This window comes from Ascaphus truei, chromosome 3 (genome assembly GCF_040206685.1).
Source record: "Ascaphus truei isolate aAscTru1 chromosome 3, aAscTru1.hap1, whole genome shotgun sequence".
Lineage (NCBI taxonomy): Eukaryota > Metazoa > Chordata > Amphibia > Anura > Ascaphidae > Ascaphus > Ascaphus truei.
This window is the reverse complement of record NC_134485.1, coordinates 343,998,811-344,070,899: the sequence shown is the minus strand read 5'-3', so window position 1 is coordinate 344,070,899 and position 72,089 is coordinate 343,998,811. Positions and strand designations below refer to the sequence as shown.

Below are 72,089 nucleotides of genomic sequence, written 5' to 3'. Positions count from 1 at the left end.
AGCACAAAGCAGACAGAGAAAGGCAGTTGGTGACTGGAGCTGCTAGGGGAAGGAGGTAGGGTGCAGGGGTCTGTGACTCTCTGCACTAGGCCAGCAAGTCCCCTAGGCCCCAGATAGCCCTGAGTCATCCCAGCTGAGTATTGTAGGGACAGGCCCTAGGTTAGGGACCCTGCCCCATTATATATTTGCTAGGAGTGTATCACGGCCATTGCTCGGATTGCTAAGAGGGAGCTGGACTATCTCAACGGAGGCCCAGCTAGCGTGACTGCGGCCTGCTGGCAGCAGACAGACCCTAACTAAGGTAGAGACGGTGCGGAGCTGTACGGTGATATTATCCGTGCTGGAATTCACCCCACGCGTAGGAGGATATCCCGGCGGATCCAACCCCAGTGATATAGCGGCACCCGTGGCTGGAGCCCGGGCAGGTAACCTACACCCTCATGTGCACCAACAAGGCCTATCAACAGACATAGTGACTGCGCAGTCACACACACATATTGGTACAGGTTCTGGGTGTGCAAGACATTGGGTTGGTGCACTGGACACGGGGTGGGATCACTCTGGGGAGGTGGTAGCGTCCGCCGTGGCGCCTAAAGTGTGGGCATCCGCCGTGGTGCAAGTTAGCGGTAGCGTCCGCCGTGACGCCTATGTGTTGATGTTGTATTCATGCTATGCCGGTAGTAAAAGTATTAGTCATTATCAATTCCGTTGTATGTGGTTATTGAATGTCCTGCGAGGAACTACTCCCCCTCTGGTGGGAGCCATCGCAGGTGGAGGCGCTGCACCCATTGTAAGTAGTTATCCATAGTATTGTATTGCCCCAGGTTCCCCGTGGCGGAAGCTCGGCTCTCCTAGTTACAAACCAGGTACGGCACCACCCTGGTCCGTAGTCAGATACACCTGCCCACCTAGATCTCACTTAGGGTGGGGGTAGGAGGGCTACATAAGCGTTTCAATAGCCTGCACTCATGGCTACTGTCCCACAGCCACAGTCACTCCTTCCAACCATTGTGGCCAAGCACTGCCATCTACTGCACTTACTCCCTCACCTGCTGTCTATGCAAGTCTCCCAACATACCACTTAGATTGTAAGCTCTCCGGGGCAGGGATTTTCTTTCATATTGTCTGACTTTGCTGTACATATTGTATTATAGTTCCCTGCACAGTCTCTGTAAAACACTGAGTACACTGTGGATTCTATATAAATATAAAGATATACATACATAGGTGAATTTCACTCCTATGCTCAGAGAAGTTCATTTTTGACCCTGCAAATAGACTTCACTGAAATGTTTCCCAATTAGCAAATTGCAGGTTCATTAATCAAACCAGGGGATCACGGCATGAGAGCACAGATACACAGTACTGCTCACCTCTAGGACACCAGCATGGCATGAGGATGGATGCTGGGATACAGTCAGTAACTTGGGGGGTCTTCATACAGGGACTGGAGAAGAGATCCCCACTAAAATGAATAGAAGTAAGATCTTCATCAGCATGAGGAGGACGGCTTCATAGCATACCGAGTATAGGCCTCGGCAAGGTCTGCATGACTCAAAAGGGGCAAGTTATTCAACTGCAAAAGTGCTGATTGGGGCACTCACCGCACAAAACACTTATTGACTTCAATAGGAGCTCCAGTGTGATAGTTCCCTGGTCGGCACTATTGCAGTTGAATTAATAACCCCCAAAGAATAGGTACAATCATACTAAATGTAAAACAAATATATAGTCACCACGCTTCTCCGTGTAAGGAGCATGCTGCTGGTGAGAGGATTGGCCATATATATGTGAAAAAAAACAGAAAGTGAATCCCTGCGCTTCTCCCATTGGGCTAAAAATAAATTGGGAAATAAATATACATAGTGAAAACTAAATCTGTAAGACAAAGGAGACTTTTGGTTACATCCTTTGATCAAATAATGCCAAGCCTGCTAACCAACGTCAAGGTAAGTCTCAATAGTAAGTCTCAATAGCAGGTTCCTATGCCAAATGCATACAAATATTCTGTGAAAATATATCCTGAAGGGGTTAATAAACTAAGCATAAGCTTATGTAACTTAGTGCAGTTAAAAACTGGTACAGTATCTACCAGTGCAGATACTTACATGTTTGCAAGTAAAGTGGAAAGTGAATTTACAGGGACCTTACTGGGTGATTATATACCTAGAAAGGAGGGACTAACCTCCCACAAGCTGCTCCATACGCAGTTACAGGTGGATTGGCTACTTACATTAATCACACCCTAATAGTGGTGCCCTCTAAGCGTGCTGCTAGGGATTTAATTCGGGCCAACAGAAAATGTAAAACAAATATATAGTCACCACGCTTCTCCGTGTAAGGAGCATGCTGCTGGTGAAAGGATTGGCGATACATAAGTGAAAAAACAGAGAGTGAATCCCTGCACTTCTCCCATTGGGCTAACAATAAATGGGGAAATAAATATACATAGTGAAAACTAAATCCCCTTCAGGGTATTTTTCACAGAACATTTATATGCATTTAGCATAGGGACCTGCTATTGAGACTTACCTTGACGTTGGTTAGCAGGCTTGGCATTATTTGATCAAAGGATGTAACCAAAAGTCTCCTTTGTCTTACAGATTTAGGTTTCACTACGTATATTTATTTCCCCATTTATTGTTAGCCCAATGGGAGAAGCGCAGGGATTCACTTTCTGTTTTTACAATCATACTAAACTTGCTAACATGAATACTCTGAAAGGAATACAGGCAGTCCTCGGTTATCCAACGAAATCCGTTCTGGAAGTAGCGTTTGATGGTGAAACTGTTGTAAAGTGAGTCCCATATTCATCAGTGGCGGTGAGCGTCGGATAACGTATTCAGGCGTCGGGAAAACGTCCCATCGGGAGGCATTGTAAAGCGTTGGATATGCCATTCGTTGTAAAGTGAAACGTTGGATAGCGAGGACTGCTGTACATAATTCAGAGGAAAGAGAATAGAATGCCTGTTACCTGTTGGCCCCCTATAAATATGCTGTAACACAACTCCCCCATGCTAAATATTTAGTTCCATTCACTTGGATGGGGCTGAACTCTTCACCAGCATGGAGAAGCAGCTTCACACTATATTGAATAGGGGTCTATGACTTCTAGGGAATTGGGTGCCTAAGTGCAGGCACACAGACTAGTATTGCATTTGCCTCACACTGATGGGACCCAAATGGTCAAAATAGGCGTTTTTACTGGCTATGCACTTCTTTAACCCACAATGTGCTGAAAAATCTGTGTAATACAGCAGGAATAAGCTTACAGGGGTCCATGTTAAAATGGACAAGAAGCACAGTAACCCACTATGTGTCCATTTGCATGTCATTACCCAGAATCCCTGGCTGCAGGGGAAGCTCTGTATGATAAGAGATAATGGGGTAAGTCAGGGTTGCAGACCTGTCTGAGATGTGAATGTGCTCACAAGTGGTATTTTTATTTGCTAACAAAAAAGAAACGTCTGAAATAGAGCTCTGCAGAGCACTTGTGTGTTAGTCTTTTCCAGTTCCCCATGCAGAGTACGTCTCGTTACCCACCCAGCTGGATTTCTGCAGAGCATTACTCCTGTGAGTCAGTCATGGGTTGCTACGGTGGTTACTCATCTGGAGGCTTTGCTCCAAGAGCCATATAAGGTGTTAGGGGCAGCACAGTACAGACCTCCTAATATGGGGAGCAGTGTCATACAGAGCAGCAGCAACATCCCTTCTTCAGATCAAATAGCAAAGAATAAAACATTACCAATTACATATCAGGATAGAAATTGACACCTTCTCTGCCTGAATTTGCAGAGTATTTGCTCCCTTAATAGACCCCTTAATTACTTTACAAGCACCCTCCTTTAGTCCTTTGTTGTAGAGTTCTGTACAGAATTGCTCATTTAATTTTCTCACCTGCAGAGTATCAGTCCTGAAAGGGGCAAACTCAAGTAAACTCCTTTTCACTTTTCATGTTCAGTAGCTTGAATATATATATATATCTATATATCTATATATATATATATATATATATATATATATATATATATATATATATATACGAAAAAAGGGGAGAAATAACCTCGCATCCACTCTAACAAAATCAAGGTCACCATAAGCCAATATATAATGGAACAATTACCATAATAGGCGGTACTCATGGGTTAGTAATAATGTGAGAAAAAAGGGGAAAAAAGGAACCCGCTTAAGAGCACTCAGGTATACCATATGAAAAATAACAATTTATTAATTGACACAAAGAAGATTTAGAAAACAGTACAAGATTAAAAGCAATTTTAAGGCTAGGACCCCTGTCACGGATACTACCCAATGGAAACACTGAAGCAAAACTAAGGGATAAACTCACGATGTAAACCCTAATGTCATATATAGACAATAATATCCAAAACACTTAAATAGGCAGAAATCTCAAATACAGGCTGTTATATTCACAGGCACCTATGGCATGCATACAGTATAACGCGTCCTAAAGGACATGGAGTGATAAGTCAGTATATACTTGACTACCTCAACAAGCATGAAGTCTGCTTCCTAAAAGCAGATATAAAAACCAAGACCAACAGCAAAAAAATCCCTGAGGGAAATTGGTAACAGTGCTAAGAGGGTCACTCCAAACATAGAACAATTCACATGCAAATGACATGAATAGAATGCAACCTCTCAATAGAGTGCTGGATAAACAACCTGTGTACTGCAAGTGTAACTGTAATGAAAAAGTGTTTCAATGTCCAGAAAAAATCATAGCAGCAGTGTTAGGTAGCATAATTACATGACAGCATAATACAGTGGTCCTGCCTAGCACCCCGATTCCTACGCGTTTCGTCAGAGGTCTTAGACTTGGAGTGGTGGGGAAGCTAGGACAAAACACTGTTTAAAAAGGGTTGATTTTCACGCCAAATGAGGAGGTAAGCAGCTGTATGTAATCTTTACTGTGAGTAGTAATCCATGTTTGATATGTTGATACATTGATATGTTGTCTAAATGTTTTTGCCTGCAATGTGAAAATGCTTCCTTAACATGCCCACTCTTGGATTTTAATGTCCATTTATTTAATGCGTTCCTTGATTGTGCCTGCAGGGCCTTCCCATAATCCCTCTGTGATTTGGCTTTATGGATAGGGTGACCAGAGGTCCCAGTAGTTTTTTTTAAATGTCCCAGTTTTGCAGAGAGAAACAGGGTCTGCAGTGCTCAATGTCTCCTTTAGGCCGCGCTTATAGTGCCGGCGACGCAATGTCGCCCGAAAACAAATGAATTGTCGCCGCCGCGTGCGTTCATAGTAAGCGCGACAGCGACAGGGTGACGTGGCGACGCAATTTTTTGAAGCCAGGAATATTTGATTTTTATGGGGCTGTCGCCTCATGTGACAGCCCCTGAACCAATCAATGGCGTGGTCGGCTGCGCCGCCGCCGCAAGGCGAAATACAACTTTTGCTAGCGGCAACGTCACGCATCGCGGGCACTACGCGCGGCCTTAGCCTTTAGGTGGCGCTGCACAGCTCCTGCTCTCCTGGCTGTAGTGTTCTCTCACTGAGGCAGTTAGGCGAACAAAGATACGGCCCTCATGGTGCCGGCCCCAGTCAATGTATGCGCGCACGCTTACAAAGCGCAATGGCGCGACCACATTACCAAAAGACAAGAAATTTGTCTTTTGGCACGGCGGCCGAGCGATGGCGACGTCACGGCGGCGGTTTAGCCAATGAGGGTGAACCAGCCACGTGACGTCATGGCCATGCCCTCGCCACGCCCTCCCCCACACCCCCGTCGCAATCTTGTCTTGCTCCCTCCTGTTCTTCTCTGGACGCACGTCCCATTGCAACTCCTAGACCACAGACGCGCTAAAATTGGTGCATGCGCTGCCAGGCGCTCCAACATGCGCATGCACGCAGTGCTCGGGCCATGGCCTAAGAGTGAGAGGATATGTGTGTGTCCAACTGGGGCGAGAGACACACATTGGTGAGGGGTGGTACGGAAACATGGGGGAGAGAGACAGGGAGAGAGTGACGTGGGGAAGGAGCGAGAGACTGGGGGAGGAAGAGAGATTGGAGGGAGGGAGAGAGACTGGGGGATGGAGAGAGAGACGGAAGGGAAGAGAGAGAGACTGGGGGAAGGGAGAGAGAGAGAGACTGGGGGAAGGGAGAGAGAGACTGGGGGAAGGGAGAGAGAGACTGGGGGAAGGGAGAGAGAGACTGGGGGTAGGGAGAGAGAGACTGTGGGAGGGAGAGAGAGAGAGAGACAGGAGGGAGGGGGAGTGAGAAAGACTGGAGAGGGAGAGAGAAAGTGACTGAGGGGAAGAGAGAATGGGTGGGGGGTAAAGAAAGAATAAGGGGGGGAGGGAAAGACTGGGGGAAGGGGTGAGAGACTGGGCGGTGGGGAGAGAAAGACTGGGGGGAGGGGGAGAGAAAGAGACTGCTCTCCCGGCTGCAATGTTCTCTCACAGAGACGGGGATCGGCGAGAGACAGAGAGGGGTGTATGTGGGTGTGTCCAACTGGGGGAGGGGGACAGGCACATATTGGGGGAGCAGGGTAGGGAAACATGGGGAGAGAAAGCCTGCCGGAGGAAGGGGGAACGAGACAGGGGTGAGGGAGAGAAAGAGAGAGACTGGGAGAGAAAGAGAGAGACACTGGGGGAGGGAGAGAGAGAAAGAGAGAGATGTGGGGGAGGGAGAAAAAGAGAGACTGGGGGTGAGGGGAAGAGACTGCAGGAGGGAAATAGAGACTGGGGGGGGGAGAGAGAAAGAGACTTGGGGGAGAGAAAGAGACAACTCTCCCGGCTGCAGTGTTCTCTCACTGAAACAGTGTGTCCAAACGGGGGGGCGGCACACATTGGGGGAGTAGGATAGGGAAACATGGGGGGAAAGAAAGCCTGGGGGAAGGAGAGGGAGAGAGATTGTGGGATGGGGAGAGAGACTGGGGGAGAAGGAAAGATATAGTGTGTTTCTATCTATCCAAATAGGGGGAAGGGGGAAACACACTGGGGGGGGGAAGTAAAGAGAGAGACACTGAGAGGAAGGACATAGAAAAATGCTGGGGGGAAGGAGAGAGAGATAGACACTGGAGGTAAAGAGACACTGGGGGAAGGAAAGAGAGAGACACGGAGGGGAAGGAAATAGAGAGATACTGGGGGAGGAAGAGAAACTTTGGGGGGAGAGAGACACTGGAGGGAGAGAAGGACATGGGGGAAGGGGAAGAGAGAGACGAGGTGGGAGATTTGAGGAGAGAGAGAGACTAGGTGGGAGGAAGAGATTTGGGGAGAGAATGAGACTGGGGGAGGAGGGAGAGAGATGTTCCTTAAGGAACACAAGACTTGGATGTATATAACCGATTTATGTATAGGGTATATATAGCAAACAGATATCAGTAACCTCGTAATCCTTGTGTAGCCCCTTTCCCCGTGTCTAGGGTGACTACATGTGGTGCGCTTTACCTGATAGTCTCACAGAAGGCCTGATCCTCCGCTGCAGGGAGCCTGGGCTGTACCTGATTCGTTCGGTGACAGCACCTCCACCTGTGAGGGATCCTAGCTTCGCTGGATAACCTCTTCACAGGACCCAATATAATGAACACAATCCTTGTATATAGTAACAGGTTTTCTGAACGTAGCTAACAATATAAACACAATAACATATATATTATGCAGACCTCGCATGGCCGTACCCAGACACAGGGCCTACTGTCCCACCACCTTGTCCACACCCTGGTGAGGTTTCCTCAACGTACAGTACTGAGGTGTCCTGTGCACCTAACCGCCCTGGTATCCACAGGAGCCAACCCACCCCAAGTGTGCGGTAACACTACCCACAGGAAGTGTGTGTTATAGTTGGTGCACTTGTTGGGATGTGGTACCTGCCGAGTGCTCCGGCACCCGGTAGCATCAGCTGATGAAAGGGCCCCGTCTGGTCCCATGCTGTCGCCGTCAGTGATGGCGTCCGCCTCTACGTGGGGTGTACTCCGGCTGGAGTGTCCCACCGTGAAGAGTCTCTTTGTCTTCCGGTGGTGGTCTGGTCCCAGACCACAGGCTGCAATCACTGTGCGGCGTTGCTGCTATGTCCCTGACACTATACACCCTACAGGGGCAATGTCCCTATATAGAGGGGCTGTCCCTGAAGTAACCACAATTTTATGGGGAGTCAGGGCCTAACTGGGGCCTAATGGGGTAAACTAGGCCTAGTCCAGGGAGGCACAGCTCCCTTGACACTACCTGTTCCTTCTCAGCTCCCTTTCTGACTTGCGTGTTGTGCAGAGCGCACCAATTGTATCTATTCTGGTGCAGGGAATCCTGGCAGCCCTATTGGCTGTTTCGCGCCATGTGCTCCGCAGCCCCTGTGCCTTTATGGGGTATGTAGTCCCCGCAGAGCCCTCTACCTGTAATGGCCACAACTTGCGCTACACTCCGCATGCACCCGGCTCCCCGTAATGGCCGCCGCACTACTGGTGGTACTGCGCATGCGTGGGATTGTCATTGCGCATGTGCGGCTTATAAGCAATATTGCGGCGCCCTGCGAAGGGAGCCACCGCGGACCTCCAGTGACACGTTTGCCACCCTGACTGACCACAGCACTCCCGCAGCTTCCCGGCCACAGCGGAGGTAAGGAGCAGCCAAGGGGAAACCCAGAGGGAGACCTGGTCACACTTGGAAACAGGATCATCGCACACAAGTCACAGTACAAATTATCATCACAGTTCACATAAGTGCTATGCAAGTGTGTTTCTTAAAGTAAACACAATAGGCCGATCAATCCCGGGTGGTCAGGCCTCTGTATGGAAACCATCTTGGAAATTACAAACTAGCAGATCTTCTACTCAATTTTGAGTAGGAAACCCGGAGCTGAAACAAGCCATTTTTAAGCCCTAGTGACCACCTTACCGTTGAAGATAGCACTGGTACTGTCCCCTCAAGGGGAAACAAAATGGAGGATTAAATCGCCTGCTTTACACAGGCCAACAGAAACCTGCAATGTCTTCTGTCACAGCTTTCTATTGGCCTACGGGGCGCAAGAGATTAAAATACGAGGACATACCCGCATTACCTTCTAGTATCTCGGAAACCAGGGAGTCCCCAGAACTCTAGGGCTTCCCTGCTACCCTCCAGTTAAAAAAAGGGGGTCAGAGGGGGGACGGGTGATTTAATGTCTTAAATCACTATTCACCTGCAGAACATCACTCTACTATACCTTCATTAATGGACACCTCTAAAGCATTACCTTATAAACCTCATCACAGACAATTATCGGGCTAAGCAACCCTTTTTGTACTTCTTCATTGGTACAGGCCTGCAGAACTTCCCCACATTAACCATATACTGGGCAACTCCAGTCCTCAAGGGCCACCAACAGGCCAGGTTTTTAGGATTTCCCTTCTTCCGCACAGGTGTCTCGATCACGGGCTCAGTCGATTGAGACACCTGTGCTAAAGCAGGGATATCCTGACTATCTGACCTTTGGTGGCCCTTGGGGATTGGCATTTCCCACCCCTGGTATACTGCAAGAAAGAAAGACATCATTCCGACCCCGAGAGTGGAAATCCTTGTGTTCTAACTATTCTGGGTAGGTTTGTTACCCCCCTTGTCTGTTGACACATGCAGTGATGATGTAATGTCTTACTCCGTATTCCAACAATCAAAACGGCCAAGCTGTGCTACTCAATTTCACTGTCCTTAAATAGACAGAGGAACCCGGCTGAAGGGCTGTGTGCCTGTGAGTGATGGATTGCAGAGCTCAGACCTCCCGTGCTCATATGTACATCAAATATTATTCATATACTCAGCTGTGTGCACAGTGCTGTGGGAGGTGGATAATACAGACACAGTGAATGTGGCTTGCAAGGTTCCTGGACCAATGGGGCCTATTCATTAAACTGTAATACTGCAAATGCATTTAGATTGTAAGCTCTTCAGAGAGAATGGGAGGAGTGAGTCTGAGAAAGAAGGGGGGATGGAGGGGGATTGTGTGTGGGAGAGAATGAGGGGGAGGGGGAGTGTGTGTGGGAGAGAATGGGGGAGGGGAAGTCTGTGTGGGAGAGAATGAGGGGGAGTGTGTCTGGGAGAGAGAATGGTGGGGAAGGGGGGGCAGTGTGTTGGAGGGAGGGGGAGGGTGGGCGGGAGAGAATGGGTGTGTGTGGGTGAGAGAATGGTGGAGGGGGAGTGTGTGTGGGAGAGAGAATGAGGGGAGGGAGGGGCATTGTGTGTCGGAGAGAGAATGGGGGGAGAGTGGGGAGAGAGGGGAAGTATGTGTGGGAGAAAGGGAAAGGGAAAATAAATCTCTCCTTGTAATATACAGTATGCCTATATGTTCTTGGAAGACAGTCCAAAGTAAAAGTGCATTACGTTTATCGTGCATGGCCAGGACGGTGAGGAAGCTAATTGAAATACTTTATTAAAAAGGTGAGTTTACAGGAGAGACCTAAATATGGAGAGAGACAAAGAGAGAGGGTCCTAAGAAGGAATATCTCACATAGATGGCCACAGCCTCAGCCCTAGGCATCCTCTTTCTCCATGCAATTGCAAACCATACACAATACAGATAGAGGTTTAAATAATTACAAAGAATATCCTACTGTACCCATCATATTACAGAATAAAGATTACATGGTTTATTCACATCTTCCACGTTCTCTGGTGTCAGGCCATGTACAGGTTGTTCTTTAACACAGCCCAAGCTGACACACTTTTTCCGATGCTGACTCACGTTGAGACTGAAGTTATGCCACGGAACAGGGTGGGGATACCCAGGGTCGGATTAAGACCTTTAGAGGCCCTAAGCACTGAAAAGATTATGGTGCCCCCCATCTGTCATTTAAAATAAAAAAAATAATAAACCGTAAAATAAAATTGTATTTTTCTAAATGACAAAACTTACATGTATGCTGAAATTAAAATAGCTTTTTTTTTTTTTACAATTTCAATAAAAACTGCTTAATTTTTGATTTCCCAAAAAATGTATACAGAACATATAAATATTTGGCATTGTTACCTTTACGTTTTTTTAAGTTACTAATAAAACAGAGTAATACAGTACTTACATTTGCTTTAAAAATAATTGCAGTATTGAAAATTAGACAAAAGTTTTGTACATACGAAATACTGACGTTTGAAACAAAGAAATGTAAAAAAAAAAGTCTTAGTAAAGGGAATCTAACCATTCTATGGCTCGCGTCGCCTAAATCCATACCGAAATGAGATTAAGCGCGAAATGTGGGGGTTACGCAAAGCCATGCATTGGCCGCATAGTAGGGATGCAGCAACGAGCCATAGAGGACCAGCATATAAAATGACGTCGGCCCTGACATCTAACGGTGAAAATAAGAATGTTATTAGAAACGGCAAATGTTGCAACTATTGTGACTTACAAATCAACACGTACAAATTTTCCACATTTCACGCTTAATATTCGATTAAAAAATACTCAACTTTGTTGCATGGTGGGAAAAAGTTGTCCACAAACGGCCAATGTTACATAGTTTTCGATTTTTATATATATATACAAACACACAAAAAAAAAGGAAGAAAATGGCGCCAACCAAAACCCACTATATATAAAAAAACAATAAATGATGAAAAAACCTATACTATACAAAATGGATAAATAAAAATAAACATAACATAAATAAAGATTATAATAATAAAAGATAAAAGTCCAGAAAAAATAATAATATATAAAAAATACCAATCCAAAAAATACTCCAAGTGCTATCCAAAGGAGTCTCTGCAGTCCGAATGAAGGGAACACCACTTCCTTAAAGATATCTACAAAAACAGAAAAGAAACAGGCGCACTCATAGCGTAAAAAAGTATAACAAATGTTTTATGGAGTCAAGGATATAAAAGACACACTCACAAACATAACAGAATATAGAGCGATTCTGAGTACTACTCAACCAGCCAGACGCAGGAACCAGGTGTCGGGTGACTTCAGTATCCGGTGTGGGTGAGCTGCAGCAACCTCGGTAATAGCCTCCGAGTGCCGGGGAATATGAGGAACGCCGCCTTCCTCCAAATCCAGCGTCACAGCGTCGCAGCAATAGGTTCTCACTCCAAGTACCGCGAGAACTCAATGACGTCAAGGAAAGCAACCGGAGACAGTCCCCACAAGTTCAATAAGTGACCGGCTGGGATCAGCCACACCGGATACTGAAGTCACCCGACACCTGGTTCCTGCGTCTGGCTGGTTGAGTAGTACTCAAAATCGCTCTATATTCTGTTATGTTTGTGAGTGTGTTTTTTATATCCTTGACTCCATAAAACATTTGTTATACTTTTTTACGCTATGAGTGCGCCTGTTTCTTTTCTGTTTTTGTAGATATATATATGCAGTGTTCGACAAATACGCATAACCGCACGCCCGTGGCGACTGGATTTAGGCCGCTGGCGACCCGTGCTGCGGCTCTATGAATTCCCCTGCTCGCGCCCAAATGTTTTTTTTTAATTTAAAATAAATAATCCCCCTCCCTGATTGGGCTGACGCGAGGAAGAGGGCCGGCTGGCAGCTCTGGGTCAGCACCTTCCCCCCCTGCACCCGATCCCCGCTTGCTGCCCGTGGCGGGATGTAGGCTGGGGGGGTCCCCTCGGCTGCTGCCCAGGGATGGAGGACAAGGTAGGCGCTTCCCCTCCGTCCCACGCTCCTTTGGCACCCCCGCGCGGACAGGGTAATAGGAGCGGGGAAGAAGGGAAAGCTGGCAGCTCTGACTCCCGTCCCCATGGCTGCAGCCTGGGCGGGAAGTAGAGGGGGTGCGGGAAGTAGAGGGGGGGCGCATGCACGGTGGGAGATGGGGGGGCAGGCAAAGTTCCCCGTCCGGCCACGTTTCCCATTGGGGAGGTTGGTGTGGCCGTGCGCCTGTCTGGCTGTCCCCCCATCCCCCCACATTCCCCCCGATTCCCCCGCAACTCCTGCCCGAAACTCCGCCTGGCTGCCCGAACCCTCGCACCTCCCCAAGCCTGCCCGACCTCCTGCACGACCTCCCACCTGGCTGACCGGTTGCCCGACCCCCCGCCTGGCTTTCCGACACCCCGCCTGGCTGCCCAATCCCCAGCCCGCAGCTGGCAAGTGGAGCAGCATGTGGAGCAGCATGTGGAGGACAAGCAAGCCCTGGATGAACAGGTGGGCCCCCTCCCTTCCAATGAATACCCACCCAGTCACCCACCCAGTGTGTGTGTCTGAGTGTGTGTCTGTGTGTCTGTGAGTGTGTGTGACTGTGTGTGTGTGTTTGTGTGTGAGTCTGTGAGTGTTTGTGTGTCTGTGAGTGTGTCACCCTCGCCCTGTCCCTGTGTCGCCCTGTCCGTGTCGCTCTCCCACTCTGTCGCCCTCTCCCTCTCTGTCGCCCTCTCCCTCCCTCCCCCTCTCCCCCCTCCCATTTACCCTATATATCTTAACTGCCCTATACCGAAATAACCTATACTGCTTTCTTCCAGATCTAACTCTCGAGCTTCACACGGGAGACAGACATCGGAATCCCCCCTAACCCAGAAGACAGATAGGGAACACATCCCCTCCAATGTATAACATTGTGGGAATGAGGGTACCTGGACATTGAGGGACTGCGACTCAGGTAAGATCCCAGGCGGGATTGCTGCTTTAGATATTGTGAAGCGGGGGCGTCAAGGCACTAGTTATGGGGTTCAGGAAACTAGTCCTTCACATCTGGCTTTTTTGAAGTGAAACTTCCTTAGTGGCACCTCATTCGAACTGGGGCAAAAATGGTTTGTGGAGACAGAAATGAAACGGATGTGACGTCAGTGCTGGCAGTTGAGGCCGGGCTGTGTTCTGGCTCAGCCCGACCCCAACACTGACATCACACCCGCTCCACAAATCAGATGCGGCGGCGGCAGCCGCTCCTAATGGCCGCCACTCTCCCTACACAGCCACAGACATGCCGCTCCTAACGTCCGCAATTTCCCCCAGGTGGAGATGCGCACGGGCGGCATCCGGGGCAACCCGCTGACCGGCTCCTGGGATCAGGCCCGCTCTCTGTCCCAGCCGCGCGCTCTGCCGGGCTGGTGACTCAGACAGAGCCCCCCTGCGCATGCCATTCCTCTTACACGTCCGTCGCCGCCGTTCCTAACTGCCGCCGCTGCCCACGCCCGCTGACATGCGCGGTAGTCATGGCAACACTCACTGACAGCTCGGAGACCTCCTTGCGCTTCCGGGTGAATGAGGAGGACGGCTTTCCCTTCTCCTCCTCCTCCCCCGCTCCCCCGCTCAACATTTACTCACAGCCGAGATCCTGCACTAGTGCGGCTGCGCCGAACTGCTGCTGCTCTCCGCGGGGGCCGTGGACGTGGTGCGGGACGTGGTGAGCCAGAGCTCCTTCCAGTACTGCGGGCTGGTGACGGCGGTGAGCCCCGGGGAGGCCGAGGGGGCCACCAGCAGCTGGAGGAGTGGATGGGGAACATGAACTTCACGGCTGAGGTGATGTGGGCGCTGCTGCTGCTGATCCCGATCTCCCCGCACCTATTCCTGGCCCCGGCCTTCTCCTCTCTCTTCCCGCTGCTACCTGGCAGAGACCTGCAGGCTCTCAACTGCAGCTGGCCAGACAAGAAGAGGATCCCGGGGCTGGGGGACGTGGAGCTGCCCTCCTTGCCCCCCGAGCTACAGCTTCACATCCGGAGACTCAACCGCCTGATGGAGGGTATTGGGGTGAGAGAGGAGTGCTTCTCGTGGGGCACCTGAGTAGGCTCATTGCGGGGGAGCTGGCCAGCTATCCTCAGACGAGAAACCGCAGGAAGCATACACTGACACACACACAAAGACTGACACACACACTCACTGACTGACACATACACTCACTGACTGACACATACACTCACACATTCACTTACTGACTGACACATACACACTCACTGACTGACACACATACACACGCACTCACTGACTGACGCACGTACACACGCACTCACTGACTGACGCACGTACACACGCACTCACTGACTGACGCACGTACACACGCACTCACTGACTGACGCACGTACACACGCACTCACTGACTGATGCACGTACACACGCACTCACTGACTGACGCACGTACACACTCACTCACTGACTGACGCACGTACACACTCACTGACTGACGCACGTACACACTCACTGACTGACGCACGTACTCACTCTCTGACTGACGCACGTACACACTCACTCACTGACTGACGCACGTACACACTCACTCACTCACTGACTGACGCACGTACACACTTACTCACTGACTGACGCACGTACACACTCACTCACTGACTGACACATACAGACTGACACACACACCCCAGTGATGCGCCCCCAAGTGATGTGCCTACTCCCCCGCTGCCGAGCACCTCCCATGTCCCGTACCTCCGCTGGGGGGCTGGCTGCAGCAGGAAACATAGCCCACAGCTCCACCGGGGGGAGGAGACTCAGACAGAGTTCCCCGTGTCCGCAGCTACGTCGTGGTGGGGGTAGGTCACAGAGAGAGACATACACACCACAGAGAGACACACACACACACACAAACACACTGACTGACACACACACACTGACTGACCCACGCAGATACAAAGAATTTAGTTACTATAAATATAGATGTGCAAATAGCTAAAACATGTGGTCAAACTTTTGTGTTTTGGAAGTGAAATTGTTTTGTGATTTTTAATTAAAAACATCACCATCACAAATAAAATTTCTGTGACAAAAAACAAAGAAGTTTCACTTACTATGCGCGTGCTCAGCACACACAGCTTTTTTTTTTTCTAAATCCGACACACACACACACACACACACACACACACACACACACACACACACACACACACACACACACACACACACACACACACACACACACACACACACACACACACGTAACAAGGACTCATTGTAGTATAATGTAATACAATAAATAAACTTATGTCAAAAACGAATGTTCTTACTAGGAATTTATTCATTTTTTTTTTAAAAAACCAGGGCTGGGGGCGGGGCTAGGTGGCGAGTAGATTTTTTTTGTTCGGCGAGTAGATTTTTGGGTGATTTGTCAACCACTGTATATATGTATATATCAGCATGAATGAGTACTTCAGTATTAGGTGATACCTTTTTCATTTGGACTAACAATTTATGTCATAGGACAAGCTTTCGAGAGTATATAATATATAAGAAAATGAAACGAATCAATTATATATAATTCAGAAAAATATATCAATAATTAAACATAAATTTATTGCAACACATGACAAGATCTGATTTCCTCGCATTATTGCGATCTACGTAGTAGTACACCCCCTGGTTTAGGTGGGGAGAAGTTATAAAAGAGAAGAAAAATGGGGAAGGAGTATATGCAGAAGTGGAGTGTAAGAAAATCCAACAACATGTAGATTTTTCCATGGTGACTACTTCGATGCTTTTTTTTTTTTTAAATATCAAATTCTTTTTAAAAAAATCTAATTTTTGTGGTGCCCCTGCTTTGCTGGTGCCCTAAACATATGCTTAGTCTGCCTATTGGGTAATCTGACCCTGGGTATACCATATTTCATATACCACCCTCAGAGTCCTAATCGAATCTACTACGTGGCAGTTTTTTTTAATGCTTTAAGGAACTGTCACCTATAGGTTCTTTGCTAGAGGATTTGAGGGACAAGGATAGCATAAAACGATGTCAACCCAAGTAATCTGCTATGACTTGATGTGATTATCGGGACGGGAAGTCAATGGGAGTTTCTGTCCAATAGTGTCCAGATCATCTCAGTTTAATTAATAACCCCCAATTCCTCAGTTAATGAATGCAGACCCCTCTGGCACTGAGCAGACTGGAGGACTAAGTGATACAGCTGGTGATACTGGTTGTAGCAGGGACTAAAATATTCAGCTCAGAGGACCTCCCAATATCCCCTCCTGCCCTGAGCACATAACAGATTTCCTCCTATCTCAGCACAGGATGATGATGCAAATGGAACAGTGGCTGTGTGGCCTTGTTTTGGCCCTGTCCCCATGACAACACTCTCTGCAGGTACCTTAATGCAAAGAGGCAATTCCAAAGGACATTAGAACCTTCCAATGCACTCACAATTTTACAGCCTTTGTGCACAGCCATAAGTGGGGTTTCAATCATATAATCCCCTCTTTAGTCATTTTTATTACCTTTGAACTCAAGCAAAAATAAAGCTGCATCAAAGCCCAAAATATTTGTCCGTCAAAAAGAATAAACTGAGGTGTGGTGAAGGTGAACCAGGTCGGAGTCGTGAAACTGTTTGGTGGGGACAGGATTAATATTTAAAATATAGTTTATTCTTCAATAATTTTGCTTTTAAAGTTTGCTACAGGGACACTGACTGCAGTGTGGGCAGTTTGATTGTAGATCAAACCTTTCAGTGCCAATATTTTACCTGTACAAATCAAGAATAATAAGCTTTCTTAGATAATGAAACAGTTAGTACAGTATGGCCTTTTTATTGGGAAAATTAGGAGACCCGGCTATGAATTGCATTTTTACTTTATAGAAACATTCTTAACACTCCGTGTAAAATGCACATTCTTTCCGCTTTTCCATGGCCTTCTATATTTTGTGTAGGGAATATTTCTTATTATTGTTATAATGTTTAGAGATTTTTGCATAGCTTTTTGACTACGTCTTTAAACAGTGAAGAGCTTCCACAAAGGAGTGCAGGGGAGCACAGCAATGAAGTTGGGGGCTAGACACCGGTGAATAAGATGTTAAAAGTCCTTTAATCCATGGTTAACATCATGGTACAGGGGTGAGTAAAAAACTCTCACGCGTTTCGGGCCGTTGCGCTTTGTCATATAGACACACTGGACTTTGATATACCAAGAGGGTGGATTCAAGTGGTTCAGTCAATATCATTCTAACCCTTGTATCATTCAAGATATTATCATATTGCAAGGATCCTCTACAGTTGAGCATCGATTGTTGGAATTTTTTCCTATCTCTGCCTACGTCTTAAAACAGCTGCCTTTTCTGCCTGTCCATAAATAGGAATAAGACATGCACAGATGTTATTTAACCATTTCTAATGATAATTGCAAAGAATAATCAAGATACTGTATTTTTTTTTAAGAGTCCTTTGTTTTCAGTGTTTTCCTCAAACAATTGTTGAATGGTGATAATGCAGCTTTGCAGGTGAATGTATAGCCTTATCCATGTAAGCATATCATGCCATTATATTAACAATATTCTCTAAAATATGCTACAATATTCTGGATTTATCATCTCTGGATGTTTTCTATATCTTTAAACATGGATGCATACTGAATACCTGGACTAACATTCTTATTCCTTTCTTCACACAGGTATGTCTGTCTGAGGTGAATTCTTCATTCAATTTACCCCAATTGCAACAGAACTTATATCTAATTAACATCTCCTTGGTATGTTTGGCTGAGTTGATTAGGCAAACCCTCCTTTAATTATTAGTCATGCAAATCTATTTAAGAATATTTAAGTCAGTATGTCTGGACTGTGCCATATGGCTGTGTAACATATTAAGTGTCACATACTGTATGAAGTGTCTGAGGAGTTAGGTGAAGAATATAAGAACTGGACTCTACACTTCATCAACAACCCTGCAACTGTGAGAACTTGGCTTTCAAAATGCTCTGACAATTTTTACACATCTATAGGCTCACTTTCTAAGCTGCCGTTTAATCTTCAGTGCTACACTGCCCTCCGAGGCCTGATTTATACACCTGCTCTTTCAACTCCTACTCTTCTTATCCTCCAATACCTGGGAACCCTCCCCTCCTACCTATCTCTCCTTGTATCTCATTATGCCCTCCCCATTGCTTTTTCTGTTTGCAGTTTCCTCGCTCTTTTGTAAACATTTCTGCTCTCTCCACCTTCACCACCACCTATGCTTGTGCCCATACATTGCACTACTATTTACACACCTCTTTCCCAACAACTTCTACACCCCTCAATAAAAAGCACCCCCACAAATACACTATTCCCCTCCTCTCCCTACTCCTCCTTCTTGCAGCTGGGGATCTCTCTCCTAATCCTGGAGCCAGCTATGTACACACCTGCTCTCACCCACCTCTTTCCCTGCTAACGGTGTTAACTTATCTAACTTAATACTGTCAACATTAAATTTCCTCTCTCAAGAGAAACATCCCAATAGCCTGCACTCGTGTCTACTTTCCCACACCCACAGTCACTCCTACCAACCATTGTGGCCAAGTACTGCCATCTATTGCACTTACTCCCTCACCTGCTGTCTCTAAATCTCCCAACATACCACTTAGATTGCAAGCTCTCCGGGGCAGGGATTTCCTTTCCTATTGTCCGACATTGCTGTGCTTATGGTATTATTATAATTCCCTGTACTGTATTGTCTCTGTAAAGTGCAGAGTACACTGTCTGCGCTATATAAATAAAGATATACAGTTGGTCCTCGGTTATCCGAAACAATGCGTTACTCAAAATGGCGTCGGATAGTGAAACGTCGGAAAGCGAAACATGTTTTCCCATATGAACACTGTTTAATTGTAAGGTTCCGTTGCTGAAGGCATTTTTAACACAAAATTACACCAAATATTTTACACAGTCAAAAAGATTCTATTTATTGAATCCAGAACTGTAAAATAAAACTGTATACTGTACAGCAGGGGAGTGCAATCTTTTTTCCCTGCACCCCCCGTCTGTCCTCCTCTCCTCGCTCCCCCCCCCTTACCTTGCTTCAGACGTCAACGCGATGTCACATGACCACGCAGCGCCATGGCGACACGTGACCAGAAGCGTCTGAAACAAGGTAAGTAGAAGTTTGCAGAGGCCCTGCAGCTCCCCCGGCATTAATTTAAATGTATTCGGGAAGCGTGGGGAGGGATCTGTAAACCATGCACCCCCCGCAGCGAGTCTCCTCACCCCCCACTTTGCGCACCGCTGCTGTACAGTATGAGCAATATAAAAAAAAAAAAACATAAAAACACCACTAAACCTTCACACAGACTTATCTGGGTGATTTCCCTGACCTGCAGCCTTGTGATTGGCAGAGGGTAGCAAATTGGCAAAGCGTTGGTTAAGCCGTTTTGGCGCCGTAAAAAAGCCCATTGGTATGTATTGAAAAGCGTCAGATGAACTGTTCGTCGTAAACCAAAACGTCATAAAGTGAGGACCACCTCTGTACAGTACACACATATCCTCCTATGATAAATCTGTCCATACACACTGTTCCAACATAGTAAATACTATGTAAAAGGCATTCAGTACAATATCATAAGCATAAAAACACCTCATACAGGTAAATGTTACTAGTTGGAAACATTTCAGAACAAACCATGTAATTTTTTTTGTACATTTAACCTGCAGAGGAGACCACGTAGGGGGATGTGATAGAAGTGAACAAAATAATGAATGATACAGAAAACGTGAATATTCTGCTTGAGCATTGGTAATACTTGCAGCATACTTTTCTCGTTCAGCATAAAACCACTCTTCTTTCTGAGAAGTCAGCCTCTGAAACCCAATATCAGTGGCAGTTCTGGACAAAACATTTTTTTATTGTCAAATATTGATTTGTATCAGTGAGATTCCATAAACAAATTCCATAAACGTCTGTGGGACTCCAGGAGGTAAAAATCAGTAAAAATCACAGAAAATAAGCAAAAGTTGGCAGGTCCAGGCTCGCAGACAAATTTCCCGGTGCCCAAGACTACATTTCTGACCGGGCTCCCCCCAATGCAAAAAACTTCCAACCACCAAATACATACGAAAAAAATCCCCACGCACAAATATATACAACCTCTTCTACCCCCCCACCCAAATACATACAAAAAAAACCACCTACCCAATATATATATAAAAAAAAACAATACGTATATATATATATATATACACACACACACACACACACACACACACACACACACACACACACACACACACACACACACACACACACACACACTAAAAAAAACAATACATATAAAACCCACCCGAAAACATATAAAAAAAAGACCCCAATGCATCTAAACAAAGATCATAATGCATCTAAAAAAAAATACCCCAATACATATAAAAAAGACCCCAACCCATATAAAAATACCCCAAGCCCCCCAATACATATAAAAATCCCCCATAATCCCCCCAATACATGTCAAAATACCCCCAGGCCCCCTAATACATATACAAATACTCCCAAGTCCTCCACTACATATAAAAATTCCCCCAAGCTCCCCAATACATATAAAAATATCCCCAAGGCCCCCAATACAGATAAAAATACAGACTTAGCATGGGTAAAGCCGGGCCCAGTGTCTGCGGGGGTCCACTGGCTGGGGGGAGCCCGGCCGGCACTGCAAATTTCCCCCGACCTCCTGGCCAGGACCTGCTGCCGGTTGTGGCCGGGCTCCGGCTCTCAGCTGCCTGCAGGACCTTTCTTCTCTCTGTCCCACGCCGCCGAGCACCAAGGCTCTGACATCAGCTGGCGGCGCGCCAGAAGCTGGGCCAAGCATACTTCCGGCGCGCTGACAGCCCCGTTGCGCGCCGGCAGTGGAAGCTCGGCGTCGTGGGACAGAGAGAGGTCCTGCAGGCAGCTGAGAGCCAGGGCCCGGCCACGACCAGCAGCAGGGCTTGACCAGAGGTCGGAGGAAATTTGCAGCGCCGGCCGGGCCCCCCCCCCCAGCCAGCAGGCCCGGGACATCAGCCTCGGCTGTCCCCCCCCCTCTCAGCGGCCCGGGGCAGGTCTGTAGTTTTAGATACTATGCCAACTCAGTGTTACCTTGGCTAAACCTGGTCATATCCATGTGCCAGTAGTACTAATCTAGATTGCAAGTTCTTTGGAGTAGCCCATATACCAGTAAGATATATAATTTACAGACAGCATTATAGAACAAAGGAACACTGTGTGATTTTAGGCATATCATTTTATCTGGAGATGCCTTTAACTGCATTAGAATGTTTTTTCTTCTTCCATTATTTCTCTACAAGGCTGCCACACAAACCACAGTGGTAGGAAAGCGTTACCATGATTCCACTATAGAGATGGTTGCTAGAAATAGAACTATATAAGGCTTATACACTTAAAAGTGCTAATGAATGTTATTACATTCACACTAGAAAATGTTGAATCGTTTTAAAACAAACACGCGCATATATGTTGAGGGCCAAAATTAGGGGGATTTGGGGGTTCTGAACCAAAAAAATTACACTATTGGAAACATGCTAATTTTTAGCAGTGAGACTCCATTGAAGTATATACTGTACCATGTTGAGACTGATTCCAAAATCAATAAGATTAATACAAAATTAGCGGTTTAACAAGTCTGCAAGCTTAGTTTGGGAGAATACAGGTTGAAAGAGAATTTCATGTGGTCATAGACATTGCCCAGAATCCTTTGCTGGTAAACTGCTTCATATTGTGGAGCACGCCTACATCTATAATGAAGCAAGAGACAACCAAAGGGGGTTGAAGCAACCTTAATTGCATTAATTGCTGTACCATGACCACACACTGTTGTTTGCAGTCCTTGGCCTGAAGGGTTATCACATAGATAACAACTGCTAACAGTCTCCCTGCAGCTTCCCCCTTATCAGCTCTTTGAAGGCTGGATTTCCTTAGCTCCCAAATTCATTGTGTCATGGGTAACTGAGCAGACCTCCCCCTCCGTTGCAAAGTTGACCAGGAGAGCAAAGAAATGTGACCCAAATTTCTGCTGCAGAGAACATCTTAATAATTAACCACTTTTAAACTAAAGAAGCATTTTCATGGTCTGCAATCTGGAACAGGTATAAATTAAGATGTTTGAGATCCATGACTGGTCCTTTCCCCTGTAATTGAAACATCAAGCAACCAACATATATTAAAAAACGAGAATTTACTTAAACCTTTTGGGGCTTATTCTGTATATCTGAATTCCCGTCTACCTGAACAAGCTCCTCACCCCTACCACATGCAGCAGTTATCATCTGAGATCTGACTCCAAAAGACTGTTCATGGTCCCAAGGTTCAGCAAAGTATCCGGCCGCTCCTCCTTCTCTTACCGTGCACCCCAAAACTGGAACAATCTACCGGAGACTCTCACATCCACCACTAGTTTAACCTTTCAAAACTAAAGCTGTCTCACATTTTAATCTGGTCTGCATGCGCCTATAATATATATTATCTCTTACTGTGCATGCTATGTCTTGTATATAATGTATACCCTGTTCACTTATGTAACTATGTATTGTAACTTGTAATTTTAATCTGGTCGTAACTGTTACATTAACCTATAATCAGCCCTCGACAAATCCAGTCGCAACGGGCGACTGGATTTTACCCGCTGGCGATCCATCATGGCCACCCAAACAGCGCACGCGGTTCTGTCAATTCCCCTGCTCGCGCCAGAAAAAAATCCACCTACCTGATTGGTCTGACGCATGTTGGCACGCAGCCAAGCTCTATATGATCTTGTGCAATGAAGCCTGTCCTTCCTTTTAGATGCTGCACGGAGCAAGTAAATAGTGCCCCCATGCCTCCCCTTACTCCAATCCCCCCATGCCCCCCTTACCTCCGATCCCCCCCATGCCTCTGATCCCCCTTACCTCCCATGCCCCCCTTACATCTGATGCCCCCCCTTACCTCCCATGCCCCCTACCTCCGATGGCTCCCCCTTACCTCCGATAACTCCCATGCCCCCCATCTCCGATGGCTCACTTACCTCCGATGGCTCACTTACCTCCCATGCCCTTGCTATAATTTGATAGTGTAATATTTTCTATGAAGGGTGGACATTCAGTTCATTGTAACACTGGAGAATAAAGCAATTAGACTTTGGTTTAGCCCAATAATTAGTGTTGTACCGGGTCTCCATTTTTTTAGAAACCCGGGTAACGGTACCCGGGCAAAATCAATCGTTCTACCCGGCCAGGTACCCAGACGGCACTTACTTGCAGGGTGAGGAAGACCGCTGCGACATCTGGGAGCAGCAGCAGTGATCCTGGTGGCGGTGGAAGCAACAGAGGTCTGTGTTCAGCCAGCGAGAGCAGCAGGAATAGAGCACACAGCTGATACCAGTTTGAGCTGGGGAACAAAGTGACCAGAGCAGGAGCATTCCTATTGGACAGCTGGCTTCTCCCCGGCTTCCATCGCCGGCTGCAGGTAAGTGATGAAGTATTTTCAGCTACTCTGACATTACCCAGTACACCCAGCACCGGTTCCACTTCTCTGTTGCCGAGTCCGGTTAATGTCTGGGTAGCTAGAAAAGTGCCGGGTACCGGGTAATTTCCGGGTAGTCAGTACATCACTACCAATAATTAATCTTAGCATACATTATATTGCAATAAATGATTTACATGCACATCACATGATACCTAAAGCAGAATTAATTTCTCAGTGCCGAGACACTAAAACCGTTAGAATCACCATGTGTGTGTGTGTGTATTCAAGAGGGAGAGTGAAGGGGGAGACGGGAGGGGGCGACAGGGGAGAGGTAGAGACAGGGGCGTTGGTTGGGGTTCACCAAAATTGCAAAAATATAATTTTTGTGTTCCCTAACCAAAAAAACGTTGAAAACCGCTGCTCTTACTGATTCCGTTCTGAGCTCACACAGACTCACATGTGGTTCTTCACCTAACACCTTTTGAAAACCCCATAATAGGCGTCTACACATAATAATGTAATGAGCCTTTAAAACAATTTCTAACCTGCTTTGTTCCAGATCTGACTAGAAAGCTTCAAACAGGAGACCTCGGAATCTCCCCTAACTAAGAAGACAGGTAGGGAACGCCTGCACTCGTGTCTATTTGCTGAACATAACAATCCCAAGAGAAGATTAAAGCGTTAACAATCACTTATATTTGCAAACCTGCCTGCATTTGGTCAATGTGAAGAAGCACAGTAGTTTTCCATTAATCAAGAATCAGCTTCACTGCGGACGGACACACACCCACCCACCACCACCACACCTCCCTAAATTAGATTTATTAACATTATTAAAGAGTCAAATAGAGATATGATAAATAGGTAAACATAGGAAGGGTGTTGATCCAGGGAGAAATCCGATTGCCAATTCTTGGTGTCAGGAAGGAATTAATTTTTCCCCTTAAGAGATGACATTGGATGATATTTCACTGGGATTTTTTGTTTGCCTTCCTCATGATTAATATACTGTAAGTAGGATATAGGATAAGTAAGGTATGTTGACTAAATTTGTCATTGGTTAAACTTTATGTATGCATTTCATTTTCAAATCTCATCTACTATGTAACTATATAACAAGGACTAATTGTAGTAAAGTATAAATGTAACACAATAAACCGTTATATCAAAAACTAATGTTATTAGTTCTTACTAGGAATTTATTCAATTTTTTTTTAATAGTGGTGGCGGGGCTTGGTGGGAAGTAGATTTTTTTGTTTGGTGAGTAGATTTTTGGGCGATTTGTCAAGCCCTTGAAAACGAGAGGTAACTCAATGTATTACTTCCTAATAAAACATGTTATAAATAAATAAATATGCCGAAAGCACCGATCAGGGCGGTTTTGGCTGAATTCCCATATTTATATTGGTCACTTCGGAGGGCATAGAATGATCCCCTTTGTGTTCTAGTTAGGATTTCCTCATGTCCGAAAATGGCAAACATCTCATCTCAAAAGGAGCAAACTAAAATGCTACAGTTGGGCTTAATTTATACCCTTTAAGAGTAGTCTCTGTAAGCATTAACTGTGGAAAACAGACAAACAAAAGCACGTTCAAATATTTAGAAATCAGTCATTTGGTTTTTTAATTCGTTAGAAATTAGAATATATACATTAATTATCCATGTTTAATTCCCATCACTTTAAAACAATGAAATGAAAATGGCAGACTCTACTCTAAAAGTCTACAACTTTAAGAGGCAATTGCCAAAGAGCAAGTGCTACAGGATGGAGAAAACAAATCACTGTAGGCATAAAGGAGCAAAATAAAATGCTACGTTTTGGGCTTAATTTATACCCTTTGAGAAGAGTAGTCTCTCCAAGCATGAATTGTGGGGAAATCGTGGAGGCGAGAGCGAGGAGAGAGACGTTTCCACTTGTAACATTCTATTGAGAATGTGGCAAAACAAGAATGTCATATAGTAGACTACAATTATCACATTAGCGAGTGGCAGACCGACCATACTATATGTGCAGCCGCTTTGGCTACATCAGGGTCCACCACTTTTAGGGGCCCATCCTCCACATGCCGCAATGCTGTTCCAGCACTAGTTTTAGCAGCCGGAACAGCATTCTGGCAATTCTAAATCCCCCACCCTCTCTCCACACCCCCTCCCCGGGGCCTTACCCAGCGGTGGCGAAGTAAACCCATGCAGGTGGTCCAAACACGGAAGTCGGGCCCAACTTCTGCAATCACTGCCTGGTTGGACTCTTCATTCATTGGACTCCACAGGTAAGGTCCCAGGGGGAGAAGGGGTCTAGTTGTGCCCCTGACCATATTTAAAAAAATATATAAATAAAAAGGCTAACTTTGGCATAATAATGAGCAAAGCATAGGGGGGAAGCCATCCAGAATACGCCGATCCTGCGAGCACATGCAGATGTTGAGCCTGACTTCCTGTGCGCACGGGGGTGCCGCATGGCACTATGCAGCTACGGGGACTCCCTAACCATGGGGGCTCCTAGGCACATGCCAACTGTTCGTATTGGGTAATCCAGCCCTGCGAATATTGGCTCTTTTATGTAATTGTGGATAGGTGCAAAAAAACAGTGTTGGGTGGTAGGAGGCAGAAAGTAGATTGAGATGTTGATCAGAGGATACAGTGAGTTACATAAATGAGAGGGAGAAGTCTCAAGAGAACACAAGTACAAGTGAGTGACCATCACAACTTGTTGGTCCATTGGCAAACACCAAAAGGAGGGGAGATGTATGTATCTCTATTTATATTGCCAAAACAGCACAACCTTTTGACCATCTACGTGGTTTTTATCAAGTGACTGGCATGAGAAAGACCACATAGATGGTTGAAACGTTGTGCTGTTCTGACTAAATAAATTCTAATGTTTGAAAATCCGCAGTGCCCTGGATCATCCATTTCATTCCACTTCAGGATTTTTTTTAGACAGGTATTCTCTGAACCAGGAGCACCAGGAACTGCAAGTATTTGATCATTTATGGTTGATCATCTATTTATTTATATAGCGCCATTAATAGCAGTAGAATCCTCGCAAAGGGGGTAGGTGGACCACAGCAGGCAGGGAAACAAACTGGGATTTGGCACACCCAAATAATAAAATCCAATTTATTGGGGGATAGACAAGGGAGACATCCAAAAATAGGGTATTGGGGTAACTCTGACGCGTTTCGGGCAGATGCCCTTTGTCAAAGAATATATCCCTAGACTACAAACTGGTATGTTTATATAGGCATCCATTGTAAGCTATTTCCGAACCCGGAAATGACGTCAGTCACTCTCCAAGGGAGCACAACTGGACACAGCACATTGTATGTGGGGTCAGTCAGACGCTCCCAGTGTAGGTAACAGCGCCATCTAGGTGGGAGGAATAAGCATGCACAGGATCCAACAATATGCCGTTCAGCATCATATCTGTGTATGACAATGAGCAGTGAGAATAGCCACAAAAAAAACGGAACACACACCACACTGAGGGGTAGTTGATCCACACAGGCAACCACCAATAACAAATGGAGAGACACAACATGAAGTGACTATTGCACATAAACACACATAAAAAACAACCAGTTAATAAACAATCATGAATGATGTACTAGAAAATTAAAAATCAATAACATAGAATGCAAAGAACAGGGATTAAAAAACAACAACAATGCCCTACAAACCAATGAATGTATATATGTACCTGTATATAGTAAATAACACACATAAGTGATAAATACATGCAAATAAGGAACTGATGTGAACCGACAATGAAAAACCGAATGTCATCCACAATGAGGACATGTATAAGTACATAAATAAAATTTAAATTAATACAAAAAGTCCCTATAATATAAATAAAATGAAAAAGTATGGGACAATGACTATCTTAAATGCAGGTCAAGGGAAAAAAATCGGAAAGGGGAAGGTAAAAGGGGGGAAAAGGGAAAAGAGGGGGAGAGGGGAGAGGGAAAAAAAATCGGGGTGGCCTGGCCACCCCCCTCAAATATCTCCTCCCACTCTACACTCGCACCCTTGTCTTGTTCACACTTGATAACATTTTGGTTGGTTGATTTATTGAGACTTAAAATCAACATCTGGTTTAAAAAAAAAAAAGCCATCATCACCGTGTGGTATTCAGTGTCTTGAAAAAGGTTTTAATTCTCCCACCCATGCTTTTAAAGGGAGGACCCCTTGCCTGCGTCTGATGCAGAATATTCTCGCGAGGGATCATCCTGCTCTTGGGGTTCCACCATAGCGGCTTTTTGTTAAAATAGCGGGTGACCTCTGACCCGAGTTTTCTTGGCCTGCAGAGGCATGTTGAGGTGGAGGATAATCTGGTCTGTTTGTTTGCCTGTATTGTATGTCTTTATTTATATAGCACCATTAATGTACATAGCGCTTCACAGTAGTAATACACGTGGTAATCAAATAAATAACAGATAATATAAATAACAGATCATGGGAATAAGTGCTTTAGACATAAAAGTAACATTAAGGAAGAGGAGTCCCTGCCCCGAGGAGCTTACAGTCTAATTGGTAGGTAGGGAGAACGTACAGAGACAGTAGGAGGGAGTTCTGGTAAGTGCGTCTGCAGGGGGCCAAGCTTTATGTATCATGTGTTCAGAATATCCATAGTGCTATTCATATGCTTCTTTAAGCAAGTGTGTCTTAAGTTGGGTCTTAAAGGTGGATAGAGAGGGTGCTAGTCGGGTACTGAGGGGAAGGGCATTCCAGAGGTGTGGGGCAGTCAGTGAAAAAGGTTTAAGGCGGGAGAGGGCTTTAGATACAAAGGGGGTAAAAAGAAGACATCGTTGAGAAGAACGCAAGAGTCTGGATGGTGCATAACGAGAAATTAGGGCTGAGATGTAAGGAGGGGCAGAAGAGTGTAAAGCTTTAAAAGTGAGCAGGAGAATTGAGTGTGAGATGCGGGATTTGATCGGAAGCCAGGAGAGGGATTTCATGAGGGGAGATGCTGAGACAGATCTAGGAAAGAGTAGAGTGATTCTGGCAGCAGCGTTTAGGATAGATTGTAGGGGAGAAAGGTGAGAGACAGGAAGGCCAGACAGCAGGAGGTTACAGTAATCAAGACGGGAGAGAATGAGGGCCCGAGTCAGAGTTTTAGCAGTCGAGCAAGAGGAAAGGGCGTATCTTAGTTATATTGCGGAGGAAAAAGCGACAGGTTTTAGAAATGTTTTGAATGTGAGGGGCGAATGTGAGAGAGGAGTCGAGTGTGACCCCTAGGCAGCGTGCTTGGGCTACTGGGTGAATGATGGTAATTCCAACAGTAATGTGGAAGGAGGTAGTAGGGCCAGGTTTGGGAGGAAGTATGAGGAGCTCTGTTTTAGCCATGTTGAGTTTAAGGCGGCGGAGGGCCATCCAGGATGATATAGCAGAGAGACATTCAGAAACTTTAGTTTGTACAGCAGGTGTAAGGTCAGGTGCTGAAAAGTATATTTGTGTGTCGTCAGCATAGAGGTGATAATTAAACCCAAAATATGTTATTAGGTCACCTAGAGAGAGTGTATACAGAGAAAAGAGAAGAGGTCCCAGGACAGAGCCCTGGGGTACCCCCACAGAGAGATCAATAGAGGAGGAGGAGGTGTTAGCAGAAGAGACACTGAAAGTACGATGGGAGAGGTAGGATGAGATCCAGGATAGAGCTTTGTTCCGAATACCAAGAGTATGGAGAATGTGAAGGAGAAGAGGGTGGTCCACGGTGTCAAATGCTGCAGAGGTCGAGTAATATGAGCAGAGTGTAATAACCTCTGTCTTTGGCAGCATGGAGGTCGTCAGTTATTTTAGTGAGGGCTGTTTCCGTGGAGTGAGTAGTGCGGAAGCCAGATTGTAGAGGGTCTAGGAGAGCATAGGTGTTGAAAAAAATCGAGCAAGCGAGAGAATACAAGACGTTCAAGGAGTTTAGAGGCAAAAGGCAGGAGGGAGACAGGTCGGTAGTTAGAAAGACAGGTCGGGTCAAGCTTGCTGTTTTTGAGTAATGGTATGACTGTTGCATGTTTGAAGGAGGGTGGAAAGGTTCCAGAGCAGAGGGAGGAGTTAAAAATGTGTGTGAGCGTAGGGATTATAGTAGGAGCAAGATGTTTTAGGCGATGGGAGGGAATGGGGTCAAGAGGGCAAGTGGTAGAGGGAGAAGAGGCGATCAACAGCGACACATCCTCCTCTGAGACAGTGGAAAAAGAGTCAAGGAAGGCAGGAGGAGAGTTAGGAAGAGGTGTAGGATGGGAGGAAGAAACAGAGGGGATGTTCTGACGTATGGATTCCACCTTTTCCTTAAAATAGTCAGCAAAGTCCTGAGCGGAGATGGAGGAAGGAGAGGCAGCTGAGGGTGGTTTGAGTAGAGTATCAAAGACAGAGAACAGTCGCCGTGGGTTAGACTTGTGCATGTTGATTAGTGAAGAAAAGTAGGCTTGTTTAGCTTGCGAGAGGGCAGAGTTGAAACAGGATAGCATAAATTTGTAGTGAAGGAAGTCTGCGAGAGTATGAGATTTCCTCCAGAGGCGTTCAGAGGAACGAGTGGAGGAACGCAGCATGCGCGTGTGGGAATTTAACCAGGGTCTAGGGTTAGAAGGGCGAGTGCGGCAGAGAGAAAGCGGGGCATGTAGATCAAGAGAGGAGGACAAGGCAGAGTTGTAGTTCCTGACCAGGTTGTCGGGGTCTGTAGCAGAGCTGAGAGAGGAGAGGGAGGAGCTTAAAGTGGACTCAAAGTCAGGTAAGTGAATAGAGCGCAGGTTTCTGCAAAACCAGGGGGTAGACGGAGGTGGAGAAGGGGAGAAGCGAGATAGAGAATGAGATGAGGTGATGGTTAGAGAGGAAAAGGGGAAATGGAGAAATCGGAGAGAAGTTTTTAGTGAAAACCAGGTCTAAGCAGTGGCCATCCTTGTGTGTGCTGGCTGCAGTCCACTGTTGAAGGCCAAAAGAAGAGGTTAGAGAAAGAAAGCGGGAAGCCCAAGGGAGAGAGGGGTCATCAATGTGGCAATTGAAGTCCCCAAGGAGAAGAACAGGGGAGTCTGAGGAGAGAAAGAGAGCCAGAATTCAAAGTGAGAAAGGCAGAAGGGGGATGAGTAGAGGTAGGTGGGCGATAGATGACCGCCACGTGGACAGGGAGAGGAGAGAAGATCTGGACAGTGTGAACCTCAAAGGAGGGAAAAGCAAGAGGGGGGAATAGGAAGGGTTCGGTAACGGCAGAGAGGGGAGAGCAGGAGCCCCACGCCTCCACCCTTGCCAATGTGACAATGTAGTTGCCATCGTTGCCTGGTGTGCTGAAATGGCCACTCATGTGGCCTCTGCCTAGTTCATCCCAAGTCCTGTGGCCTCACCTCCGTGCTCTGAGTGGTGGGCTGATGAGGGGGCGCGCAGAGAGGAGTGTGGAGGTGCGCTCCATGCTTTTCCCCCAGTTCTCTGCCTCAGAAGCCTCCTTACCCTTACACCGCAGCTGGGGCGGCGTTTCTCTGGCACCGCAGGCTGTTTTTCTCACGCAGTGTGTTCCCTGCTGTTTGGTCACCTCTTCCCCCTCCCGCCAAACAAGCCTAGGCAGCAGAGCAAGTACCCATTGGCTCCGCTGTGGAAACTACAGCTCCGGAGCAGCTTCTTTGATTCTCCAGGCACTTTCTCTCCTAGAGACCAGGTTATACCTGGCTTCTTCCAACAGGGGCCTGCTCCATGGCGGGTCTCCAGCTCCGTTCACATTTCACCCTTGCTCAAACATTCACTGCCATAGTACACTTTGCGGGGTAGGCCTGAGGTTTCAAGTGTAGACCGGTGTCATTTTGTTTTGCCTCATGTGGAGCGGGCATTCAGCGCCCCCCTGCGGGTTATTTAAGGTGGATGCAGAGTGGTCTTCTGGCCCCATGCACTGGGAGTGGACCGCAGGTGCCGAGCAGGGATATCCCTCTTAAGCTGGGGAGATATAAACTGCTTTTGCAGAGGTGAGTGACCTAAAGTAGTACGGCCCTGACCGGAGCTCAGAAGCTGTGTGACCGCCCAGTTCAGCTGCTGCTGCTGGCCACACCCCCTACACTAATTTTTGATGTACCTGCTCTGTAAAAACAAGACTGACATTGCAGTGCATGTTAAAAACAGTTTTCAATCCCATTGCTCTAATGTTCAGTCATCTAGTGAGCATCTGATTTTAAGAGGAGCTGTAAATGCCACAGCTTACTCTATACCTGTGGGGTACAAGTTTGTCAAAGCAACAAGTCTGAGATGGATGGAAACAGCTGTTCTTCTGCCTGTACAGCTCCTCTTAAAAAAACAAAACACAAAAACTTGTATTATTTATTATAAGATCTGCAATGGCACTGGAAGCAGTGTTTTGCAACCGTCACACTTAATCAAACACAGACAAGTTTAAACCAAAAGCATTTTTTATTCCTCTTTTCATTGACACCAAGAAAACAATTCAAAAAAGGCACATCATGTACATGACATCACACAGAACTTCAACCTTTACGAAAACAAAAAAACAACCTTAGGAACTGATCCAGCAAAAACATTTTATATATATATATATATTTTTTTTTTTTTTAAGTCCCGTCCAGAACCAAACTGCGCAAGAGACAGTGATTAGTTCAGTTTTGTACCTTGGAAGCATTTCCACCCTCCAAACATTATGTAGTCTGTTTGCTTTAAAGCAAAATGTTTTACTCTGGTCTACCTTTGCTGTTCTTGGAATGCAGTTATTGTGCCATAATTCGCCAAACAAAAAGGGCGGAGCAAAATAAGTGACTGCAAAGATTAGTGTGTCCTATTACGAAGAAATTACAATGAGACGTTATGACTATGAAACTCATAATGCATCAACTAGGAGTCAAAGTCTTCCCTCTACTCTCGGCCTTCTCCCTTCCCTGTTTCAGTATCGGACTAACAAGAGGACATTTTGCCTCTGGAACGGCTCATAAAAGGGAATAGCTGACAGAAGGCCTCAATATTCATGTCACCAAAAGGAACTATAAAAATATAACCTAAAATATAGGTGCCAGATTAGCACCTGGATATGTGGACTGTTTTCCCATTTTTGTGTTTGACATTCAGAGAACAGCACAAAAAGGTACATTTAACCGCTTTATTTAAAAGAATAAAGTTTGGATGATATTAAACTTTTTAAGCCGTGTACAGTTAAACTGGGACATTTGGCACAGGAAGCAGTGTCCACATGGTTCATGTGCCTCTTCAAACAATATGCCGTTTCTCCTCCCCCCAAATTGTTAGGGAACCAGAGGCACAGCCTGAACATTTGAGGAAAGCTTCTTTTTCTGGTCAGAACAGGAGGGTGGAAGGACCCAGGGATATATGACAAAGAGACATGGGGACACAAAAGCATATAAAGAAAGTAACACTGTCCCAAGTTTTACATTTCAGTTTTCACAAAGCAGTGCTGAAAATAATCTTAAAAAAATACTTATATAAGTATTTAAAATACTTAAAATAAGGCATTAAATCAAACATTTAACACCATAAACAATTCACTGCCATTGGATCACTTTGGTGCAAAGAGGGACTGCACCTTTAAAAGGTGGCTGGGTGTTTAACATCTGGTATCAGTAAATACTTCTAAGGTATTGAAGAAATGCACAAAATCAAGAATTAACGGTTGACATTGCTTAACCCATAGTGTGTGCATATTAACCAGGTTTATAAAGTTGCCAACTCATTTACTGGCAGGTCCTGTATCCAGTTGTGTCCTGTGAAGTACAGCAACAGCAGAATCTTCTCTGCGAGTTGAACAAACAAAGTGCGAAAACCTTAAACATCTTTCTCTTAAGTCTAAGAAACTAGAATCCCCTTAAAACTTTGTAGGGTACTTGATACAGAAACTAATGCTTGCAAACCCATAACATGATCTCCAAGTGCAGGATTGAAGAGGCATACGGCATGACAAGATTCCTCATATACGCTAAATGAAAGGGGGGGGGGGGGGGGAGAGAAAAAAATGGATCACAAATCACATATAGACTAGTGCTTCCAAACATTGGTAAGTTGGTAAAACAGATAAACTGCTGATTTGCATAGTATCCACACATATAAAATGTGAAACACGGTTGTAAAGGCCTCAAACCCACTGATATGTGCAGTAGTTCAATGATGGGTAATGTGATAATCACTTCTGCTTCTAATGTAATAGTTTGTTCTTGTATAGCGCTGCTAGTTTTACGTAGCGCTTTACAGGGACATTTTGCAGACAGTCCCTGTCCCGTGGAGTTTACAATCTATGTTTTTGGTGCCTGAGGCACAGGGAGATAAAGTGACTTGCCCAAGATCACCGGGAATTGAACCAGGTTCCCCTGCTTCAAGCTCAGTGCCAGTCAGTCAGTGTATTTACTCACTGAACCACTCCTCCACAACGCATGCACAAGCCATATAGAGTAACTACAAAAATATGCTTTCTTTCAAGGCTCGCCTCTCCTCTGCCCCACCTTTAGTCTCTCGCTATAACCCTAAGCGCTCTCTATGTTCAGGCCTGAATTTATCTGAAAACTCACCTATTTAAGTAGTTCTGGATGACACTGCTTACTAAAACTAAATATGGTCTTATAAACACACCAGCCACTGCACTCAGATGTACTCCTACTTTCTGTTAGTCTCCCCACATGCCGATATGATTTTAAGCAAGCACCCTGGACTGGCAGACCCCATGACTTAGTGGCTTCGTCCTGGTGCACCCAAAGGGTTATGTTCTATTAAGTTACTAATTTTAAAGATTTCTTCGGTATCCATCAGAGCGAGGTTCAAGTCCATGTGCATTTGCCTGACTGATTTATAAACACAGGTGGAAAAATACAACTTCAGTGGTTCATAATGCCCGTGATCTTCTCTTACATTCTAATATGCCATGTTAATATGCATACTTTATATTTAGAGTCCTAAAGGTTACAGGCTCTTCATTTGAATGGGTGCAAGGTGCTTTAAAGGCTTGACACACCTTCGTAAATATGGCCATGGTGTCTTAGAACAGGGGCGCGCAAATTTTTTTGGGGGTGGAGGAGGTGCGGGCGGTTGCAGAGGTCCCGTGCTCTTCCCCAGGGCATTTAAATTAAATGCCGGGGGATCGCGTGAGGCCTCTGCAATAAAAATACATTTAAAAAAAACTTGCCGGGATTCAGACACGGTGACGTGTCTTCATGGCAATGCGGCGTTATTTCACAGGCATAAAATGCCGCAGCGGGTCACGTGACGTGACGTCACTTGACCCCGGAGCGTCATTTGCAGAGGTTGCAAGACAGATGGGGGGTGGGGGCGGGGGGTCTTTCGAAGCAGGCCAGACAGGGGGGCGCAGCAGTAAAAGTTTGCGCTCCCCCGTCTTAAAACACTTAAGCACACACGATTTGACCAAACATTAAACCTTATTTGTAAAATAAAATGTTGTTTTCACAAGGTTTTCTTGTGCATGGCATTATATTACTATAGGTTCTCTGATACTCCAATAAAAGCATAATAAATAAGAGGCACTGAATTGGAAATAAAACTACTTACACATGTGAAATCATTCCCGTTTTGTGTCTGTAAAATATAGAAGCGCATACTCAAGTTAATACACTAAATAACTGCATATATAGCATTTATAGAATGTTTTTTTTTTTTTTTTTGCACTACACAGGATTTGAAACGGGGCATTTCCCGCCAGTTCTGAACTTTATTTCCACTCTGGGGTCCCCCAGTTTCAAAGATACTTGCTGGTTAAATTACGGTAATTACTTCTTGGATTTTCAAAGGAGATTACAAGGGGAATAAAGGGGCGTCAGCATCTAGGGAGCCAGGGTGTCCAATGAGCTGAAAAACAGAATTTGCAGGAATCTATAATCTGCAAGCTTCATTTGTTGTAGAGAATAAGGATTGCCACCTAGGAACAGCTGCCGGGGATTGTTAGCCTCCCTAAAAATAATCTACACAGCAATTTTTGCTGATCATGTGACAAAGGGGCAAGTGCACCCCATGGCGGTTTAAATTTTTCCGGAAGCTCAACAGATTCATTACCATACTCATAACTGTACCCTATTATAAAATCACTTAAGACACCCTGATCTTATTTTCTACTTAACCAAAACATTTTACAATCAATAAAGAAAAAAATCTTAAAAAAAGGAAGAAAAACCAAAGCACAACTCTTAAAAAGTATGGCAATAAATAACTATTTAAGCTGGTGTATTGTTTGTCCCTCTCTCTGACATGCAAAACAGTCGATCTTGCTCACTCAGTAGGAGCCCAAGACAAATTAAACTTTGTTACTACAATCATTTTTCTGTTGCAACCGTAAGGCTATTTGAGTTGGGAGTCGGGAGGGTGGGAATGGGCCGCTGCTGCTGCCGCCAGGTGGCAGTCCTTATTCCCTACAACAAATTAAGTTTGCAGATCATAGATTCCTGCTAACTCGGTTTTGTTCTTCGGGAGGCTGCCGCCTAACCACAGCTAGTTGGAGAGTATACCTCACCTGGTGTTCTAATATACTCTACCCGAATCAGATGGTCTCCAAAAGTGACAATAGGTAGGGGGGTGGGGAGAGTGGGTGGACTGGGCGCTTCCCAAATAGTAATAAATTAGTGTAATTAGTGACACACCTGTTAATACACAAAATAAACCTTACACCAAAAAGTGAATAACAAATATATAGTGTACAAGAGCAGCTCAACTTCCTCTGATGGGACAGTTCCAAGTCCCAGGATGTGGAATTTTCTTTTCTTGGAGTTGAGGAGGAGCGCAGGAAATGGTCGTGATATGTAAAAAATAAAAATATATATAGTGCAGATGGTAGATCACTGCTAGAATGATAATCAGTAATAGGAATAGAACTCACAAAAATCGTAGTGTGTTACTGCATGTCAGAGATCCATCTCTCTCTGACTGGAGCCCTTTGTGTAGCTGGAGTCAGGATACCTCTCAGTGGAGTGATTGATATGCAAATAAAGGAAACCACAATAGTGCATACTATATGAACTGTAAAATGTGTATTAGTCACAAATGGTAAAGGAAACTCACATTTTCCATAAATAAGATGGGTGGTGGAGAGAACCGCCGATAGAAGGGTGGTGAAGTATAGAGCTGCTACCCGGTGCTTCACTTGCGCCTCCCAGTGTATTTCCGCATCAGTCTCTGCCGTCGCGTCACTTCCGCTTTCGCGTCACGGGTGAGGGCGGGAAGCCAAAATGGGTCTGGTATCAGCAGTGGATTGCCAGTCCTTCAGTGTGCAGATTCTCTCGAATAACTCTACGCGTTTCGCACACTGCTTCGTCAGTGTGCGAAACGCGTAGTTATTCGAGAGAATCTGCACACTGAAGGACTGGCAATCCACTGCTGATACCAGACCCATTTTGGCTTCCCGCCCTCACCCGTGACGCGAAAGCGGAAGTGACGCGACGGCAGAGACTGATGCGGAAATACACTGGGAGGCGCAAGTGAAGCACCGGGTAGCAGCTCTATACTTCACCACCCTTCTATCGGCGGTTCTCTCCACCACCCATCTTATTTATGGAAAATGTGAGTTTCCTTTACCATTTGTGACTAATACACATTTTACAGTTCATATAGTATGCACTATTGTGGTTTCCTTTATTTGCATATCAATCACTCCACTGAGAGGTATCCTGACTCCAGCTACACAAAGGGCTCCAGTCAGAGAGAGATGGATCTCTGACATGCAGTAACACACTACGATTTTTGTGAGTTCTATTCCTATTACTGATTATCATTCTAGCAGTGATCTACCATCTGCACTATATATATTTTTATTTTTACATATCACGACCATTTCCTGCGCTCCTCCTCAACTCCAAGAAAAGAAAGGTCTCCAAAAGTGTCACACACACAGGTGTGAGTATAAGCTCATTTTGCCACTGGCATAATTGGCAATGTGATTCCTGTAGTAACTACTGCACCTCTAAATGAGTGTCTAAATTGACCTGTGTTAATTCATTGCACAAAGAATCAAGCCTCTTATAGTATTAGTTTTGGCTGGTCTAAATGGTTTATGGAGTTCATCAATAACTGGGATAGCTCCTCTCTGATGTTGGATTGTTTTATGTAAATACATCAAGTAATTAACCTCACAGAGAGAAGGATCTGATGCACTCTAGAAAACCCAGTTCAACTGGCAATTTATCCATTGATCCAGTTTTCATTTCCCCTTTCAATATTATATGGAAACCTTTCAGGGTACGAATTAACCAAGGTTCAGAAATTGCTTATCTAATGTGGATAAGTGTCTCAGCAATAGCTCAATGTCCCAAGTCGAGCTGTATTTTTGCATTATGGGTCTATAAAAAGAGTAGCACCTCTTAGTACACAAATATATACATTTATGTGAGCCATGGTTTGGTTAATTGCCAAAAGCAGCTTCATATCATCTTAGTGTAGAGACTGTACCTTTGCTGCTAATTCGGCTAACCGAGTTACATTTAACCAGCGGGATCCGAGAGCATTAATCACATAGTTAAGGCAATTAGTAGAGCCACCTTAAAATTATAGGACAAAGTTTTAAGGGCCTTCCTGGAAAATTGGGGTTTCTGAATACATTGGTGAAAAAGTCAAGGAATCCGTTGCAGTAACTGAAACTGCACCCCCAATCTAAACCGCATGGGGACGCTTGCGCAGCGCTTAGTCATGTGATTGGCAAAACAGGAATTACTTCTTGTTTTAAAAGGAAATTAGAAGGGGAATAAAGGGGCATCGGTTTCTCAGGAACCGGTGTGTTCCACGAGCTGAAGATAGTGGTGTTTGGCGCAGGGGGGCACCCCAGTTTCCCCCTGTAAAGTGAGGGGGTGGGAGGGAAAAAATATAAAAAAAACAAACCACACACACACACACACACACACACACACACACACACACACACACACACACACACACACACACACACACACACACACACACACACACACACACACACACACACACGTAATTTTGTATAATTTTTGCTTTGACCCTTTGGGAAATTTTTATCCTTTGTAATCTTTCTGACCTTGCAATGGTTTATTTTTTTAATATTTTCATCCGCTGCCAGGGTTACAAAAACCAAAAAAGTTATTTAAATTTTTTTGGCCAACACATCAATTTGTTAGGTTCTTGATGCCCCTGACCAGGTATACGTAGAGTATATCCTTTATTTTTTGGTCTGCACACTCTACAAACTTATTTCCCACAATGTTCATCCTGCACTACAGCACCCTCTACTGGCATATTTTACCAGACGTTATTTGCATTGTTACTTACCCAATTTCCACGGCAGAATGTAAGGCAGAGATTTAGGAACCCGCAAGTTTGAACCAAGGCAAGTTCCCTGATTCATTATAGGGATTGTTCCAGGGATTGTTCCAGAACTGCAAGATTGAACAAAATGTGTCTTACAATAAAAACAGATGAATCCAGAGGCTTAACCCCTCCCCCCTCTGCTTCACACCTTATTTTGAATTTACAGCACTTCTATTGCGATCAGAAACAAAATCCAGAGTAACAGAAGCAGAATTTTACAAGACAACAGTGTATTTCATTTTGAGAGTACATTCTGCAACATGTTAAAAGTCCTTTCTGGGCACTACAAAACTGAGGGGGTCAAATTTCAAACCCCTTTAAGCAAACAATTAAAATAAGTTAAACATTAGCTAGAAAGTTGATATTGGCTCAGCTGCAAAATGTGCAAATAAATTCAGGGGGTGACTAGAGCCCCAGAAACGTCATGCTCATTATTCAGACTACACGCAGCCAAACTATGCCCACTGCTGGCATAAAAGCCAAAGATGATACCAGAACCTCTAGCACAGGGGTGGTCTTTTCTTTCAGGCGTGCCAATAAATGGGCACACATTGTTTGGCGGGCCGCTTTACTACTGCCCCCTGCTACCGGTTTCAATGAATAGTAAACCCAAACTAAATAACACCAAAAGTAAAGAAGTTTAATAAAAACACGAAATCCTAATTTAAAAAGAAATAATCTGAATTTAAAATATCTTAATGTGATTTCTAAACTTTCATTGCAGTTAACAGTTTCTCAATATTCAGATTGATAACAGAATCAGACTGTGCCCACGTGAGCATTTGTCAATACAGATCTGCACTGTACAAAAAAGTCTGCTCGCAAAACAAATATGGGGAAAAATTTACATTTGATTTTTTTATTAAAGAAATTAAAATAGTGATCATTTTCTAAATGTATGCTAATATTCATAAGATTCCCCCGTCACATTTTTTCTATTTGAAGGATTTCATATTGTTCCTTTCCTTAAATCAAATTCAGTCGCTTTTTATTTTTTTCTCCTTCATCAGACTGGCTTGTCCAAATCACATCAGTGGGCAACTTTTTGTCCCCTTGGCCACAGGTTGGCCAACCCTGCTCCAGCACTTTGTACTATTTGATGGCTTGATCAATACCTTGAATTGTCCACTGCTACATTGAACTTAAAAACTTCTCCCAGATTCAGCATTTTAACTCATGCACTATACCGTTCTCCCCCAAAATCTAATGCACTTAAATATGTAGCCAGTGTCGTTACATTTATTTACTGCACGGAGGCAATAAACATTAGACCATCTGAAACGAGCAGTTGCCCCTTGAGTTATTATTAAGCAGCCAAAGGACTTGGAGGACAATATTCTTTTACATGTGCATTACATTTGGTAGGCTGGGAAGTTGCCTGATGCAGATAAAAATGTAATGATTCTTTCCTGTTTTCTAGTTTACCGAATAATCAATATCAGAGAGCACCAGACATTTCCATTTACCTGGCTGAAGGGTAGGTAGGTGTTCCCCACATGAATGGTATCATGGCACCATGCTGCAGATCTGTAAGACAACAAATACGGCAGTCATTGCTTTTCTAGTGCAGCCTAATCAGAACGGCAATACCTTCATTCAGAAAGGGAAGAGATTAGACCACTGGTTCCACACCACCCCCTCCTTTTTTGTTGTTAATTATATTAGTTATAATTATATTGTATATAGTGAAATTATGTGGGCCCCAACCCTCTCTAATAGTAATGTTCAGTTGAAGACTTTGATCACAAAGATTCATATGCAGACTAGATGGTAACAGATGTAGGTTTGTTATTGAACTTAAAACAGATCTCGACTTGCAAGCAGATTTCCTCCTTTACAATAATATAAAGCTGAAGGGAAACTACACAAATAAGTGGCTTCTCCACAGGAAAATAAAAGGCTTTTGGTTTCATACAAATTGGTCATTGATTTTACTTGTAGGCAGTGTGCAAGTCTCATGGGTAGCACCATACTCAGAGCCAGCATCAACAATATACTGTACTTGTATGAAAGCGCATGCTTACAAAAAGGTATTAAGATGGTGCCAGTGTTAAGTGGTTTTAAATATAGCGCAATGAGTAAAGGTTTTAAATTATCAATGGGTCGGCAAGTAATGTTTGTCTTTATGTTCGTTGGTAAATCCATTTCCTTGTTTGATTTGCAATATTGAATTGAAAGTTTAGACCTGAAACTGTGGTCATGTGCCTAATGAATGCAGATATAGATATAGAGATCGATAAAGTTTATTTCTTTAAGCCATTTGAAATGAGGTACATCAAATTTTCACAACATTCTTCTATTCTTAAGAATCAATTGCTTTAAAGCAGCACACAGGGGCGGATTGGAGATGGATATCGACCAAGGCCCTCCACCAAGACAATAAAGCACTCACGGAGGCCCCGCGGCAATCAGTTTAATTGTTGTGGGGGCAGAGTGCGGGGCCTCTAACCATCAAGTCCCCCTTACACACCACACACACACACAGTTTGGGGTGAGGTCGTCTCTTCAGTGCTGCTCTGGTCCGGCGCCAGCCCTGGGACTCCACAGCTCCCGCCCTCGGGCAGAAGTTGAACCCAACTTCCAGCATGGACAGGAGGGCGAGGATGCAGTGACTGCTGGGCTGCATGGGGAGGACAGTCGTCCTTATTCACAGCAGCACCGGCCCATTGACCCACCAGGCTGTCCAATCTGCCCCATGCAGCACTTTTCCTCCCCATTCTATCAAAAACAGCTACTTTATATTGTGCTGATACATTTCTTGCATTTATTTTCTCAATTTTTTTTTTTTTTTTTTACCTTTTTGCTGCTTTTTTCACCTATTAATGGTTTCACTGGCATTACTGGTTGACATGGAAAGTTCAGTTGAACCATGTGGTCATTCTCAGGGAAGTACATTTTCAGCAAACCACAGAATTTAAAGAAGAACAGTACAATGCCAAATCTGGCAACAGAAGGTCTTCATAATGCTAAAAAAGGCAACATTAACTCTAAAGTGAGTAGACGGTACTGCTTCTTGTTCTGTCTCCTATTCAGTTCACTCCGTTTCCGTTTGTTGCCGTCGCAAACCCCCTCTCTGACCCTCAGGCTTTGAGCCGTTCCATTGCCCCCGTCACTTGGTACAGTCCAACGGTTTCCTTCTAGCATTGTGTTGCAGTTCTTTCTTTTTAGGCCTCTGCCAGGGTGGCGCACTCACGCTGGCCCTCTGAAACACATTGAGGCAATGTGTGTGGCCAGCGTGAGCAAGCGCCTGTGAATTATCGGCGCATAGATGCTTGCAGAGCAAGCAAATTTGATTTTGCCGCTGGCAAGCGCACCACGGGAGCGGTTCGCCCAATGAGGGCGAACCAGCTCCGTGACGACATGGCCACGCCCCCAGACCGCGCACCTAGCTGGCCATGAATCGCCCAGCCGAGCATGGCACAGCACACAAGCACACTCTCCCTGCCTGGCCGCAGCCTTAGAGATTGCTGCCTCTGCTAAGGTTTTCCCAACTGCTCTCCCTGTGAGAGCTTTGTTTCTTACCTACTCCTTATTTTTATACATCCCAAAACATTTCCCCCCTGTTATTTCTATGTTACTAGAATTAATAAATACTTCAGAAATTAAGACTCCATTTTGTATAGGAGAAGGAATTGAGTAAACTGCTTGTCTCAACTCATTAGCCACAGTAAGCCTGGAACAGAACACTGCTTACATTTGTCCATTACCAACGCATCATGTTCCCTTTAAAAATATAACTTAAAAAAAAGGACCGTTATTACATGGACTAGCATAGTGATGGGAATCCCTGAAATTCCTCTAGAGAACCATGATGAAGAACACCCACGAGTGCTTCTGGGTTTATCATTGCATTACATTCAACAATCACCGATTAATTCAAGGAAATCGTGTGGGAATCAAATCACCAGGTGTAATATTTTCTCATTTTGACAATTAGTCATAGTTCATGCAATATAAATGTTGATTAAAAGCTACACACAGCATAGTGTATGAGCCAATGCACCTTACGTGACCCGAAGGCGAGGGAGACCGTGCTAACAAATGCCACATTTTACCTTTGTCCCAGTCTTCCTCACACGGTGGGGACTGCCACATACTGGGGCTCACATCTCTTCTGCAAGTACGGCTTTCCTCAACTGGAATAAGACAATATCAGTAAGGAGGATGTTCTCCTCATGTAAGAAAGAAATAGAATACGCAAGAGCGCATTTCTTAGACTGAAGCAAAACATAAAACGGAAGGTTGGAACACGAGTGAGCTGAAATAAATATGTACATATTGAAGTAGCATAAAAATGTGTTTAAGGCTGCACTTATAGTGCCGGCGACAGCGAACGACATCGCGGCAAAACAAATGCATTGCCGCCGTCACGTGCGCTTATAGTAAGTGCGGCGCGATGGATTGGTCGCGATCGCTGGAAGTCATCTCTATTTGATTTTACAGCGACCGTCGCGTCGCTGGTACTATAAGCGTAGTTTAAGTTCCAACAGGCACTATAATAATGCATGAAGCCTGACAGGTCATATTTACCAAGTGGTATTCAATGTATAGCGCGGTTGTGATTACCTGCGTCGTGGCATTCCATCTAGAAGATGCCGGTTTAAAACCCATGCCCACCTTTTTGCAACCTTTGTTGTAATACGAATGTATTTAATAATATAGAAACAAACTACTAATATGCTGTTAAGATCGAGCTTTCCTTGGCTCAGGAAGATTTCAGCCCCATTCAAATGAAAGAAAAAAAAAAGGGAAGACTTTAGCAAAACTGAGATAGGACATTTGTAACCACCTATGTCAGGGGTGGGCAACTCCAGCCCTCAAGACCCATCAGGTTTTCAGGATATTCCTGCTTCAGCACATGTGGTGCAGTTACAGACTGTGGCACTAATTGAGCCATCTGTGCTGAAGCAGGGATATCCTGAAAACCTGACCAGTCAGTGGCCCTTGAGGACTGGAGTTGCCCATCCCTGATTAGGTCAAAGTAAACTAATGACAGCATGGTTTCATGAGTAAAAATACAACACAATTTGTTTTAAAACATTTTTACAAACCTGAAAGATTTTTCCTGTCATCCCGTCATACTCTGAAAGGGGATTTGAGGGGGACTTACATTTTTTGTGTTTAGCGGATTTATGCAGAAACCATGTCCGTGAAATGACTAGCTAGAAAAACATGGTACAAGCCAAGGAATAGAGAAGGCACACAGAGGAAATTAAAACCCAACCTAAAATGTAGGTTACCACGTTAAATGATAGCCTATGAAACATCTCTTGCATTAATTCAATATGGTGCTCCGTATGGCTCAATCTTTGGCCAATTCAAACATTTGCTGTGTGCGCTATAAACAGAACTCCTACATGTCCCCACAAACCATTCCTGGTTCTTTGTTGCCCGAGATTTATTTGGGACCAGCTTGGACTTCAGAAGATAAATTGTTTATACAATGGCTGACCATGTCACATAAATCAATTTCTTTGTAGGGTGAAAGCGCTCTGCTTGGCTCTGTGCCTAAAAACACTTTCACACACATCCAATAAACTACCCAGTTCAGAAACATGCAGGGCCTTTTTATTCGCTTATTTTCTGCTCCACTGACATCTTTGATTAGATTGAAGCCGACAGGATTGGTACAATTACGGCTTTTAAAATCAAAAGCTAGCGGTTGAGTGTGTTTTGAACACCAGGACTTTAAGGTTGACACAATAAATGTAATGATCTTAAATAAAAGATGATTGGATTTTAAAGCACCAAATTTACCAACATCGAAAATATTTTTAAAATGCATAGCTTGTCTTTTTGGGCTGTATAAAGCTACATGGCTTCTTTAGCTTTTCATGTTTGTCTCTGTTCGATTATTTGAATTGCTTACTACTTGTAGCTATATCACAAAGCTATGAACCAGGGGACGGGGGGGGGGGGGGGGGATGTAATGAACACCGGGGCCAAGTATCAATGCTTTTGTACACCACAGACAGACCGAAGTCGAGCATAGATAAATGTTAAAGCTGCAGCTCCTAGGTCAGTGTAAAGTTTGAACAATGAGGACTAGGAGTGCTGAATTTATTTGCAAATATGGGAGTTTTAACATATCCCTCCACTTCAACTGCACAAGTCAAATGTACAGACGTACGCAATCAAATGATATCACAAGATGACAACATTTGTTCACCTATGGCTGTCCATTCACCAATAAACCATAGCCCGCCAACACTTAAATCTGTCTCACCAATGTCCTGTTCAATGCAGCGTTTGTCATCGCAGCTTGATATGTGGTGATTGAGCTCTGCCCGTGGCATCATGTGACGGGCATTAAAAGGGCAGGTGGTAAGCAGCCTGGCAACATCAGGATGACTCTGCAAAAAAACCAAAAAACAACAAACTGTAGAACCACATATGCAGAGGTGGACGTACACCGTCTGCAGCACATTACCTGCCTGCCTGCCTGCCTATGCTGGTCCAAAGAGCTTGGTGTGTTACTAACTGGGTCATATTATATACGCTGCAATGTTGGTTCTCGGCTGAAAATCCATAGACTCAATTGGGAATTTTTGCCTGAAAAATATCCCTAGGCGTGTTTGAAGCAACAAGCCAAATGTTTCATAGGTCCTCTCTCAATGTACGTGTGCGTGCTATGGTGAGGCAGGTCAACGGTCCATATCATCTATCACTTGCAGATAAAGAAAGAACTTGTCAGCATGTATGTCTTCATCAGCGTACATTTTACGCGTACATTTTACAGTTGCTTTGTACACTGGCACCAGTTCCCCATTAGCCATATTCCATGCAAACCAGTTCTGGTAAGCAAGAACACCCCACTTTGCCATTATTTTATCTTTATAATGCGCTATGCGTCACAAAGCCACGGCATAAAAAAAAACGCATCAATACAGGTGAATGCAATTCCTACATTTGTATAATTCTATAGTGAAATCTCCTTAATTGTAACAGGGCTACTAAACTGTTTAAAGGACAAACACGGTTTTTGTTTTTTTTATACATATTTTAACCAAAAATATAAACTGGATAAAGTTTTATTTCAAAACCGTGACACTTATTTTATTAGCCACCAGATCAGTAGCCACCACTGTCCATCGTTTAGTACGGTTATGGTTATATAGTAAAGCTTCCACGGCAGTCCCAGTTGAAAGTACACATTCATGTTATTACTGTATGTAGCGTTTCAAAACGTTCTCTACACTTATTTCAAATACGAAGTCATATTGGTCCACTGAAAGGTATCAACCTCTCTTTCAACGAATATGGATACAAGAGCCACATCTAGAAGAAAATAGACAAGGCATTTCAGGGGCTTAACCTGTTGGAGAACTATGTGTATTTTTTTCTGCACCAAGCGGTGGGGGTGTGAGACCACAGCAACAACGGAGAATTCAGCCTTCAAAATAAGTGAGTGCATGCTTCAAATAACATTTTGTATACAAGAGTCACATCTACACACCTGGTCCAGGTGGAGAGTGCCTAATGAGAATGTGATAAATCAACACAAGCTGCACCTAGAGACAATGCTGCACTTCCTTCTAAATGCTGAGAATCCTGCAAATTGAACACTGAAATGACAACAAAGACAGAGCAGCTAACCAAGTTACGTTTTCATCCAAAAACAGCCTGTGCCTTCCAGTTTCTACAAGCCATTAGCCACAGAGCCATATGTAACCCTTTTGCATTAAACCACCTTTGTAGCAGCAGTCATCTTTCCTGCTATCTGAACACGCTCCACACAAAACGACTACCTTCGTGGATCCAAACAAAGCTAATAGAATAGTTTCATCATAAACAAAAAAGTTCGGCTTTCTGTGGCCATACTTTACATTCAAGGCGCCCAAAAAGACAATTTCTGATCATTCATCATGGGTGAAGGTTTATTGAGAGATCAACGTTTCGTCCCTATTTGGACCTTTGTCATCTTGACCAAAACGTTGATCCCGCAATAAACCTTCACACCAAAAATCTTCTGGAGCACCCGTGGCAGTTAATACTGGACTACTGCAAGTGCTCCTTTGTATTCATCATGATAATTCATCATTGCATGAATGAACCTATAGAAAAAGACAATACAACAGGAAGTTTGTTCACAACAGAAAATGAGACAATATTTGGCATGAAAATATACTAAGAACATCTTGAGCGTATGCTCTTGTTCTAGTGTGAAAAGTCTATAAAAATAAACTAATGTGATTTGTTCACAAATACCCCAAAAAATTAGCTATGCATAAGCCAATTCAGCCACTTCTGAAATACTGGTGTTACCATATTTTACAACCCAAACTCTTTCTGCTGAAGTTATGTTCGGGAAATCCACTTAAAGGTTTTTTCAATGCCTTCACAATGATTTAATCTGAGCAAACAGCTTTACAAAATTAGAAGAAGTCGACACCAAGGGCTAGATCTACATAGCTCCGATAAATCAGGGCGATAAAACGTTGCCTAATAGGAGGAACATTATGTTCCGAGGTGAACGTGTATCCTCAAAGCTAAACATCCCAGAAAAAAACAGCCATTCCACATCTCATTTGCATAGGCTTAATGTCACGTTATATTAGAACGTGGAGGGATCTGCGAATAATGTAACGTTAAGCAGGTTTTAACGTTACTCCGATCCAGACCCTGAAATACATTTTTAAATCAAGTTGAGAAATACTAGAGGGAAAGAACGCCATGTTCATACAATACTGCCCATCCAGAGCCTGTAAAAGCTCCGTGTCAGTGTATGTGCGCGAGTAAAGACAAGTTTAGGAATTACCCAACTAATGTAACAGTCTGTCCCACATTAACCTCAACGGACATGAGTGGATATGTAATAATATAACAACTCATTTGCATGGCACCGTCACATACTAACTTAGCTCTTTACGGAGGTAACCACAGTTTAACATTATGTTATTGCCCTTTGAACATATACCATTCAGACATAACATTAGGTTACCTAATGGAGCTTTTTGGATCTGGGCCAAAGAGTAACTAAGAACCTTGACTAAAGTCATAAATGCGGCGGCCAAGAAACCGCAGACAAAAAAAAGTTTACTTATTTGATCTCAATAAAATAAGAATGTTGCTTTAAACATTCCTCATTTTCTAGAGGCTGGGGTAAGACTAGGGGTAGAACTTATTTCCTTATGCTGTACAGAAAGCCACATCTATGGGCCTCATGCAGTAAGCACCGATATTAAAAAAAAATTGTTTTTAAAAATTGTTTTTAAATCGCCATTTTTGACAGCGTTGCTAGAACGGTAGGCAGAAAGCCCCGAATACCAGTGATCGCAACATTTGCAAAAATGGCGAGTAGCCAGCGACGTAATGATTACTCCTGTGTAAAGGGCTCATCTGGAGAGTTGTTTCTGCTGCAGAGAGCCGCCTCTCTCCCTGCGCACATCTCCATCTCGGCCGATTTTTTTTTACATTTTAACTATTGCTAGTGTATTGTAGCACGGGGTCTCCGGAGCTGAATCACATTGATTTTAGGTCTGGGGACCCCTGCTTCCCGAGATACAGTGCCGGTATCTCCTATGCATTGGATTCCCACGGTCATGTGACGTGGGACATTTCAATGCATAGGAGATACCGGCACCCTATAACAGGGCCTGTATCGCGGGATGCAGGGGTTCCCCAGACCTGAAGTCAACGAGGCTCTGTTCCGGAGACAGAGTCGTTATCGTAGCGGCTATCTGCTACGGTAATGATGTTCCTTTAATGTAATTTTTATTAATAGTGTGCGGGAGCAAGGGGTCTCCTAAGCTGAACCGCTTTAATTTCAGCCTCAGCAAACACCTGCTTCCCGAGTTACAGGCCCTGGTATGAGGCATCGGGTGCCAGACCCTGTGCCATTTTTAAATCGTTCGCGTCACGTGACCGGAGGGATTTAAAATCATGAATGAGATACCGGCACCCCATATCTGGGCTTGTAACGCAGGAAGCAAGGGGTCACCGAGGCTGAAATCAATGTGGTTCACCTCAGGAGACCTCCTGCTTCCGCACACCATTAATAAAAATTACATTAAAGCAGCTTCATTATCTTAGCGCAGCGGTGCACAACCTGGGGGGGGGGGGGGCGTGAGAATTTGTGGGGGTGGGGGGGGAGGGCTCAAGCAGTTAGAGGCCCCACGCTCTTCCCCACGGCTTTTGAATGAAGTGCTGGGGAGGCGTGAGGCCTCTGTACTCACTTAACTGCTCTCTGCGGGTCTTCGGTGCGTTGGCATGGAATGCAGTTTATTTTTTGGCTTTGTTTGTCATTTTACTGGCTTGTTTATATGCTTGGATTGATTACCGTTTTTTTATTTATTATTTCTTGTGTTGGCTTCTGCTTTTAATTGATGTGTTGGCTAGTTGTTTATTGATTAATTGATTTGTTGGTTACTACTTTAAATCCTTTAATTGTTTTGGGGCTCTAGTTCCTGCCATCTGACATGAAAGCTGGGTCTGCCTACTTACTAAACCTATCCGGATATGAACAGATAAGAATGTGCTTTCTCAGCTTATTACCACTAAAATGAGCAATACCCTGCTCATGGAAGCAAACATCCCCTTCCTCCCTCTCACTTATTAAAAATAAAATATATGTACCCTGTGGATGTAAACGGATCTGCTATCCATGTTACATGTCTCACCCCTCACCCCACTTTTCTGTACCCTCTCACCCTCTTAATTCATATTAAAATGTCATACTAAAGTTATTTATTTTTTAAACTGCAGGCCATCCGGCCAAAATAGTAAATGTGAAACCCTAAGCATATTAAACTGAACAGGTTTTCACGGAGGCAGTAAAAGGCAGATGATATAGGCCTAAAAAGGACACTATGCAGAAAAAGTTATTGTCAATTAAACAACATTTATGACAGGAATAACCATCCCACTGGAGTTGTCCTGCCTCTGTTCTTCATTACCAGCTGCAGGTTACAAGTAGTTGTTGGCCCCAGGACAGCAAAGGGGTTTAAATGAACACTGACAGCACAGTCCCTGCAGCTTTGCTCTTCATAACATTAGGAAAAAAATGCATTTTAGTTACCGGGTCTTAACAATAGTAATATGACCATGTGGGGAAAGCATACATTTACATCAGGGTTCAGAAGCGCCTAACACAGGGATGCACAAACTGGGGGGCGCGCAAGATTTTCTGGAGGGGGGCGGCAGTTATAGAGGTCCCGCGCTCTCCACCAAGGCATTTAAATTAGAGGCCTTGTGTGGTCCCCCGGCATTTATAGCAAAACTTACCTTCCAGCGACCCGTCGTCATGGTAACCCAGACGGGGTAACGCGACACGTGACCATGGCATGTGACTTCACGACCCCATGCGTCATTTGACGCCAGGCACGAGCAGGAGGAGGTAAGAGGGGGTGCGGGCCACAGAGAGCAGGCAGGGGTGCGCACAGGGAAAACTTTGCACATCCCTGGCCTAACAGATGCCTTGACTTCCAAGGTCAGACAACTAGACTCTGCAAGCACCAGTCATTCATCTTACTGTACGTAGAGGAGCATCTATTGCCCCTGTGTAGGACAGAACCACTGAGGTCATTCTCCCAACAGCAGAGGTAAATGAGAATTTGCATAGGTAGTGTTAGGATCTGGTTACCGGTCATGCAGTGACGTGGCTTGCAGGCTTATATCCAAACCAAAGGGTTTAACTAAATGACACTCATGAGAATACCAATATTGAAGTATTTCACTGTGTATTTTGTCACATTGGATGTAGCATTGGGCATTTGTCTTTTGCTGTACGTAAAAGGAGCTTGGGTTGGGTGGGTGCCACCAACAGGGCAGGTTTTCAGGATATCCCCGCTTCAACACATGTCGCTCAGCCATTCCGGTTGACCTGCCGGTGCTGAAGCAGGGGTATCCTGAAAACCTGCCTTGTTGGCAGCCCTTGAGGCCTGGAGTTGGCCATCCCTTGTCTATGAGTAAATGCTCAAAACACGTTTTTTATTTATTTATTTTTTTATAAGCGTAACAGCAGAGACTCACTATTCACCATTGAGCTTTAAGCATGGTCTCAATTGTGAAATAGGAGACAACCAGAGAGCTTTTTCAGCTGTCTGGGATTATATTGAAGGTTAAAATTGCACAACGAATAAATCTGACAATGTTATTTTGCTTGGCTCCTTTAAGCAAAAGCAATCTTCTGACAAACTCACCTTCCTGCACTTTATCAGGTGATAAGGGAAGCGGCAGGCCCGTATCTGGTGGTTGGTATCATACGGACACTGCAGGAGCCTCTCCGGATCCTGGGGGTCTACAGACAAGAGGCAAATATCATTACTACTCAGGAAATTACTCATGCATTCGCTCTATTCTGAGTCCCCTCCACAAGGTGGGGCACTACTGAGCTATCTTTCCAGTAGTTAAAAGCATAATAGAAGCTTTGTGCAAGGAGTACATTTAGGACATTCCATTTCTCAATGCAGATAACATATTTCTTCATCTATCAAAGTCATCAGCAGCACATACTTTGCCTCTGCCCCTCAATATATACACACACACACACACACACACACACACACACACACACACACACACGCAAATTTCTCTTCCCCTCCTACAGAAGCATCAGTAACACACACTGCTTACTTCTACTTGCTAGTATTTATTTATAAAATATTTTACCAGGAAGTAATACATTGAGAGTTACTTCTCGTTTTCAAGTATGTCCTGGGCACAGAGTTAAGACAAATAATACTTGGTTACAAATACAGTTACATAAATGAACAGGGTATACATTATATACAATACATTGCATGCACAGTTAAAGAAAATATATATTATGGGCGTATGAAACAGTTACAGACCAGATTAAAATGTGAGACAGCCTTAGATTTGAAAGAACTTAGACTGGTGGTGGATGTGAGAGTCTCTGGTAGGTTGTTCCAGTTTTGGGGTGCACGGTAAGAGAAGGAGGAGCGGCCGGATACTCTGTTGAGCCTTGGGACCACGAACAGTCATTTGGAGTCTGATCTCAGGTGATAGGTGCTGCATGTGGTAGGGGTGAGGAGCTTGTTCAGATAGCTGGGTAGCTTGCCCATAAATAATTTAAAGGCAAGACCGGAAAGGTGAACTTTGCGCCTAGACTCGAGTGATGACCAATCTAGTTATTTGAGCATTTCGCAGTGATGTGTGTTGTAGTTGCATTGGAGAACAAAACGACAAATTGAATTGTAGAGGGGGTCAAGTTTGCTAAGGTGGGTTTGAGGTGCCGAGCCATAGACTATGTCTCCATAGTCAATAATTGGCATTAGCATCTGCTGTGCGATACGCTTTCTGACCAGGAGACTTAGGGAGGATTTGTTCCTGTAAAGTACCCCTAGTTTGGCATAGGTCTTGGTTGTCAGGGTATCAATGTGCATCCCGAATGTTAAGTGGGAGTCAAACCATAAGCACAGGTATTTAAAACTAGTAACAGGGGTTAGGGTGGTGTTGGCGTTTGTTCTAATCTGGAGCTCAGTCGCTTGAAGCTTTAAAAATTTAGTCTTGGTCCCAAATACCATTGTTACAGTCTTGTCAGTGTTTAAAAACAGTTTGTTTTGGGAAATCCAATTTTCGAGTCTCAAAAAGTCAGACTGAAGTATGTGTTGAAGGTCAGAGAGGCTATTGCTGTGTGCATATAGGATTGTCTCATCTGCATACATGTGTATTGAGGCTTCCTTACAAGCTGTGGGAAGATCATTAATGAACACTGAGAAGAGTAGGGGCCCCAGAACAGAGCCTTGCGGGACACTACAGGTGATATCCAGGATAGCATGATCAACTGTATCAAAAGCCTTTGCAAAATCTAGGAATACTGCACCAGTGAGTTGTCCCCGTTCCATTCCACACTGGATTTCATTGCAAACTTTTAGCAGGGTAGTTGCGGTAGAGTGTTTGGGGCGAAAGCCAGATTGGAATTGGCTAGGGAAATTTGTCTTGGTATAGTAATCGCTTAATTGGGAGTGGACACATTTTTCCATTACTTTGGATAGGATTGGGAGAAGTGAGATTGGTCTGTAGTTTGAGACAGTGTTTTTGTCCCCACTTTTGAAGATTAGGACAACTCTGGCAGCTTTCCAGGTCTTAGGGATATGGCCTGCAGACAGGATAGAGTTGACTATGGAAGCAATTGGTTTGGCAATGGCTGGGGCACAAAGTCGTAGGAACCTAGATTGTAGTAAGTCAGGTCCACATTGGCTGCTTAGTTTTAGTTTGAGGAGCGCTTGTGTAATCTCCTCTTCAGATACTGGGCCAAATTGAAAATTGTGGGCAGTGTTGGGGCTATGTGGGCACTCCCAGGATGAGAGTCAGGTTTGTGGTTTGGGCTGTGTTTCGCTAATAAGTTAGTGGCACACCCCACAAAGTAATCATTGAATGCATTTGCAATGTCAGTGGGGTTTGTCAGAGTAATATCCCCCTTAGTGATATTACTTGGTTGTTGATGGTTAGAAGGCTGGAATATATTGTTGATAACCTTCCAGAAGTTAGCTGTATTCTGGAGGAGATTGTCAGAGTAATATTGTGCTTTTGCATGCCTTGTGCACATGTTCCGCAGGCATCTGTAGTGATTGAGAACCTTGGTAGTGCCAGTTACTTTGTAGCTTTTCCACAAGGTATCCCTGAGCTGGTAGAGTGCAATAAGGTCAGTTGTAACCCATGGAAGGTGGGCCCCCCGTACCCTTATTTTGCTTAGTGGAGCATGGGTATCGCAGAGTTTTAAGAACTCGTATTGGAAATAGTCGAGCACAGAATCAGTGTCGGGAATTAAATCGATTCTGTGCCATGGGCAGTTGGTAAGGTCATCCAGAAACTGTTATGGGTTAAAGTTTTTAAATGTTCTAGTGAGGAGAACTTTAGGGCTTGAATGGAGCGGTTTAATTTTCCTTACACAGTACACTATTGCATGGTCACTGAAAATATCAGGAAGGATGCCAGAGGATTGGATTCTGCTGGGGTTTGAGGAGAGAATCCAGTCTAGCAAGGAATGGTTATGCGATTTCAGGTTTGTCCGTGTGGGTTGGGAAAGGAGTTGTGATAGGTTAAGTGACTTGAGATGTATCTGGATTTTGTGGTTTTTAGGGTTGAGCCAATTGAAGTTGAAATCCCCAAGAACTAGCAGCTCACTCTTCTCGTTCAGAGAGGAAATGGAGCCAAGAAACTGGGTGATATCAGTCAGGGATTGTAGAGGGGCTTTAGTATGGTCAGCATCAGGAAACATTTCTCCCACAAAGTCCTTGAAATGTCCCTCAGACAAATTACACAATGGACATTTTCATATAAAACAAGCAGATTATTCCTGAGCTATTTCTGCCACAGTTCTTTATTTAAAGCTAGCTTATTTATGGTCATTTAAATTAATTATTCTTCCAAAAATACTCTCAAATCTTCATCACCCTACAAAACGGGGACAGGATATTATTCTTTATTTGTAAATTTCATACTGAGGGATAAAGACATACTCTGACACAGAACACTTATGGGCCATATTTACAAACAGTGCAAAGCCAGAAGAGAATTGACGGCTCATTGAATTCACTGGAATAGGCCACAAGATGTATGGTTTAGCACTGCTTAGCAAGTATGGCCCCCAACCTTTATCTCCCTGCTCAAGCAAGCATATTAATGACACACCGTGACTAGAGTACACTTACCTCAGAGATGCTTGCTACCTTCTCTCTACCATGCAATAGTCACATGATCAGCATTATCTTAAACAGGAATTATCAGCAATCCCAAATTCCTGATCCAGAAGAGACAGACACACACACACACACACACACACACACACACACACACACCTTATACTTTCTAATAATTATTTTATCGTCACTATTGGGAACAGGCTCCTACCACAAACGTCGGTAAAGGTCTGTTCGCGCTTCTCCTGTGTTTGTAGCGCCCGCCATTTCACTTTCTTCTTAGGGAAGAGTTCAGATTGCTGCTGCTGTGCTGGCTGCTTCTGGTGTGCTGGCTGCTGCGCTGGCACCCGGCTCTCCTGCACACATTTGTCCTACATAGAGAGAGGGGTAGTAGGTGACACCAGGAGCCGAGCCCTGCTCTTTTCAGCTGTGGTTCCCGGGATACTTTGGCCGCGCGTATAGTGTCCGCGGCGTGACGGATAACGTCACCCGTCGCCGTCAGCGAAAGTTATATTTTGCTTTGCGGCAGCGGCGCGGGCTTCCGGGCATTTGACTCGTTCAGGTACTGTCACATGAGGCGACAGCCCTTGAAAAATCAAATATTCCAGGCCTCCAAAGTCTGGGATGTCGCTCCCTCTCACTGCCGCCGTCGCGCTTACTATAAGCGCACGCGGCGGCAATGTATTTTTTTTGTGCGGCGGCGCGTGGCCTTACCGGTGAAGTTACCGGCATGCCTTTCTGGAACTTAAATGGTGCTGCAATTGGTGACGGTGAGGCTTCCCATGTGCTCACAGGACCCACAAAATTTGAACAGCCATTTTGTTTACCCTGGATCAGCAGGCACACAAGTAACTTCAATATTATCTCAGGAACCAGGGGGTCCATGCAGCTGAGAACAGTATGGGGGGGTGGAGGCTGCACAGAGTACATTACCTTATCTACAGCTCCACAGGATCACTATTTATTTTACACACTTTCCATCTATTTTTTTATCTCTCCCCCGCTCTGCTTTTTAATACTGTATTAAGCTTTCCAAAATATGGCGCCAATGGCTTTCATACAATAACAAGCACTTTCAGAATTTGTTTTAGATCAGCCTCAGTACCACTACTTTTATTAAGCCACATCAACCACCACGGAACGGTCTGGAGTAAGAGAGTTAAAGACATGGGAATACCTGACAAGTCATAATGTGCATCCGCAGGTCAGTGCCTCGGACCTTGTGATCCGAATTAAACGGGCAGAAGACGAATTCCATGGCTGCACCTGGAGAAAAGAAACAGCTTGCCACCTTAGGCCGAGGTCATGGTGTCGCTATGTGTGCGCGCTTGCGTCCGCGCGCACTTCAAGGACTACTATCTGATTGCCTATGGTAATTCCTCATGTGCGCGCGGTGCTGCGCAGCAACATTTTGCCGACACAACACAATTTGAAGTTTCGCGCTGCAGTAGCGTGACATCTGCGTCACGTGAGATGGTTCAGCCAATGAGGGCAAACAAGCTCCGTGATGCGTCCGAAAACCCCCCACCCATCTCCTGCAGCTAGCGCCCGCACAGCTGGAGCTGCAGGAGTGCGCGGCTGAAGCAGGCACCGTGAGCTCGGCCTTAGAATGAGAACCACCTCTGCAATGTTTCAATGTGCATCACACTTAGGGGGGCTGCAACTAGGGTGCAGGGTGGCAGTGATGCAGTTCCCACTGGGTTTATAAAATTTTAAATTATGGAAATGTATGTATATTACGGATTTCATATGTGCAGTACCCCCACAAAATAGTAACTGCACATACAGTAGGACCCAGCACGTGGCAGCAATGTGTTTAATGGACACATTTATATATAGAAAACTGTCTATATATGTAAATAATTATATAGAACTAGATAGTCATGGTATCACTTTCACGATATAAATATCCCCCCTCCCCTCGTCACCATGCCTTTCTCTCTCCCTTCGTCCCCACGCCTTTCTCTTCCCTCGTTCCCATGACTCCCTCCCTCCCTATTCGTCCCCATGCCTCTCTCTCTCCCCTCGTGTCTCTCTCCCCTCGTGTCTATCTCCCCACGTCCCCATGTCGTTCTCTCTCCCCAGCCACGTTGCCTGTCTCCCTCTCCCCGCACTGCCCTGCCCCTGACTCTCCCTCTCCCCAGCCACGTTGCCTGTCTCCCTCTCCCCGCACTGCCCTGACCCTGACTCTCCCTCTCCCCTGCGGGACGGTGACTCAACTCATGCCTTCTCTGCTCAGCGTCTCTCCTGTAATGTGCAGCCCCCGCACTGCTCCCCTCTCTCTGCGCTGCTCCGCCCCCTGAGTCACTGACATAACCGGGGAGAGGATCCCCCTGGGTCTTATTGCTCATGGCATCTGTTCCTTAGGCCCTGAGGAGGAGGGAAGTAACACTACATTTGCTGCATTCCTCTCATTTCTAAGCTGCAGCTGGAAATAAAAACGCTCAATTATTTTAGACTGCAATCCTGCCTGGGAATGTCTTTCTTTTTGACTCACTTAAACCTAGGTTTTTTTTTGTGGTTTTGACAAATTCTGTGCCGGACTGCAAACATGGCCACCGAGGTCAGGTTCAGGATATCCCTGCTTCAGCAAAGGTGGCTCAATCAGGGGCTCAGAGCCACATGTGCTGAAGCTCAGATATCCAGAAAACCTGACCTGTTGGTAGCCATTAAGGAAATGATTTTCAACCAGGGTTCCGCGGCCGCCAGGGGTGGAAACCTTGGACAACTCTCCCAGCTGCACCAGGCACTGCGGCACCCCACATAGCAGTAACCCTGCGCTCAGCAGCGGCCTAATCACTGCTATCCTTCCTCTCCTTGCCGCATCAACTTCCGGCTGACAGGAGGGAGAGGAAGGATCAGGCAATAGTGCGCGTGCGCCGGAAGCGCTCTTAAAATGTGAGAGGTATAAGTGTGTGTCACAGTAAGGCCTAGGCCAGGGTGGCGCTGGGCGGGCACACACACTGGCCGCGATGAAACACATTGCGGCAATGTGTGTGGCCAGTGTGAGCAAGCGCCTGAGCTTGCGCGGAGCTTACCAAGCAAATTTGAATTTGCCGCTTGCGTATCATGTGAGCGGTTCGCCCAATGAGGGCGAACCAGCTCCGTGACGTCTTGGCCTCGTCCGCCCCCACCCGCGCACGCCCCCCACACTCGCACACCTAGCTGGCCACGAATCGCCCGGCAGAGCAGGGCGCAGCGCACGAGCGCCAGCACGCCCGCTCCCTGCCTGGCCGCAGCCTTAATGTATGTGTTAGGCTACGCTTATAGTGACAGTGACGGTGACGTCAGGCTGCGGTCGCTGGAAAAATCAAATTTTAATTACTTTCAGCGATTACTATAAGCGCATGCGACAGCGGCAATGCATTTGTTTTGATTCAATGTCGTCACTATAAGCGCAGCCGAGAGGGGGAGAGTGTGTATGGAAGAGAGAGGGGGAGAGTAAGCGTAAGGCCTCGGCCATGTTACTTGCTTGCTGGCGGAAGCGCGCTGAGGCGCGCTCCCGCTCAGCACTGAGCCCCTACAGCCGCAATTAGAGCGGCTTTAGTAGGGGCTCACCTGCGCTTCCGCGCGCTTGCGGAAGCGCAGGTCCTAGGGGAATTTAAAATTCCCCCGCTTGCCGGCGAGACAGGCCGGTCACGTGAGCGGTTCGCCCAATGAGGGCGAACCAGCTCCGTGACGTCACTGGCCCGCCCCCGGCCAGTGACGCGCCCGCCCCCGGACCGCCCCCGGACCGCCCCCTGACGGCTGCTGAGAGCGCTTGCGGTAAGCAACCGCAAGGCCAGGGAAAGCACCCGCTTTCCCTGCGCCTCAGCGCGCCTCAGCACGCCAGCAGGGACCGTGGACTCGGCCTAAGGGGGAGAGACACGGTTGGAGTTCGCCAGAATTTCGCAATCGAATTCTGGGGTTCCTTAACAACAACAAAAAGTCATGGGGACTGGGTGTGGCTCAGCAATTGAACGGCTATTGGTAACAGATCAGCGTTCATCTCCTACACAGGGTGCATCATGCTGGAAATGCTTGTTTTCTAAAGGGCCACTCCACGGCCTTCCCACAACTACCCAATTGTTACACCAAGCTAACACGTGGTTGAGATCCGAAAGACCAGTGGCACCATCTTCCAGTACTCATCGGGTCAAAATAGTCATGCTTTTGAAACTAACAGCAGAATTGAGCTTATTAATGTTCACTTGGTCCAAAGTAGTATTGTGGCTTAACCTTTTGCTGACAGTGAGACCTGCTGTGCCGTGTGTTGCTCTCCCTCTGGCAGAGAATGTGTTAAGTGAATGTATTTAGGGCGTGGCTAACACCGGATTAACCCCTGCGTTGCCACAGTGGCCTGTGAAGCCATACATTGCAGAGCCGTCTGGCATCAAAGCCGTTAAAGACGCAGTACCACTGAGTGTAAAAGGTGAACAAGCAGCAGCTGGCGATGGGTAATTTGTAAAAAGTTAGCTTATCAGTACCTGTTTTTGACAAGTATAAATATTTTAAAATACATGAAAGTGCTTCAACAGTAACCAAATGTTTATAACTGAACGTAATCTCTTTTGTAATACGATATGCCTGCTTTGGGTATACATGTTTATTTTTTGCACATCTAAATAATTATAATATCATTACAGCACTGAGGGCTGCGGCTTTGACCTCTTCACCTTTAATCTCTGAACTTTACTCCTTGGGGGGGATTGCGGCTGCAGTGGTGTCCTCAGGATACAGAAATAAACTAAAAAAATATATAGAAAATGACCGTTAAAAAATTATTTACTATGAAACAATAAAATATGTGTAGCCAGGTCCCCCGAGGTTGCTGCTGCCCCCCCACCCCCTCGAGACACTCACCGCGGCGGTAGAGAGGATAGAGCCGCTCGTGGGAAGGTGTAGGGCGTGTGCGCGCATAGCGCGACTCTGGTAGAGGCGGCCGGTTGTCGGGGACGCGATCGGGCCGTTGCTAGGGCCGCGGTCGCGTCGTTAGGGTCCCGGCGGCTCGCAGAGCAGGGTGCCGCCATTGAGAAGTGGTTGCGCATGCGCAAGGGCTAGGAGCTACGGGAGGATTCCAGGGAGTTCGCGCATGCGCAGTGGAGAGCCAGAAAAGCCGCGAAGCCCTAGCAAATGACAGGAGGGTTCTGTAAGGGGACTTCAAGTCCCATGAGCCTCTGGAGCGGACCCATGATGCCAGGGAGCCAATAGGGCTGCAGGAGCTCTTTGCTTGCAACAAAGTTATACATTTCGCGGGCTAGAGCACGTGAGCAGTTGGCGACAGGAGCAGCTAGGGGAAGGAGGTAGGGTGCAGGAGTCAGTGACTTCCGGCACTAGGCCTGTACTCCCCTAGGCCCCAGATAGCCCTGAGTCATCCTAGCTGAGTGTGGTAGGGACAGGCCCTAGGTTAGGGACCCTGCCCCTTATCTAGTGTTAGTAGTGAACAAGCATACTGACTGTTTGCTGAGAGAGCGCTGGACTATCTTTACGGAGTCCAAGCAAGGATTGACTGCGGCCTGCGGATCTCATCCCGGTTCTCGCCAAGGTACAGACGGAGTGGAGAAGCGGTGATATTATCCACGCCGGAATTCACCCAGCATCGGAGGACACCCCGGCACTTCAAACCCAGTGGTATAGCTGCACCCGTGGCTGGAGCCCGGGCAGGTAACTCATCATATCATGTGCACCAACAAGGCCTATCACCAGACATAGTTGCTGCGCAGTCACACACATACACACACGCTGGTATATGACTTGGGAGTGCGAGACTTTGGGCTGGGTTCACCGGACATGGGGTGGAATCATTGTGTGGGGATGGTAGCGTCCGTTGTGACGCATAAGTGGTAGCGTTCGCCGTAACACATAAAGTGTGGACGCTCTCCTTGGTGCAAGTTAGCGTTAGCGTCCAGGGAAAAGTCGAGTCAGGTTGCCCTTAGAGAGGGACACCTGTTGCTATAGGTATATTGAATGTTTCTACGCACGTTAGTAAAGATATTAGTTCTTATCCAATCAGTTGTATGTGGTTATTGTGTATTGTCCTGCGAGGAACCACTCCCCCTCTGGGGGGAGCCATCGCAGGTGGAGCCGCTGCATCGTTGTAATTGAGTACCCTAGTATAATTGCCCCAGGTTCCCCGTGGCGGAAGCTCAGCCCTCCTGCGAGCCAACAGGTAATGCACCACACCTATGGTAACATTGTATGTTCCCTGTACCCCCACTCTATATCTGCGATTGGGGGGAGAATACCCGTTACATTTGGAGGCGCTGCTGAGAGCTTAGACCTGGGGTGCCCTGCCCAACAAGCTTCCTAAAATGTCACCAATATTCCCGCACCTGTCACACTCAGAAGTATATGAGTGGGCTATGAGGCTGGAAGTACCACCGCCGCACACGCTTGCGGTGTGCTGCGTTCCTGTAGATATCCCGTCTACAGCTATACGAGTAGCTTTGCGACAAAACTCTCATCTCCGGGGTGCGACCGCCCGAGCCGTGGTAGACCAACGACCGGAGCCCAAGGGGTATTGCTCCATGTTAGTGAGCATCGGGCAAGATGTAAATGAGGACCAAGGTCCGTCCAGCGTGTGGTTTGACGGCTCGGCCGAGTCGGGTTGTACGGTGGTGTACCCGGAACGGCCCATCAAATCCGAACCCAGCAGCTCCCGCACGAACTTGGAAGAGGTAGATATGTGTGCTTCACCTTCTCCCCCTGAGAGTTATTGTGAGTCTAATTTAGGTACGGCCACCAACCACAGTCCGCCACTCAGTATTGCACAGCCCCCTGATAGCGGGAGAGATGAAATCCGAATGCTAGTTCAGAGTATTGCCGAGTTGGGAGGGGCCAAGGCCGAAGCATCGATCCAACAGCAGTATCGTAAACTAAAAATCTTTTCGGGGACTCAACCGACCCCGGTGGGCGAAGAGGCGTTTGAAGTATGGATAGAGTATACTTCACAGGTTGTAGAAGAATGGACATGCCCTGAGCTAGCCAAACGACAACGCATAATGGAGTGCCTGCGGCCACCCGCTTCCACCACCATACGGCTGGCTAAGGATCAACATGCAGATGTCCCCGCTCAGCAAATGTTAGAGACTCTTGAGCGGGCTTACGGGCGAACTGAAGACGAAGGACAATTGATGATGAGGTACTTCAACCTGCGCCAGAAGCTGGGGGAGGAGCTATCTGTTTATATCCAACGAATTAGGATTGTCCTATGGGAGATGCTGAAACGAGACCAGATTAAGTCCACACAGGTGGATGCGTATTGCTGGAATCAATTCCTGAAGGGAGCACTTCCCGACAATTCTATCGCCATCATGGTTAAATGCTCCCTGATGCGGGGCGCCCCCCTTGCTGGGAGGATCTAGTGGATGAGATAAAGAAGCATGAGGCATACGCCCGATTGCACACTCCCGCCAAGGTTAAGTAGCCTTCCACCAGTGACCCAACTAAAGCCGCTGGGGCCAAGGCCAAGAACCCCACGACTACAGAAGAGGAAGTCGCAACTAAGGGCTCGGGCCCCAAAGCTAGGCCCACCCGTAACTCCCCTCCCCCGTACCGGGGCCGTTCTGAATCATGAGACCTCCTTTGCTACACCTGCGGTAAGAAGGGCCACTTCACTCGTGCTTGCCTGGAAAATGAGGACCTCCCTGAGGACAAAACTCCCAATCGAAGAAACCCAGCCCGGACGATGGTATGCCGAGTACAAGCCGCCGGGTTTGACGTGGAGACCCCTCAGGGAAACCCCAATGCCCCTGTGGATGCCGAGGCAGGGGAGGACACCCCCAACCGGGAGGCTTACAGCCAAGTAGGCCCTGCAGCTATCATACCAGTATTAGTAGAGGGGATCTATGCGTCGGCTCTACTGGATACAGAGTCGCAAGTGACCATCATATACCGACCGTTCTATGAACAGCACCTCCGGCACTGTACTCTGAGAGCGGCCGATCATGTGACCGTACGGGGGCTAAGTAATGAAGACTACCCTATCGCTGGGATTGTAAGGGTTCTAATGGAAATACTCCAGCTGAATACCGGAAACAGACACCCCATGCATTTAGCGGCCCTGGTATGCCCGGAGCCCAAAGACCAGTGCAAGTACCCGATCATTTTAGGCACCAACGCTGATATATTACAAGCAGTGATCCGAGCGTACCTGAAAGAGACTAATGAGTTGCCGCTAGCCACCGCCCTCCTAGATCTGGTCCTAAGAGAAGAGTGCCAACGGATATATGCCCTGGAACGACACGGAGATCTATACAATCGTCAGTCCGGACTGACGACCATATTACCAGGGGGAGTGCAAAGGATGCCCGTTTGGTGTTGTTATCCTGAACGAGATGGGGAGGATCAGCTTTTCTCTCTGGAGAGTACCCCGGAAGAAGAAGCCCAGAGAGGATATAAGATACTACCGGAAGTGAGGGAGTGGGCAACTAAGATTCCACTTCGAACCCACGTGTATGTGCAGAATATCTCTCCCTTCCCGATGGATTTTGATGCCGGTCAGAAGTTGGGTGGCATATATCCGGTCAGCCCGGTAGCAGACACACCTCAGGTGAAGGCGGCGGCCGCAGATGAGCGTTTAGTCGAGCTGGATTTCAACTTCGGGGAGCCGACACTGTCCACCCAGTGGAAGGAGCGGTTGGCAACGCAGTTGACTCAACGACGACATGTGTTCTCCACGAGTGAGATGGACGTGGGGTGTAGTCGCAGCGCCCAATATACCATCCGACTGAGTGATGCCACCCCGTTCAGAGAACGCTCACGCCGCCTCGCCCCGCGGGAAATGGACGACGTGAGGAACGCCCTTCACGATATGAAAGATGCCGGGATTTTGACGGAGTCTCAGGGCCCCTACGCGTCACCCATAGTGGTGGTGCGTAAAAAGAACGGATGTGTACGACTGTGTGTCGACTATTGGACTCTGAACAATCGTACGATACCGGATCAGTACAACCTTCCGCGCATTGAAGAGATACTGAATGCGCTGAATGGGAGTCAATGGTTCAGCGTGCTCGACCTCCGATCCGGGTACTATCAGGTGCCGATGAATGCGGAAGATCAAGAAAAAACAGCTTTCGTCTGCCCATTGGGATTCTATCAATTTACCCGTATGCCCCAAGGTATATGTGGGGCGCCTGCTACCTTCCAACGGCTGATGGAGAAGACTATCGGGGACATGAGCCCACGGGAGTGTCTGGTATACCTGGATGATATCATCGTCTTCGGAAGGACTCTGGAAGAGCACGAAGAGCGGTTACTTAAAGTGATCGACCGTCTGGGGAACGAAGGTTTGAAATTATCCTTAGACAAGTGCCGGTTCTGCCATACCTCAGTGACCTACGTGGGACACATAGTGTCCGCCCAAGGGATCGCCACCGACCCCGCCAAGGTAGAAGCAGTAGTGAACTGGCCTTGCCCCGAGAACATCACAGAGCTGCGATCCTTCCTGGGATTCTGTGGGTATTACCGTCGCTTCGTGGAAAGGTACTCTAGTAGAGCTAAACCCCTGAACAATCTGTTGAAGATATACCCTTCAGAGACCGGGAAGAAGGCTGTATCTGCGCGCCAACCGTTCGGTGATAAATGGATGTCTGAGTGTGATCAGGCCTTCCTGAAATTGAAGAAGTGTCTGACCGAAGCGCCCGTGCTTGCTTATGCTGATCCCGAAAAGCCATACATCCTGCATGTGGATGCCAGTCTCAATGGACTGGGTGCCGTCCTGCACCAGAAGCACCCTGAGGGCCTTCGGCCTGTAGCCTACATCAGCCGCAGCTTGACCCCCAGTGAACAGAGGTACCCCGTCCACAAGTTGGAGTTTCTGGCTCTCAAGTGGGCTATCACCGAGAAGCTCCACGATTACCTGTACGGTGTTACCTTCGAGGTAAGGACGGATAACAATCCCCTCACCTGCATCAATACGTCGGCCAAATTAGATGCAGCAGGCCACAGATGGCAGGCCGCCCTCAGCAACTACAGCTTCTCCTTGAAGTATAAGCCGGGACCATTGAATATTGGGGCGGACACCCTCTCCCGAAGGCCAGGACTACTGGCTAATCCAGATGATGAAGAATGGGAAGAACTTCCAGGACCCGGAGTGCGGGCTATGTGTAGAACTGCCGCCATAGCCAACGACCAAGTGGCCTTCTCAGAATTACGAGTGGCCGATTCCTTGGGATGCCCGTCGCAGGCTGTCCCTGCCGCCTACTGTGACCCAAAAGGGATGCACCTTACGCATGACAAGGTGTTCCGGTGGAAAGATCTGGTAGACTACCAAATACGAGACCCTGTCGTTAGTATCATCCGGTGAGCCGTTGAAAAGAAGAACCCAGCCATTCTGAAATGCGCGCCCAAGGACTTTGGTGGCCTTCCTCATGCGGGAATGGGACAAATTCGAAATAGACAATTGCTTACTCTACCGGGTGGTGCAATACCACAACCACCCGTATAGGCGACAACTAGTCATCCCTAAGAATTTACAATACCTGGTGTTGAAGTCCCTACATGATGATCATGGACATCTTGGTATAGACAAGACGCTTGGGTTAGTCAGAGATCGCTTTTTCTGGCCCAAGATGCGAGAGGCCGTTGAACGTCACCGCTGTACTAGGTGTATACAGCGCAAGACTCTGCCTACACGAGCCGCCCCCATGGGCCATCTACAAAGTTCTGGTCCCATGGACCTCGTGTGTATAGATTTTCTGTGCATTGAGCCTGATAGCCGGGGAATATGCAACGTGCTGGTCATCACCGACCATTACACTCGGTATGCTCAAGCCTTCCCTACTAAAGACCAGAAAGCCATCACTGTGGCGAAGATATTATGGGAAAAGTACTTTGTACATTACGGCCTCCCCAACCGCCTTCACTCTGACCAATGACGGGATTTCGAGAGTACATTGATCAGGGAACTGCTCAAAATGCTGAACATTGCCAAATCCCGAACGACCCCGTATCACCCCGAAGGAGATGCACTACCCGAACATTTTAATCGGACCTTACTAGACATGCTCGGAACACTACAGAGTGCTCAGAAATTGGAGTGGAGTCGACACGTGGAGGCCTTGGTGCATGCGTACAATTGCACCAGACATGAGTCAACTGGATTCTCTCCATACTTTCTCATGTTTGGGCGAGAGGCGAGATTGCCAGTGGATGTGCGTCTTAGAGTCTCAACGGATGGGATATATAATGCTACCCATTTCAAATATGTGCAACGACTCAAAGACAGCTTGCAGCAGGCGTACCAGCAGGCAGAGAAATCCACCGCTAAGTTAAATGCTGACAATAAGAGGCGATACGACCATAAGGTCAGATATCGGGAACTTCGGCCAGGAGACGCTGTGTTGCTTCGAAACTTGGGTGTTCCAGGAAAACACAAATTGGCCGATCGATGGAGAGACGGAGTGTATGAAATAGAATCCCAGATGCCTGGCCTCCCGGTCTATCGCATAAAAGACACTGAAGGCCGGGTAAAGGTATGGCACCGCAATCATCTTCTCCCCATTCCACAAGTGGAAGATGAAGAGACCGAGATACTGGCCACACCGCTCAACGGTGAGCCCGACTTATCAGAGCTGGGTCAAGAGACTGTCAATAACGAGACTCCTGAAGATCCTATGGAAGGACCCTCTCAAAGGGACTGCTCCACAGAAGGGGCATCTCCAGGAGGAGCTACGGCTAAAGGGCCCCGTAGGCCAACGCCTAATAAGGTGGCTCCAACAGGCCAGCCTTTGGATCCACAGAGCCCGAGCTTTGTGCCTAGCAGAGACTGTCCAGAGACATTTCTCCCCTCAAGTGAAGAGGCTGAGCCTCAGGACTGTGTTTATTACTCCCCCGAGGGAGTTGCAGAAGAACAGCTCCGACGGAGGCAATGTGTCAGGTACCCTCCAACTCGGGTAATCTATGACCAAATGGAGGCACCCCACTATGAGGCTCAGCAGTGCTCTTGGAGCAAGATCCAATCTGTGATTGTGATGCTCACAGAATTGTGCAATATCGTGTAGAGTCATGCATGTGCTAAGTTATGTTTCAAATGCATTTTTATTATATAACTTCTGTATATAGTTACATTGAGTTGTGTCCCAAGCGAGGACGTTGGGAATAGGATAGAGCCGTTCGTGGGAAGGTGTAGGGCGTGTGCGCGCATAGCGCGACTCTGGTAGAGGCGGCCGGTTGTCGGGGACGCGATCGGGCCGTTGCTAGGGCCGCGGTCGCGTCGTTAGGGTCCCGGCGGCTCGCAGAGCAGGGCGCCGCCATTGAGAAGTGGTTGCGCATGCGCAAGGGCTAGGAGCTACAGGAGGATTCCAGGGAGTTCGCGCATGCGCAGTTGAGAGTCACAAAAGCCCGCGAAGCCCTAGCAAATGACAGGAGGGTTCTGTAAGGGGACTTCAAGTCCCATGAACCTCTGGAGCGGACCCATGATGCCAGGGAGCCAATAGGGCTGCAGGAGCTCTTTGCATGCAACAAAGTTATACATTTCGCGGGCTAGAGCTGCATCGTTGTAATTGAGTACCCTAGTATAATTGCCCCAGGTTCCCCGTGGCGGAAGCTCAGCCGTCCTGCGAGCCAACAGGTAATGCACCACACCTATGGTAACATTGTATGTTCCCTGTACCCCCACTCTATATCTGCGATTGGGGGGGGAATACCCGTTACATATGTATTCTTTCTTAGCAAACAATTTAACTTTGGGCAACGTTTACATGAAAATGAAAGTAAAACGATAAAGATATATATATATTTCCTAGTGCACTGCCTTTCACTGGCAGGTAAATAGATTCATTTTGCTCCTGGGGACGTTTGCACCCTTACACCTCTCCCAAATTTGGGAGAATAGCCCCCCGCCCCTGCTCTCCAAATGGTTTCCTGCCAAACCCACTTCCAGAAGCATTCTAACAAATAACAAGCCTGTGGTGCTGCTGGGTGCACCCATCTGCACCCCATCCATCCCACAAGCACCTATCCACCACACCCATTGCTCGGGCTCACACTCTTCCTTAGATACAGGGACCTCACTTTTCCTATACAATAGTTCCTGAGGATAAAAACACCACAAAGTAAGGCCCGGGCCATAGAGGGGTGAGGCGATCCGAGCCGCGCTGACGCTGAGGCTCGCCTGCTGAAATCTGGGCGATTTCATGCCCATACAGGCGAGCCAGCGGGCGCGATCGGAGCCGGGGGGAGGTAGTTGGAGGCGAGGCAGTGACGTCGCTGGGCCAATCGCCCGCGACGCACTGACGTCGACGTCACGGCGCCGACGTCACGGCGCCGTGACGTCGACACTGCTGTGCTGTGATTGGAGGTTTTCAGCCGACAGCGCGCTGAAAAACAGCTTGGCGCTCGGCTGAAACCTCCATCTCGTTAGCACGCCTGCGGACGCTCGCGTGAGTCCCCTCTCAAGGCATCCAAGGGGCTCAGCGCGGAGCATCCGCACGCCTCAGCACGGCCTGTCCGTCTATGGACTAGGCCTAAGATCTCACAAGCTCATCCATTTATGAAACACATACAGTGTACAGAGAGGCCCACATTTATGCATATATACACACAGCCGCCGAGAGGGGGGGGGACAGCCGGTACAAGTGTCCCGGGCCCAGTGGCGACAGGGGGCCTTGTGGTGGTGGGGCGCCCGGTGGTCGGACAAAGCAGATGCCGCTGGGCCCCGGCTCTCCCCACCTGTCCCACGCCGGACCCTCTGACGTCAGTGCGTGACGGGCCTCTCTGACGTCGACGCACCGGAATTAAGCTTGGTCCATCTTTCGGCACCATGAGTTGGAGGCCCTGCGCACGCTGAAGTCAGAGGGCCTCCTGTGTGGGACAGAGAGAGGAAGAGGCCTGCAGGTGGGTAGAGCCGGGGGTAACTGCTCCGTCTGGCTATCAGGCCCTCACCAAGTCCCCCTCCTCAGCAGTCATCCTCCCCGGCCGGACCATCACCAAGGTAAGTCTATTTTTTCTATATGTATTTTTTTTAAAATTAATATGTACTGGGGTTTTTAAAAAATATATATATATATATGAGCATTGGGGGCCTTTTATAAGCATTGTTTTTTTGTTTTTTGAAAAAGGTGGCTTCTCTGAAAATACTGGACTCAATGGTGAAAGGTGCGTCAGGTCACTATATCCAGGGAGGTAATACCGAACACATACATGTCCAGTATTACAGTACCTCTCATTTTTTACTGGACAGAGTATCCAAATACAGGACAGTCCAGTTCAATACCGAACACCTGGCAACCCTAGTGGGGTAATTGATGGAGAGGAAAGAGGGCGCGAGTGAGGAAATGAGGGAGTAAGAGTGAGACGCAGGGGAGAGAAATACATGTGAGGCGGGGGGTGGATTGAGTGGGGTAATTAATGGAGAGAGTGAGAGGTGAGACGGAGGAGAGTGAAATTCATGGGAAGAGGGAGGGAAATAGAGGGGCTCGTGAGGTGTGATATGGGGCTCGGGGGGCCCCGGTGAGAACTGTAGTCCTGGGCCCTGGGAAATTGTCTGCGGCCATGCACACACTTGCTGTTAACATGCACTAAATATTTGGTTATATCATTGCGGAGTCCATGTGTCTGCGGTGGCGAATTTGAAATTACTCATCAGTACAGGGGAGGTGTGTATATTAAAAAAATGTTCCACACCAGGAAATGAATAGGGCCACACCAGGAAATGAATAGGGATGTCCCTAGTCACATATAAATGTGGTAACCCACAAAAGGCAGGAAACAGGTGGAAATACAAAACAAACACGAAAAAACAGTGATAGTTATATCTATGTTATGCTTTAATTAATGATACTGAATGTTTCTACACTTTGTTTTATGTTTAAGATACAGCATGCAAACTTGTTGGGTTACTTATAATGCATATGTAATTCCCCATCCCCACTCAATGGATTTATCAGTTTGCTGCAAGGGGTTAATAGCAAAATAGCATATGCTGGGCCCCACGCTGTGTTGACACAGGGATACTGACTTCACAGGGGAGGAAGGTTCTGGAAGGATAGGTTCCTGCAGGACAAGAGGAGCCTCAGGGAGTGTAGATAGGGATTATGTTCCTGAAGTAATAGGAGAGGTCAGACCCCGTTGCTTGTTATGTTATAGATAGGGACAGTGCCCTTATAGTGAGGATTTCAATTAGATGGCTAGCAGAAACACGCAGGTACCAAATAGGGGGTCAGATATGCCATAGCAGGCCATATGCAGAGGGCTCCCAGGTGTCAGCAGATCAGCTCTATAGGCAGATCCACCTATGTAGTCTTATCAACAAGTAGGGAAGTAGCAGTTCCCAAATAAGTATGGCGTATAGTCGTTACTGGCACAGAACCAGCCACGATCCCCGTAAGGGTCCAAAGTAGATGGGATATACCAGACGTCACTCTGAGGGGTGGGGGGGGGGGGGTGGGGGGGGTCCAATACAAGTAATACAGCCAAGTATATGCACCTCTCTTTGAGTGTGTCAAGAATTCAGGTGTAGGTTGGACCTCAGTGGCCGGAACAGCAGAGGGCAGGCACAGCTTAGTCAGGGTCACAGGCAAGGGTCCGGGGCAGGCGGCAAGAACCGTAGGCAGAGGTAGGCAGCAGGGTAGCGTAGTCAGGGTCACAGGCAAGCAATGAGGAGGCAGGAACAGGACTGGAGGAAGGGAAAGCGTAATTGCAGGCAAGGACAGGAACAACTTGTGTGGAGAAGTCCAGGAAACTATAAAGGCAGGCAGAGACAGAAGACAAGAGAACCAAGAGGAGACAGAGGAAAACCTAGAGCAGACAGAAACGGCAGCACACCCGTTGGACAGACAAAGGAACTGTGGCTGAGAGCGGGACGTACAAGAAGAACTTGACAGTGTTAAGAGTGGGTACTCAGGGAAGCACTGTGCCAATGAGTAACCAAGAGTATGTAGCGCACTTTCCCCCACCCCCTGGAAGATAGGGTGGCTACGGTGTGTGTGTGGTGCTTTACCTGTGGCTCACAGGAGGCCTGAACCTCCGCCGCTGGGAGCCAGGGGTGTACCTGATTCGATGGGTGACAGCGCCTCCACCTGCGCAGGATCCTAACTATGTGGGATAGCCCCATGCAGGACCATATATGAACAATACACACTGATGCAGTAAAACAATAGCAATTTACTGTATGAATAGAACAGTCATAAACCATAACCCCACTACAGCAACTCTAGGCCTCACAGGGCCGCAACCCCTTACCGTGCCTTCCAAACACCGTGTCCACACTCCTGCAGGGTTTACCCCAATGTACTGAGGTGCTCCGGGCACTGTACCGTCCCAATGTCCACAGAACCAACCACCCACCCAAGTGTGTGAGACATCGCTGCCCCACTAGCCAGTGTATAGTTGGTGTACTTGGTGAGATGAGGTACCTGCCGAGTAAGTCCACACCCGGCACGCAGATGGGATCCACGGATCCGATGATGACCCGCGATGCCTCAGCCTCTTGGATGGTACCACCTTAGTAGACTCTGTATCACAGGGGATTGATCTGGTCCCAGATCACCCTGACTCAGGATGCCGCCACTTCCTGGCTTTGTCCCTATGCTCTGATTCTACAGGGGCAGTGTCCCTCTCTATGGGCCTGTCGCTGCAGCAACCACAAGCTACACAGGGGAGTCAGGGCCTAGGGGGTCTCTGGCCTAGTGCAGGTGCCACAGACACCTGCACATACACAACCTACCCTATCTGCATCCCAGCTCCGACTGACTGTGCTCCTCAGTGTGCCAAATGTAACAACTGTAGTCCTCCATGAATCCTGCTGCCCTATTGACTGCTTCTCCCCATCTGAATAGCAGCCCTTGGGGCTGCTGGGGCTTGTAGTTCCCCTGCGGGACTTATGTGTAATGGCCGCCTTCTGCTCCTGCTCTCTGCGCATGCGCGAAACCTTTTCCTAATGGCCGTGTAAATACACAGATTTATTCACATTTCAAAATCTATCTGTTATTATTTTTGTAAATAATAATTATTCCATTCTAATTCATATGTAAAAATGTGTTATATATTTTACCCACCATAACTTAACTAAGTGTGGTGAAACCTATCCCATGCTTCATTTTGCAAAGCCAATATAACCAACCTCACACTGATGAGACCCATTAAGGTCCAAACGGCTGTCTGTGGGTGAGTTTACTGGCTATGCAACTTAACCCAGGCTGTGCTCAAAAACTGAAATGCTGCAAGCATAAGCTTATAGGGGACCATTTTATATAGTTTTGAAGCAAA

At 46.4% G+C, this 72,089-nt stretch overlaps 1 protein-coding gene across 5 annotated transcripts; it reads right to left on the bottom strand.

Annotated features, from left to right (window-relative positions):
• Positions 1–32,405: 32,405 nt before the first annotated feature.
• Positions 32,406–59,139, bottom strand: LOC142489994 (gametocyte-specific factor 1-like). Of its 5 annotated transcripts, none has more exons than XM_075591731.1 (10): positions 59,121–59,139; positions 56,080–56,168; positions 55,114–55,273; positions 51,438–51,535; positions 45,524–45,650; positions 43,353–43,433; positions 40,764–40,824; positions 39,259–39,365; positions 35,530–35,556; positions 32,406–33,952 (listed from the first exon to the last, which is right to left on the bottom strand). In XM_075591731.1, exons 2-9 carry the CDS (start codon positions 56,158–56,160, stop codon positions 35,540–35,542), a joined length of 732 nt encoding a protein of 243 aa, XP_075447846.1. In that variant the 5' UTR covers positions 56,161–56,168; positions 59,121–59,139; the 3' UTR covers positions 32,406–33,952; positions 35,530–35,539. The 5 variants fall into 5 exon arrangements, with proteins under 5 accessions (XP_075447846.1, XP_075447843.1, XP_075447842.1 ...); XM_075591728.1 differs by lacking the exon at positions 59,121–59,139 and adding an exon at positions 57,400–57,588; XM_075591727.1 differs by lacking the exon at positions 59,121–59,139 and adding an exon at positions 57,123–57,216.
• Between the last annotated feature and the right edge of the window lie 12,950 nt (positions 59,140–72,089).

Coding starts and splice junctions, on each gene's coding strand:
- LOC142489994 (XM_075591727.1), bottom strand. CDS start 57,216: ATGTCAGTGACTCAGGGGGCGGAGCAGCGCAGAGAGAGGGGAGCAGTG. Junction 43,434..45,523: donor CTGCATTGAACAGGACATTG/GTGAGACAGATT, acceptor GTCTTATTCCAG/TTGAGGAAAGCCGTACTTGC. Junction 40,825..43,352: donor TGAGGAAGACTGGGACAAAG/GTAAAATGTGGC, acceptor GTTGTCTTACAG/ATCTGCAGCATGGTGCCATG.